General features: G+C 28.1%; 1 protein-coding gene across 1 annotated transcript; it reads right to left on the bottom strand.

Annotated features, from left to right (window-relative positions):
• Positions 1–20,315: 20,315 nt before the first annotated feature.
• On the bottom strand, positions 20,316–33,496 carry LOC145836281 (sushi, von Willebrand factor type A, EGF and pentraxin domain-containing protein 1-like). Its single transcript, XM_082944100.1, has 15 exons — positions 33,445–33,496; positions 33,005–33,196; positions 30,566–30,739; positions 29,244–29,426; positions 28,465–28,551; positions 27,677–27,859; positions 26,914–27,000; positions 24,705–24,887; positions 24,287–24,493; positions 23,990–24,076; positions 23,576–23,782; positions 23,230–23,445; positions 22,802–23,074; positions 22,166–22,359; positions 20,316–20,402 (listed from the first exon to the last, which is right to left on the bottom strand). The coding sequence occupies exons 1-15, from the start codon at positions 33,494–33,496 to the stop codon at positions 20,316–20,318; spliced, it is 2,412 nt and encodes an 803-aa protein (XP_082800226.1).
• Positions 33,497–72,089: the final 38,593 nt, after the last annotated feature.

The following is a 72,089-nucleotide window of genomic DNA, read 5'->3' as shown; positions in this document are numbered from 1 at the left end:
ATATATTAACCTTTCCCATTTGTTTCTTTTATTTTTAATGTCCAAATATCCGCTATGCGCCACCTTATGGTCTTCATCCGAAAAATTATTTTCTCTTCCCCGTAATAATCTTGCATTGTCACGCCATGATTGTTATTCAGTAAAGAGCTGGTGCCTTTAAACGTAACAAGTAGTTTAGTTTTTGTAAAAACTATAAATTTAAACTTCTTAAGAATAACAAACTTAAAAATTAAATTACATTTAATGAGGAACTTAATGCAATTTATTATTTTTTTCAAAAGCTAAATTTTACATTTCATGAAACAAAGTGACTTTTTTAAATCTAATAAAACCAAAAATATCTTTCTTAGTATTTTTCTTAACTTATATAGTAGTTTAAAAAAGACAGTTTGAAATTTTTAGTTATAAACGGTAACAAACTATTTAAGACTTTAACAAAACCAAATTAAACAGTAGGAATTTACCTTCAGAAGATGGGAGAAACATTGGCATTGAAGAACATTTTAACTCAGGAGTAGAAGGGCAGTCTGAATTAGGTGTAGAATACCCATTGGTCTTAACTTTTAAATCTGCTGCAAAAGTGTAACTTCTATTTTAACTTTTTAATGGATTGTAAACTTGCACTAGTGCTTGTTTTTATAACAATATGAAAAATAGGTAGACAGTTTTATGAAGCATTAAAAAATACGTGTATTATTTATATTTTAATTTTCTCGAAAAATTTATGAAGCTAAAATAAAAAATTAAGATGTATGGTGAGTCACTTAGTTACTAAAACGTAATTCATGTAGATTATTTGTTTTTAGCATGCAATACTAACTTGAATTTCTTTTTGTTTTCTGAGACTTTTTAGAAGTTATGATAGAAAATGATTGACTCAGTTTAGTCGAGGTTTTCTTTTTCCGCCAGAATCCACTTTCACTTGATGACGTCATGATCGTTTCGTCACCAATAGTTTCTGCTTTGTTCACATCTGCATCTGGTAGTTATACTTAACTTTATCTTTTTGTTTTTAACCTACTTTATAAATGCTATTTTAGGTAAAGTGCTTATTCACTTATCCGGACTTCATTTATCCGGACGCTCACTTATCCGGACAGTTTCGGTCATAAGAAAATTCAAAACATTTTCAATCAAAAAACACGAAAGTTTTTGTATGATACAAATATTTAAGCTTTCAAGATGTAAGAAAACTTTAAGTGATTTTATAAATTCTAAAAAACGTGAGAAAAATTTAAAACAAATGTCTATTCTTTCTTATTCTAATAAACTTCTAACAAAAACTGGTTTGTTAGGAGTGATATTTTTCCGTTAAATTGACTTTAAACTTAGTCAAAGTTTTTTGTTTTTCTTTATGTCTGTTTTTTTTTTATTTGAAAAGTTATCACAATTACTATGCATTTGTTTTTACCATAACACTTTTAATATGCCCTGCATTATATGCAGCAGTTGTATTAATTTATTTTTAAAATGACTTTCTGTAGTTATCCGGAATTTTGGTTAGCCGGACATGTTAATAGAAAAATCTTGCCAAACGTGTCCGGATAAGTGAATAAGCACTGTATAATAAATTATCATAAAAGTAGCTTTAAGTAGTCTCAACTCATTTTATATTAAGAGAGAACGTTTCAGTTTTAAATATCTACTTACGTCAAAATAAATATGTTTTTTATACAAAAAACACAAAAGTTTTACTTCTATTTTTACTATAAAATGTAGTAGACAAAATTTACAAGTTTTTACAAAAATGAAGTAACCATCTTATCATGTATTATAATTTTACGTCGAAAAAACAAAACAAAAATAAACTACTCTTTACTAAAATTTAAATAATTCTAATAAAATTGGTGCAGAAAATGCTTTAAAATTTAGTTATTTTTAGCGTTTCTTTTTTTTTTGAAAACAAATTCAGATGGATTAGTTTATAAAAGGGTTAACTTAAACCTACGCTACCCTTATAGTCGAAATATAAACTGCGCTCAATACTTACATATCTTTTTAAAGCAGACAGTGCATGATGAAATTTTACTAAAGTTTTATTAAAGTATTGTTATACTTGTAAAATCTTAAAACCTTTAGCTAAAAAATCATCTCCGCTTTTTTCTTCTGTCATAGAAGAGGTTTGAAACATGTTTTTCGGTTCTGATGAATTTCCTTTAATCTGTTTTTATAAATTTAATTTATAATATAATTTAACTGTTTGCTACAATGAATGCGCTTTTCTTTTAAAAAGAACCTTTATACAAGTTAAATTATTTATGCCTTAAGTTTTGTTCCACAAGGTATAAAACATAAAGATAACAAAAGCAATACTTTTACATATATAAAATAATATTAATAATAAAAATGACCAATAAAATATTTTAGTTGTGCTACTTTGTTATTAGAAATACTTAATTTTTGTACTAATAAGTTTTTCGATATAACGTAACCAAAACTTGATTAATTGTCTTTTCAAACCTGTTTTGCTTAATACAATAACTTTTATTATCAGTTTTGAATTAATTTCATGTATTAAAAACTTCCTTTTAATTTTTTTACTTATATAAAATTTAAAGTATTTTTTAATTTATACTTATGTACGTGTTGTAAGACTAATTTTATTTTTAAATGAGTTTTAATAATATAACTAGGCATAATTTTGAACTTAAAATTTTAACACAATTATTGTCAAGTATTTAGTCATAGAGATTACAATCTTGCACCTCAAACCATATGTTGAATTTACTGCTAACTTCCTTAAACGGTTGTCGTATTGATTATACTGTAAAAATAAACTTTTGTTTTAACCCCTTCTGTTTACTTATGACGTGAAAGTTTTAGTCGTTTTTTTAAAAGTATAATTATTTCTGAGAGGTACTTAAATAGTTTTTATTAGCATAAGCTTTTTTTATCATTTTGTATAAAATATTTATAAACTTCTTTATCGAAATTTCTTAATCTTAGTTAAAAGTAAAGCTATCAAAACAATTTGAAGTTTTGCTTTTTAGTAACGTTTTTAAAAGTCTAATTTAATTTCAAGATTCAAATGGTTTTAAAAATATTAAATTAGAACTACTCAAAAAATTAAAATTTTGCAAGCTTTTAAAAAATGTTTTATTTTTTTGTAAATGTTCTACAAATATTAATAAAGCATTTCAGATTCATACACAAATGAGTAACTTTCCGAGGTGAAAATAGTCATTTAAGCCAAATAAATGTAACTAATTTAATCAAACTTCACGTAACAGTTTTTTCCCCATTAAATTAAGTCACGTTCACAATGTTTGTCACGTTCAAAAAAAAAATCAAAAAATTATTTGTAAAAATGATTGAAAATTATAAAGTAAGCATTTTAGCAATGTTTTGACAGATAAATTTTTTAGTAATTTTATTAAAGTAACTCTAATTTAATATATAATATTACGTTTTGTCTGATCCTACCTGTCTTTATAAATGCAAGAGAAATTTTCAGTAAAAGTATGCGCTTGTTTGTATAGTATCTCTATAAGTATAAAGTTTCACATTTGATTTTCTACTCGGTATAAAATTTCAATTTTGAAAAGATTTTTTGATGAAAAACATCACCTCAATTTTTTTAATGACACCAAAGCTTTTCTAATGAGTAGACTAAACTTTTAGCTTATTTTCTTACATGATAAAATGACATCTTATAAGCTTATATATTCGCACTACAAGAGTAAACCAGTTATTTGTATAAAATAAAAAAAAAACTAACTGATAAATTAGAAAGTTGTCTTCTTAAATTCCTAGTAGCAGCTTTCATTTTATTGATATTTACTTTTAACAAACTATATTTTGTATTTTACCGTGTAAATTAGGTTAAATGTACAATATAAGAAAATATACTAAACAAAACTCTACCTATACAGTATGTTCTGAATAAAAATTGAAGCATAACTTACTAACTGTTTGTTAAATTTAGTCTAGTATTTAAAATGAAAAAAATTAAAACTAATACAAATTTGGTTTTTAACACAAATTATACTATTGAAAAAGTACAACTTAAACTATTTAGATATATATTTACCATTTAAAAAGTTGCTTGTACCTTAACTACAAATTATTTAGAAATTTTAACTTGAATTTAATGCTTATATATGAGTTAGCTGGTAATGAGAGAAAAAGGCCTTTTTATTCTCGAAATTTTCTACTTCATTGCGAAAATAAACACTCAAGGCTAATAAAAATACTCAAATAATTTCACTCATAAGAAGCTTTTAGCTGCTTGCGGTGAGTCGAGTAATGCACTTAAAATACTCTTATTTTAATCTACCTGGAATGTCAATTACCTTAAGCTCAGTAAAATTAGACAAATAAAAAATATTTATCTTTCTCAATTTTTTAAACAAGTCTTCACATGACTACTTATGTTCTTGCATGCAAGATTAAATATTGTTGATAATTTTCCTCACAACATATGGTGCTTCACAAAATAGGTTTAAATTTAGAGACACAACTTAACTGTACTATAAACTTTACGAAACACGTGCAAAGGCTAAAAAAAAATTTTTACAGTTTTTTGATAAAAATATACTGTAAAATATTACAAATTGTAAGAATATATCTTTGTGTAATTAAATCAAACTTCAGCTGTTGACTAAAACTATTCCAAAATGTATTATCGATAAATTATAAGTATTTTTCTTTATTTAAACCAGGGGTCGGCAAACTGCGGCCCGCGGGCCAATTGCGGCCCGCGAAGGGTAAATCTGCGGCCCTCGAGCATGTTATTTTTTTGAATGGAATGCGGCCCGCGAAAGAAAATTTTGTGGCCCGCGAGCATGTAAATGTGGCCCGCTGAGCAAAATTATGTTTCTAGTTAAATTTTTTCGGTAATTCGACTTAATTTGATTAGTTTGATTTTAAGTCTCTCTATAACATTTTAAAATAATTTCAAGTAATTACTACGTTAGTTTAAAAATGTGAAAAAAACAGATTAGCGTTCTAACAGAATATGTTTCTCAGTTTCATAATTACTTCTTTTTTACAACAGTAAGTAATTATCTGAAAAAAAAGTGACAAGAGTGCTTGGATTTAATAAGTTGGTTATATAATACCTATTTATTAAATAAACTAAATGCAAATATTTTTCATTTTGTACAAAAGTAATGCACAGTAATTAACTAAAGTGTCATTTCTTTATAGCTTAGATATTCTTTTTTAATATTTTTTTTACCTCAGTTTCTTTTTTAATTTTTTTATTTGTAAATGTTATATTTTAGTGTGAATATATTTAAAATAACATAGTAATATGAAATAAGGTTCATTTGATTTTGTTTTGACACATTTTAACTTTTTATAAGTTTTCTATGCACACCAACTTAAAAAAATGCTCATATTTTAAACCAATTTTTATTTAATACTTTAGTTAGTTTAAGTTTAGTTTATGCATACTTTTGTAACATTTTTATTTATACATGTCATATCTAAATTTGTACAGACACATTTAAAACAATATATATGACATTAGTTAATATAGTTTTTGATAGGTATACATTCCATTTTTCAAACATTGTTTTTTTCAAGCTAAGTTAATTTTTATGCCTTGCATATCAATACACACAATTGCTGTTTTTTCGAGCTACCTATTTAATATAAACTAGATATAGGGATGGTAAATTTATAAAGTTTGTACATTGTTAATCAAAATAGTTCAAATTCAAGCAAATAAACAACTAAACATTGCCACACACTCAGACTATCACTATTTGAAGCCTTCAAATCTCCGGCCAACTAAGCCATTTTTTAAGTTTTTGGCTAGAATTGCTTTTTGTATACAAAAATATCAGGAATGTTTTTGTTGACTCAGGCTGGCTTTTTTGCTTGAAAGAGTGGCAAATTAAACTTATGATGTATGTTTTGTTCAATCCACAGTGTTAGTTTGAGTTATAATATATGTTAAATTTTAAGTCATGCAGCTGATATAACTCAAAATATTATTTATATTATTGTGTACATTAAAGAATGAACAATCAGTGCTGCCAAAAAAGTTGAACCCCGGAAAAGCTTTGAATTTGTGAATTTACGGTTAAAAATTCTAGAAAAAAACTTGAGTTTGAGAATTTTTGAAAAAACCTGGAATTTTAAACAATTTTTACATTAAAATAATGAAATTTCGATTTGACTCAAAAAAAATTACCAAATAAATGTTTTTTTATTAAAAAATATATTATAGTAGCTTAACAGTATTTTTTAATATTGATAAATATTTTAAGACATTTTTTAAAACTTTAATTAAACTTTATACTAAAAATAAAATAAGGAATTGTACTTCCAAAAACTCCGTATTGGTACATTGCACCTTTACTTGAAATATTTCACCGATTGTTGTGGTTCGCGTTGGAACTAAACCAAGAAATTCTACTAAAATGTCAAAGTTAGTAAAAACATCTCTAATAAAAATTCTCAGATGAGCAATAGTTTTTCTATTAGTGCTCTCATGTTAACAGTTTGATTAAAGTCCTAATTTGATTTATGCGACTTTATAACCTTAATGCATTTCCTAAACACGACTTCATGTTGTCATTGAAGAAATAAACGAAGTTTTTTCATTACCGCCAACATTAATTCTTTATAAAAGTTTTCAATTATAAACGACAACTCATTTTAGGTAATAAATTTTGCTACTTTATTACTTGCCTTTACAATTTTTTTCTGATTATTCTGTAGTTACTGAAGATAATAATGTGCTTTGTCGAAAATGACTTTGGTGATTTTTTTTATTGTTTCTCGCAATAACTCCTAACTAACGTTTTTTTTATTATTGTAGCTCGTCTTATATTTTACAATTAATATTTTTAAATGCAATATTCTTATTGCAAATAAAGAATTGCTTTCATGATTAATAAGAAAAATTCTACTTCGATAATGACTCAATAAAATTTTATACTTTTGTTAAACTTGTTTAAGAAACTCAATTGTCCATTCCAGCTGACTTATATATTTTTGGCATGTAATTTATTTACTGTTAATAACTTTGTTATTTCTTTAAGTAGTGAACTTTATATTAACTGGATTGCTACACAAACAGGCTTTCAAGTTAGGTATTTATAGAGAGTTAGGTTGTAAGTAAAATTAAAAAAGTATTAAGTTTAACTTATTAAGTGCTTATGAAAGTAAATATTTTATTAACAATATTAGTACATATTTATTAAAGTATATTAGTCAATGTAAATCATAATCTAATGAATATTAATTTGAATAGGCATTCTATGTATAGCTAAAAGTGATTTTAAATAATAAGGTGAATAAAAGTAAAACTTTTCTCTAGTGTGACTAAAACTAAAACCATAAGATAATTCAAATGTCACTAAAACTAAAACTGCGGCCCGCGAAGACTTTGGAAACTTGAAATTTGGCCCGCAACCACCAACTGCCTGCCGACCCCTGATTTAAACCAAACTTAAAATAATCATGGTTTTAAATTTTTAGTTAAACCTTTAACTATAGCTTTAGTTATAAAAAATTTATTTCAATTAAATTTATATGTTTATTATTCTCATTCATGGTTAGGACTATAGAAAGTGTTAGTCAAAGTTTAAAAAAAAAACACAAAAAAATTACTTATTAGTTGTTAAATATTATTTAAAATTGAAAAAAACAATTAAAATTATTAAACTTAACCTATATATTTTTGTTTTTAAACTCGTTTTTTTTTTAGGAAAAGCATGAGCGTTTTAAGTTTTAACTCAGTTAACTTGTTTAAACATTTTACTCTGAGGTATTTCATGACTGTTATTTATAGTTTAACCTTAATACGAGAAGTAAAGCTAAAGTTTAAACTTCATTAAGAGATTTTGCCTGACTTTCTTGTCACATCAAAGCAGCTACCGATAGTTGTTTTTACAAACACAAACTAGTAATGTATTAGGAAGTAATTAACTTCAATCTCATAAAAGTTTTCTCGAAAAATCTACAAGCTTCGGCTTTTTCATTGTTTTTTAGTCAATAATAAACATTGCAAATTTTAGTTTTTGAAAAATTTTTGAGATATTTAGTAGCAAGAGTAAAAACTTTAAAAAGAATTTTAATACAAAATGCATGTTCAACTCAAGTTATTACATAAGCTAGCTTTAATTTGTATTTGCTTTATTTTTCTGCACAATTTAAAAGTTGCACGCTTTAGTTATTTGTACGTTTTCAAAAATTACTTCTTATGAAAAAATAGGTTTTTTTTTATTTACACTGATAATTTTTGTTTACAAAAAAAAAACATATGTTTATATACTTTATTACAAACATTTATTCTAGTTTTTTGTTGTTTTACAAGTAGTTTAACAGTACAAACCTTGATTAAACTTGACCTTTCCTTTAGATACTGGCTAAATACTCGAGCAAAACTCTTTTTTGGTTTTATTGAATCTGTTTTATTAGTTAGTTCATTATCGTTTTGGTTTGTCAAGAAACTAAACTTTGGTATTTATCAAAATATTATTAAGTTTTACAGCTATTATAGTGTTTTTCGATTTTATTAAACATTATTAGCTAATAAAACAAATAAATATTAATGCTAAAGTATAACTAGTTTAAAACAAGGTAAAATGATATTTTTGATAAGTATACAGCATTTTAAAAAATATATACAACTTGTGACTAAAGTTATTTACTATCTTAAATGTTTATTCAAATTACCTTAACGTTGTGTAATTATTTTTAAAAAAAATTTATTTGGTCGCCAACTTATTTAAGAACTTCAAGTTATGATTTAAACTAACAAATGTTACGCATCTGAGTAGAAAAAATGTTTTACTTATGCTAATTCATCAAAATGTCAGTAATTTCAAGTAGCTATAATTTCATAAAAAGTATTTATGAATAAACTAAATTAGCTCGTACCGAAACTGATAGTTGATAGGCTGCGTTGTGAAATTTTATTTGACAAGCAACCAAACGTCTCGTTGAAAGCTGCAAAACTCAATTCTATTGGCTTGTTGCTTAACACGTGATCACGTTTCATTTTAATCTGCATATATTGTTATCAGCAAAATAGTTGGTAGTTAATCTCTGTTTTCAGTTTCAACCAAGCACATTCGTTTGATTTTTTTTTTGTTTTACAAAATTTCGTTCATTTACACTTTCTTTTTTGTGATAATATTGTTATAATTTTAAAAATTCTCAAATAAGATGCTTTTAGAGTTGTACTTTTTTTTATTTTAATTCAACTTAAATCAAGTAATAAATACTTTCTTTTATCTAATTATATTTAACACTATTATTCAGTTTTTTATGACCATGCTTAAGTTTATATCTCCTTGAACAATAACATTCTAAGTTACAATTTCAAACTCTTTAAAACACAATAGTTCCTAAGAACTTAAAAGTGTTTAAATTCTTAATTCAAGTTAAACTTTGGCACTTTAACATGTTTTGACTTTTTATTCTGTTTGTACTGCAATTTTAAAACAAACTTAATTTTTATAGATTCAATTTCAACTCTACTCAAAAAATTTTTGTTGAAATTCTTAATTCTCATTAATCCTCATTTAAACCAACAAAACTTAAAAATTGATTGAATCTAATGATGTTTACATTAGCAAAAAAAGTCCTGACTTTTTGAACTCTGAATTTCAACCACGTGTAGTCTAAACAAAACCAACAAGTCTGTATTATAAAACAAAACAAGTTTGCTAAATCAACAGCATATTAACCAAATTTCCTGAACTTTATAGGAGCATAAACTTTTCTTCTTCCTTTTTCTCTCTCTTGTTAAGCGAATCGTCATAAACAAACTGGGATGTAAACTTAATTTCGTCATAGGACGAGAAAAAATAAATATGAAACAATGCAAATAAGAAATCTAAGTTATGTGATTTTGACTTCTGTAAAAGTTTTTTTTTTTTTTAAAGTTTTTTATGAAAATACTAAAGCATGTATGCTTTACAACTACGTGCTAAATTTTATCAAACTATTGAAAATACAATAGACAAATTTAAACCATCAAAATTTTTAAAAGTATATTTAGATTATTTTACAGACAGTTTTTTAAGCTATAAGAGCCTCTTATATAAACAGACAGCTTTAAATACTTCATCGAATTGTTATTAACTATAATAACATAAAATAATAGCTTAGAATATACAAGTATTTCATTTATTTTTCGGTTGTTATATTAAAACAATGCTTATAATGTGTATTAAACGTTTTTAACAGAAAAGTTTTTTTCGTAATTTCTAAAAATAAATCAATATGTCAATCAAACTTTGTTTAGTCGTAAAGTTTTATTCAAACTACTTCTTGATTGTTGCTGGTTGTTATTTTAAAATCTACAATTGAATAATAAGAATTGGTAATATTTTATTTAAAAAATTGTTTATATAATTTCAATCATATAAATAGAAACACTTAACTGTTTTTTTTTTCTTATTTGAACATTAAGTTTTTAAATATTCCGAATAGTCCTTTGTATCAAATCAGACTGTTTAAAATAATAAATATTTTTTAAACTTCATTTACTTTTAATTATTAACTTGGATATTTAATATGCTATTGAAATTTACAAATGTAAATAAAAAAACTGTATTATTATATTATGATATATTTTTAAGTTTAGATAAAAATAACTTTCATGAAACAAAAAACTTCTAGTACTAAACCTCAAGTAATACGTAAAAAATACATTAAAATATGTTTTATAGCATTTATGTAGAAAAATATTACTTTGCGAACTTTAATAACTTGAGCCACAATAAATAATACTAAATGAAAAAATATAAAAAACAACTACGTGTTATTTAAAGCAGTTGAAACTAACGGTTCGGATGCTTAGATTTATATTACCAATAATAATTTTTTTTAATTAAATAGTTTATTGTTTTCAAAGTGTCAACCCTTTGAATAAACGAATTAAAACAACAAATAATTAGAAATAAATTTTTGAAAAAAAAAGTAGAACTCTAAAATCTCCAACTAGGTTTAAATCATCAGGCTGACTTTTTTGCTTTGAAGATTGGCAAAAAAAAACTTATAATGTATATCTTTTTCAATTTACAATTTCGGTTTTAATTATATATAAATCTTTAAGTCCTGAAGCTGCTATGAATTAAAATGATGTTTATATAATTGTAAACATACAAGTGTAAACGCACACTGGCTTTAAAAGCAACTGGATTTAAGCATGAAAACTTTTTGGACCCAATTTGACAAACCCAAGCCGATCCAAGCTAGGTTTTAGTCTCTGAGACAAATTTTTTTTTTACCTCAAAAATGCGCCACGTTGTGCTGGTCGGCACCGTCGTCCAAGTCGTAACATGCCATTCCTCCGCCGTTCTTCTGAAATGCCTTTACGAGTATCCGCCCTCGACATTCTTTAAGTCGACCCTTTGATCTTCCGGTCCGTGCTGTTTGAAACTCAAGCTCGGAGTCTTCGATCTCATTTTGTCCTCGATCCGGTTTGCGAAAGAAGAGGGCTTCACGCCGAGAGAAGCGCTGATCTTGTTTCCAGCGTTCGCGAGACTCGTAGACATACAAGAGACCATGTCGTGCACTACTCTTCCATCTTCTTCCGAAAGGTCTCCTCTGCTGCAAGGTATCGGGCCGCCAGATTCACCACAGGTCGTTTGAGCTTTTTTTTCTTTGTGAAACAAAAAAGCTGTCGTGTCCGCGGTACGACTTGAAACAGACTTGCACTCCTTCGGCGACCTGCAAAACTGTCGGGGTCTGCCGAAACCTGTCCCATCCGGAAATTCGACACTTCCACCCTTTCTGCACGTCCCCACTTCCGCGATGACCGCGTAATCGTCAAACGTGACGTCACCGTCTAGAAAACCCCACGTCGTACTGCCCTCCCTCGGCCGCGTACCTTTCGTGGTGGCAAAAAACATTTAATCTTAAAACTTGCCAGTGCTCGTCGCGAACAACTTCCCCGACGTGCCTGCTACCCACCTTCACTTCTTTATGTGGTAGTTCGCCCATTTGGGGACTTTCCCGGCCGCGGTGAGCACCCACCGCCTCCGCACTGAAGTTTTCGCACGGAACTGGTCACGATGAAGTCTTGAGTTCTGCCCCACTCCCTCGCTCTGTTGACCCTTAGGAGCGCCTGGTGAGGTGTTTCCCCGTCTCTCGCTTCGCGCCCGTTCATCACTTGGGCTTTTTGCGAGGGACGCACAAACGAGTAAGAACAAAATTCCGGCCTTCCGCGCCACCATTCTTGATTTACTTGGAAATATTAAGGATTTGAGGTTTTATTTTATCTGTTTTATACGTAACATAAAAATTTATCATTTTTTAATAATTTTGATTTTTACCAATTTGTCAGCTTTTTTTTTTGAATTTTGTTATACTTTTGTTTTCTTTTACCACTTTAGTTTAATATAAACAAGTGCTTAACCAGATACGAATGGTAAACTTAAACTTTATTTACTTATAAAGTTAATTAATACAACAAAAAGTTTAAGATTGGTTTGATGCAACTATGCATATATAAGTGTTTATTAATATTATATTAAATTTAAAGTCTGTTATATAAAAAGTAAATAAGTTCAAAGTCTTATACTAACAAATCGTTGACTAAAATAAATATTTTACTTTAGAATCGCTATTAATTTCAGAAAAAAAATATGTTGTGTGATTTTCTAGTATAAGTTGAAACCTTTTATCAGCATTTAAACCTAAAGTAGTAATAAAGATAAAAATGTAGTTAAATTGTATCAAATTTATTCATTAAAACTTTATTGACTACTAACTATATATAAAGATAAATAAGACACACAAGTTGACAAACTAAATATTTTTCGAGCATTTCTCATCAGTAGAATACAAAGCTAACAAGAGATATGTTCTTTTTTAAACTTATGTAGTATCAATAAAAAATATATATACCTACTAGTTTTAAACTAAATGATAAGTATTGAATTAACCTAAACATTTTCCTTATGTAATTCTACACAACTTAAAAATGATTAATAGAGTTTAAATCAGTAAAAAAAGGTCTATAGTTTTATCCAATTTGTTTAATATAGATTTTAAAATAAATAACTGTGAACTTCCTCAAAAGAGTATTAGATTGTAGCAAAGACGTATCGATAATTTATTAAACTTTCAAACTTACTGTATAACCTTGTTTCAAATAAAACTAAGGTTTGTTTGTAAATAAGTTCAACTTCAACATAGTTTTGGTTAATTGAAACTTAGCCAGACTAATTGTTTGTTTACTAAAAAGATAAACTAATATACTGCAAGTTTAGTGTGCAATTATCTAGTTGAATTATCAAAACTAAGATAATGTTGTTTTTTTTGTAACTATTTACTTTCCTTACTTTGTAGTAATTGAGATTGTAGTTTAGCATAAATGAAAATGTGAATTTCAAAGCACAAAAATACAGTGTCGCTGGTTTCTTTTTTTTTAATTTTTTTTTCAGTAAAAATTACTTATTATTGCGTAGATAGTATTTTTAATATAATGAATTTAAAAATTCTTCACGAATTACACCTAACATCAAAATACTCATGGGTTGGAAAAGTGGGTTAAACTTTCTGCTCCTGCTGGTTATTTCTGCGGACGCGCAGGTGAAGAACGGACGCGACGCTTACCTGGGAGAAGTTCCCTACCAGGTGGCGCTGAAACCGCTGATCGCCAAGGACGTGCGGGGCGAGCCGGTGGAAATGATTGACAGCGTGACGTGCGGGGGATCCCTCATCAACAAGAACTGGGTGCTGACGGCAGCCCACTGCTTCGAAGACGAGCCGATCACGGGGGTGTCCCTCGACGCGATCGAGGTGGTCGCCGGCAGCGTGCACACCAACGAGCAGATCTGGATGGACGACTTCCGGCAGGTGGTGAACGCGTGGAACTTTTACCCGCACGAGAGTTACAGGGACAGCAGGGTGATGTGGCGCGGCGACCAGTGGGACGTGGGGCTGGTCTTCTTCCACGACGAGGTGAAGTTCGACCCGATGGTGAGGCCGGCCAAGCTGGCTCACCGGAGCGCGGACGTGCAAGTCGGGTGGAACTGCAGGATCAGCGGTTGGGGGGTCGTCGGCGACTGGTGGGATCAGGTGAACAAGGTCTGGATGAGCGTGCATCCGAAGACGCTGCAGGTGGCCGACAAGTTGCACGTCATCGACGAACGCAACACCCGGATCAACTACCCGGGGTTCAACGACCAGAATTACGAGAACCTGTTCTGCTACGCGTCGCTGAACACGACTTACAGAAAGTGCCAGAGCGCGGGGAGCGGCGACTCGGGAGGACCGGTGGTGTGCAGGAAGGACAAGAGGCCGTTTGGCGACGTGGTGCACGGAATCGTGACTTCGGCTTGCATCGACTGCGCGCTGGCCGGGGCGACGGACTGGCCGTGCAACTCGGTGAGAACGTCCCGCTTCGTGAACTGGATCGACGAGAAAGTGCGATCGAAGACGCCCAACTTGAACGTGAAGCAGCAAGGAGCGGACGCCAGGAGAGAAGACGCTCCCCATCACGTTTCAATTTCAGCAAAGTATAGCAACAAGAAGGAATATGTAATAGTTTGCCAAGGCGCCATTCTGAGCAAAAGATGGATTCTGACTGCAGCAAGCTGTGTAGATGACAATCCTTTGCCGCACACAAAAGGACCTGAACGCGCTAACAAAAAACAGCCGAAAGATCTCGAACGCGTGATGGTCAAAGCCGGGCATGAGTGGAACGGAATCAACATGCAAGTTGAGGTCACGAGAAGCTGGTACCAGCACAACGGGTACAAGAAGCTCAATGAAAAGCACGACAAGCACAACGTCGCTCTGATCTTCCTGCGAAACGACCTCGACTTCAGGTCTGAATCCGTCAGGCCGATAAAATTGATTTCAGAAAGACGCGCAACTGACTGCAAAGTGTTCGGATGGGAAGTTGATTACGAAGTCGAGAGTAAAAGGTACGAAGATCCTTTGCAAGTAAGGCAAGTAGAAGTTTTGGACGGTAAAAGGTGCAGCTCTCCCATCTTAAAACCAAAAGCTTTGCAGTCGTTCCTCGGTCATCATATTTGTACCGAGCAGGAATTTGGAAGACCCACCTTCAGCGTCGAGGCTGGAACCAGTTTAATATGCAAGGATCGGAACAACCAAGATTACGGAGTTTTCGGAGTCGCGTCTTTCGGTGGATACTGGGAACGTGTTGGAGGCGGTGCAGGACCAAAAGTTTTCACGAGAATTGAACAAAACATCGGTTGGATCATGGATAAGCAGAAACGAATTGAGCAAGTTTTTGGATTACGTCAATAAGCTTTAAAAAATCAAGGTAAAACATATCTATTAATAAAGATAAAAACAACTAACTTTAAAATAAAAATTTTAATCTATAAAATATTTAAGAAATAAAAGACAAAAAAAACTGCGAATTTATTTTATTTACAAAATTTTAAAACTACCTTAGAGTATTTTTTTACAATTTTACTTTTAAATTGTTTTTTACTAAAGTTTTTCAATAAGTTTTGCATTTACGCTATAGTATTTTGGTTTTTAAAAACTGTTTTTAAAAGTACCTATGTGAATTTTGTTGACTTATGTTGATTTGACAAAAAAAAATTGGTTTAAATAGATTGAAGAAAAAAAGTGTAATTTACATTTTGTTTAGGTTTAGCGTTTTATCATAAACAATATTTTAAATTTATTAAACGTAGTCTTATTTAAGTATATTTAGATATGAGTTTTTGATTTTAAATTAGTATTGCAGTAAGAAATTTTGTTAAACTGGTTGATTTGTGTGCTCAAGAATTAATTATTTAAAAAACATTAGTAGAATAGTAAAAACAATGTTTTACATTAATGGGGCATAAAGATAACTTTAAGGGAATTTAAATCTTAGAAAACAAACAAAATACAAAAGGCATGTAGCAAGTTATATGGTTCAACTATAATGTCTGTTTTGAAATTATTGTAGATATAAGTAATAATTTCGAAGGATTAAATGTTTTCTTAGAACACCAATGAGTAACAAAAACATTTTATAATGATATTATAAAAGTTATTTAAGCATGTTTAAAAACTTCAAAACAGTAGACTTTTACTGAAAACACAATAAGAAAATGGTACATTATGTACCTAATTATTACCAAACAATGGTATACTTTTTTTGTATGAATTTCTAGAATCAAAGTTTGTGACAAAACATAAGTGTATGACTTACAACTGAGTAAAACTCAAAAAATAAAACCAATTTGCTAAGCAAGCTGTGTAGCAGGGCGTGTTTAGACTGGTTACCTAGTGCGTGTGCAACCATAAATAAAAAAGAAAACAGATAAATTACTATCAAGTTCACTAAAAACGTGTTTAACCAGAAGGCTATTTACCAATTAGGGAGCTTCTCCTACTAGTGTACCGCGCCCATTCATTATTATTACGTACATTTACAAGAAACGAGCAAGTTTATAAAACCAATAAATCTTAATCTGCTTTGCCAATTTACAAGATTTAGATACTGGATAAACTTTGTAAAATAAACTAATCTAAGTTGGAAAAACGATTTGTTTTAAGGCTTTCAAAAAACCTATCTACGTAAGGATTAATTTTTTTTTATAAATAAAAAGTAAACTAGCGGCACACGCGGCAGCATTTTTTGGTGGTTTTAGTATAAATTTGTAAAAACTAAATGCTTAGTCAGTTTTCAGTAATACTTAATGACAAGCCCAATTTTTACAAGCTGTAAAAAGTAAAAAGTTGAATAAAAATTTCACAAAACTTATTTTAGCGTTTGTACATTAAGATTAGAAAACTTTACTCTAAACTTCCAGTTAAGTAGTTTATTTGGTTTGTAAAACAAAATCACAAATATCGCTAAGTTTCCATTGAGCAAAATTAAGTAGAAGTCAGACTTATTTACAAACAACCACAAAAAATAATGACCTACCTGGCATTGGTATTCGAATTCGGAGAAGGTAGGTCATTGAATATACTTTAATCGTTTTAGTTTTACTTGCAAAAGACGGAAAAAAGACATATTTGAGGGTTTTCAAACTTATACTCGATATTCTAGAGTTCATAACAGAGAGCAAAAAACATCTTAGGCGTGTTTCAGGGTAGTTTTGAAGTTTACATTAGATATTACGGGAAAACTTTTTGTTTAGTTCTTTTGTGATTATTTAATCATTTTTAGGTATTTAATCTGAGTTGAATTTTTTACAGCAAAAAATTAGTAACCTGTTTAGTAACAAAATTAAGTAGCTCTTTAACTTTTTTTGTGTAGAATTTGTTGTGTTATAACTAGTGATGTACCGGACTCACTATCCGGGTCCGGGTCCGGCCGAATATTGCCATTTTTGTCTGATATCCGGATCCGGCCGGACTTTAATTTGAAAAAAAAGTCCGGATCCGGTTCCGGCCGGATTCTAATTTGAAAAAAAGTCCGGATCCGGTTCCGGCCGGATTCTAATTTGAAAAAAAAGTCCGGATCCGGGTCCGGCCGGATCCTAACAGAAATCCGGCCGGACCCGGATCTAGTTAGTAAAAAAGAGCATACTGAAAAGTTTTTTTTCAAAAACAATCCCTGTGTAAATTAATAAGAGTCATTTTCGTCAGTTAAAATTAAACACCTACCGTCATTGGCTCATTTTGTACACGTGACTAATTTACATTTGTTTACATTTAAACTATGAAATAAACATTTCAGAAATGCAACTCTTTACATATGTTGTAAAAATTGAAACCTTTGGAATGAATACTTGCATTATTTATTGTTTAAAGTTAAGCTCAGAGAGTATTTAGAGTTAATACGATTGAATGTACGAGCCAATGAGAATCAAATGACGAAATGTTTCAAACTAAATACTGATGCAACAAAACATCAGAACATGACAGGCAGTTTATATGTAAGCAGTTAGTTAGTTTGGTGTGCAGCTTGAAGAAAGAAAATATCTTTAACTTTTTCGTTAATGATTATTGTATGTAGTGTTTTGTTTTAACAGCGAATATTTCAACTGGTATTTAGTTGTTTAAATGTTTAAGCCAGGTTGATAGTTTAATAGTTTATTAAAAATTTTACAGTTTCTTCTTTACTAAAAGCTTTATTTAATTTTTAGTTTATTGTTTTAAGTCTTTTGATATAGATTTAAATAGCTTCCAGTTTTTAAATTGTTACAAAAGTAATTAATAATTTTGTATATGCTAGTATTACTTGTTGTGTTTTATAAAAAAAAAATTCATAACTTAAAACTGACGTGTCTGATTATAGAAAGTAGTCTCAGTTAGAATTTAGTATTTGCTAGATATTAATTAAATAAGGTAGGATTTAATTATGATGGGTAGTACTAATAAGTAAAGTGTACCACAATCAGTCCACAACTTTACTACCAAATTGTCAACCTTTGCTAGCTGTTCTACTGATTAAAGTAATTTTTTCAGTTTTTAAAAACCTTATTCTGACTCAGGCTTGTTTATACTCACTCTAGCTAGTTTTATTGACTTAATCAGTGGCAACCCTGCTAGTTTCAAAATTTTTGGGAATTTTAGAAAATCTTGGACTGCCTCAGGCTAGTTTAGTTTTTTATAAAAACTCAGGCTAGTTTTCTTTTAAACTTTAAATGAGTTTGAGCTGATCCAGTTTTCAATATTTTGTAATTTTCTAGTGTATTTTGTTCAAGAACTTGATTTCAGGTTTTTAATTGTAAATAACACCTAAATTTTTAAACCTTGTGGCTAGCTGTTCTACTTATTATTAGATTAAAGTTCTTTTTTTTTAGTTTTTTAAAACCTCATTCTGACTCAGGCTAGTTTATATTAGTGATGTAGCGGACTCACTATCCGGGTCCGGGTCCGGCCGAATATTGCCATTTTTGTCTGATATCCGGATCCGGCCGGATTCTAATTTGAAAAAAAAGTCCGGATCCGGTTCCGGCCGGATTCTAATTTGAAAAAAAAGTCCGGGTCCGGTTCCGGCCGGATTCTAATTTGAAAAAAAAGTCCGGATCCGGTTCCGGCCGGATTCTAACTTGAAAAAAAAGTCCGGATCCGGGTCCGGTACATCACTAGTTATAACGCTTTGTGTAATGACCGTTATTAAGAAAAGCAGGCATAAGTTTATAAGATAAAATTCTGAAAAAGGTGAATTGTGGCAACCCTGATCAAAATGTAAATTTTAAAGTTCAACAATCTACTAATAGCAATGCAACACTTACTGCAATATAAATTTATATTAAGTGCAATAGAATCATTCTTATTAAAATGAACAAGAGAAGCCAGTTTTGTTGCTGTTTTTTTAAAAGATAAGGTATCTTTATTTCTTTACTGTGCTGATTGCAAAAAGTGAATGTTATATTATTATAAAATCTAATATAAAAAACTTAATATAACAAGAAATTTTACTATAATCTAATTTTAATTTAATTATAAAATACTAAAACTACAAGTGTTTTTATATAGTTAAAATAGTTGTTGTTAAGCATAAGAATTAGAATAAACATTTTTACTAGTTGTGTATATTCTTACAAAATTTATATTGGTGTTTTCTACATTAAATTTAATCAGTGTTTAAGCTACTACTATAATATGTAATTTTTATATTTAAGAAAGTCATATAAGTGAAACAATTCTTTTTAAAGATACAGGGTAACCACATATTAAGGCTGTTCAGCTACTTAGGCTAGTTTAATAGTCAAAAAAAAAACTATAACTTTGTTTGATGAGTTCAAGTAAACTCAGACTAGTTTGAATTGTTTTTAGGGTTTTATAGAAAGTAAGAACTGATAAAATTTGTTTCAGAAATTTTAAGTAAGTTTTTAACTTGAGGCGTCTTTTCCTTTTTTTGTGAGCATAAAATAGTTTTTTTAACGTTATAATTTTTTAAATACCTTAATTTAGAATAAAAATTTCAGTTTTAAGCTTAACACTATTTTCATTTTACAGACTAACTCAGACTAGTTTAGAAATTCAAACAATGGCAACTCTGATTTATGTAGTAATTTTTCCAAAAACTTGTTTTTAGTATTATTAAAACTACTCTCTACAGTGTTGCCAAAAACCTAAAAATCTGGAAAAACCTGGAGTTTGACAGTTTAGGCTAAAAAACTTGGACTATGAGAAAATTTGAATAAAACCTGGAATTTTGAAAAAAAATCACTAATGAACCTGAAAAAACCTTGAATTTTAAACAATTTAACATTTTAAGTTGAAAAGCTTTGATTTGACACAATAAATCTCTCCTGTAGATAATTTCTTTTTGTCATAAAAAGCTGTACAGTATCTTTTAAATGTTTTTACGCTAACTAACACAGTTCCTACCTTAAACTTAACTCAAACAAAACGGAAAGCGGAAAACAAAACGCCAGAAGTGACCATCGCGAAATTTGACGCCACCGAAAACAGAGAAACCGCAGAAAAGTTTGAGATCCCATGCTACCCGTAGTTGAAGTTCTTCAAAAACGGCAAGGTTTTTGACTACCAATATCGCGGGGAATCACCTGAAGTTTTTGTTGAAAACCTAAAGGATTTTTCCGGCCTGGCTGTTGAAATTGAAAGTAAAAAAGAATTTGTACAGACAAAAGAAATGAAAAGAATATATTTATATTTCACATTACCTTTCAAGATTGAGCTGGTTCAAATTTAAAAACTAAGCAGCTAATGCTTAACTTTATTCTAAGCAAAATTTTCAGACTGAACATTTCTTGTTTTAACTAGAAGACTATATTTTTTAGTTGATTTAATCACTGTAAACATTGACCGTAAATAAATAGGCAAACATTTGAATTTAACAATGAAATATCTGACCTGAGCAAAAAAAAGGTATTGAACCTTTATTAACTGTAAATGTTCAACTTTTTTAATTTTTCTTCTTAAACTTTTCTTAATATTTTTTTTAAAAACTGAGAATGACTAGTGTAAGTTTGATGTAACTAAGGTTAGATTTAGTTTACTATTAATTAAGATTTTTACTCTAAAAAGCTGCAATCCTTTTATATTCAGTTCTAGGTTTTAGTATGATTCACGGTTGTCTTACGTTCAGCCTAGTTGAATTTTTCTTAGAAATACAATCTGACTAAGAACTTTTTTTTCGAAAAATTAGTCTAGTTTTGATATTGAAAAACTAGTCGCTGGTCACATTTATGTTTTAGACTTTATTTTTAAGTAACATTTTAATTAAGATCGTATTTTATTTTCACATTTTTAATTTTAAGTATTCAAGACTTTCCATTTTAACTTTATAAACACATGTATAGACGAAAAATGGCTGCTTGGAAATACGAAAACTAAATATAATCCTAATCACAATGTTGGTAGACCGATTCACATTAATGTTACATTTAGTTTCCGTAAAATTAAGTAAACTTGATTTAAAAAGTTATAATTGTGAAGTAGAATATTTCTACTAATAATCAATTACTATAAAACAATAGTTCCATTTAATGTATCAGTCAAATAGTATTATTTTATTTGAAATTTTTAACCGTAGTATTTTACGTACAACGCACATGCATAAATAACGTACAGCTGCAGATATGAACCCATTAATAAACCTTAACCGTCCCAAAGCTATTAAAAAAGCCTAACTATTCGGAACTATGGCAACCATGCTATCAGCTTATATTACAATGTAAAAAATAAACATCTGTGTGAAAATTTAATTTATAAAAAATTTATTCAACTTTATAAAATCTTTAAAACAATAATTTTGATACCCATCTCTCTTTCGTGCAACTTATTTTTATACTTAATATTTCCGAAGAGTTAAAGTTTATTTGTTTATAAATATTTCTTAGTTTTAACTAAAAGCGCTGTAAAAAACAGTTACATCAAAATCAATGTACTATTAAAAAAGTAGTACAAAATATAAACGTTTTATTAAGGCTAACCTTAAGTACTTTTACGTTAGTAAACACTGTTAAACAACTAATCCGAATAAATATTGTAATTGAAGTGTTTGGCTAAAAAACCATCCAAAAAAATCCAAAGCTGTCTTAATGTTAAAGAAAGAGGTTATAACTTTCAATTTAAACATAAATTTATTAATGCACATAAATATATTAGTAAAAATAAATAAAAGTTAATAAACAAAACATCTAAATTTATCACAAAAGTATTTATAAAAAAATATTGAAAACACTTGAGTTCAACAAATAAAACTGAAAAAAAAACAACAAGCGAGTAAAATTCTTATTTCTTATTTCAACACGAATTAACATGTAAAAAACAATTCAAACAAGTCGAAACACAAATTAAAAGTGTTAGTTATTTTGCATACAATATTGAATGCGTATTAATTGCATACAATAGGCGGATCCCATTCTCCATCGGATTTGCAAGTAGCTTCACCGCCATTAACCGCTTCATAATCAGAGTGGCAAGTGTACGTCACTTTAGTTCCCAACAGATAATTTCCATCTCTTAAATTTTTGCCATCTTCATAGTTTGAAAAAGTAAATGTGTCAACATTGTCGAAATCAGAATAATTACTGGCACAGGCTAAAAATTTCACAAGTTATAAGCTTTTAAAATTTTTCTATGTAGTAGTACTTTAATTGACAAAACATAGTTGTTATTTTGTAAGTAAAAATACATTATTTTAATTTGGTATTTTCAGCTTTACTTAATATAAACATTTTATTGTTGTTTCTTTTGGGGTTGTTTAAGTTTTGCATAAATAACATCAAACTTGATTTTTTCTTAAACCAATCTCGAGCAAACTAAAAGGTTAAAGAAGCTGTAAGTTGAAAAATGTAGCTTATTTACAAAAAAGTTTTTGAAAAGTACTTTAGAGTAATTCTAATGAGACACATTTTACGCTCTCATATACTTCTAATAGCTTTTACGATCTAAGCCAAACGCAATAATATTGTTAAAAAAAAAAAAGAGCGAATGCACTGTTAATCAAATCACTATACTTCAAATTTCAAAGTCACCAAACCTCTCAGGCACCTCGGAAGCGGGTAAGGCGACCAAGGAGTATTTCGTTGGCAAGTGTATTCTCTATTCGAGGGAAACTCGAAAAACAACCCATTAATGCAGTGCATTATCCTCTTCTTTGAAGTCCAGCTTTCCGGTTTGAACAAGTCGAGGTGATGCGTAATGTCTTCCCATAAAAGCTGGCTGCCTTTTACTTTGCCTTCTCCTTCATAATCGCAGTTCAGTGTACGAGAAGTTATTGCAACTATGCACTCAGCAAGTTCATAGTTGCAAGCTGTTAAAAAAATAGGTTAAAGTGCACGGTAGGTTGCATCTGGTGCCCATCAAAAATAGAGCCGACAAAAGTGTCCAAATAAAGATTTGTAGTTGCTAGAAAGCAGAAAAAAACAGACCAGTGAAAATTTAACTGAACAGTTGAAGGAAACTCACACAATCCGCAGTTGGGGGCCGTTTCAGGATTCCACTTACCGGTCCTTTCGCACGTGAGCACGTTTCTTGCATTTGTGACGTCATCAGGGTACAGAAGGTATTGTTCAGCCTTGCAAGAGAGGTAGGTTGCAGTTGTGTTGAGCCAGTACTGGTCAACTACAACGCTGTAATTGAATTCCACTTTGTAATCTTCTACGTTCGGCGGCGCACCGCATTCTGTTGTTGGCAAAGTTGAGTTTTACTGTTTTTTTGTGCTCAAAGGGTGGCAAAAATCAACTTTAACAACAAAAAATTAACAAAAAAGCGAATATTTATGAACAAAAAATGTTTCAATTTAGTTTCTGACTTTTCATGCAAATTGCCACTGCACTGTTGTTCCAAGTACCGTCGTTCAAACATTCGTACGCATAGTCAGCTTCCTTATCAAAGAAAACGAAATCCGAGTTACAAACAATTTTAACGACTACCCCTGGCAAGCGAACATCGGGCCGTTGTGAGTGATTGTGCAAAATCATCTCTTTACCATCTTTAGGAACAACAAGTAGAGGGCATGCTGTTCAAATATATCAGGTTTGAAATAAAAATTTTAATAAAAAAATTTTAAAGTGCTTTATATAAACTTCTTAGGAATTCAAAGAAAAAATCTGCAATGTTTATCTAAAGTTTTTTGCATATTAAAGATAAGAAACTTTAAAGAGTAGTTTTAAAACAAATTATGTAATATATATATTTCAGATTTTTTGAGATTCTGTTTTCTCACCACGATAACAAGTTCCTATATCTCCTACCCACTCGCCGTTCTCAACACAATCTCTCTGGTTGTTTTCTGCTGGATGAAGAGTATAACCTGTATTACATTCGTAAAGAGATGTATGGTTCCAAGCACTATGTTTGGCTAGGTTAGCAAATCCATTATCGAGATTTTGTGTATCAGATGGACAATCTAGAAAGCATAGTTAATTAAATTATCGTATTTTTTTATGGTTATTATCATTTACTTGTTTAAATTATATGCATTAAAGATTTTAATATAAATTAAAAAAACATATTTTCTGACTTTTTACGCAAATTGCTACTACACTGTTGTTCCAAGTACCGCCGTTCAAACATTCATACGTATAGTCGGCTTCCTTTTCAACGAAAATGAAATCCGAGTTGCAAACAATTTTAACGACTTCCCCTGGCAAGCGAACATCGGGCCGATGTGAGTGATTGTGCAAAATCATCTCTTTACCATCTTTAGGAACAACAAGTAGAGGGCATGCTGTTCAAATATATCAGGTTTGAAATATAAATTTTAATAAAAAAATTTTTAAAGTGCTTTATATAAACTTCTTAGGAATTCAAAGAAAAAATCTGCAACGTTTATCTTAAGGTTTTTGCATATTAAAGATAAGAAACTTTAAAGAGTAATTTGAAAACAAAATTAAGTTATATATATATATTTCAGATTTTTTCAGATTCGGTTTCCTCACCACGATAACAAGTTCCTATATCTCCTACCCACTCGCCGTTCTCAACACAATCTCTCTTGTTGTTTTCTGCTGGGTGAAGAGTATAATCTGTATTACATTTGTAAATAGATGTCTTGTTCCAAGCACTATGAACGGTTGGTCTAGCAAATCCGTTATCGAGATTTTTTGTATCAGGTGGACAATCTAGAAAGCATAGTTATATAGATTCTTTCAAAATTTTAATGTAATCATAATTTACTTTTCCTTTAACTATAAACTTTAAGAATTTAAATACAAGTTATAAACTGTAAACAATTCTTTAAATAAACAGTTTTAAATCGTAAAGTTTAATAAGTTTTATAAAAGGAGTAGATTAAAGTAGAAAAGACTTTTAATATAAAATATAATTTCTCCTACAGTTTTAAACAATCATTCTTAAACAGTTTTATTCTAATCTTTACGTAATAAGAAAAAATAATAGTTTTAGAATGTTTAAAGTTTTCTTGTGACGATATTCATTATAATGATGATAAATATAAATAATGTTGTACTATTGGACATAACGTAATTTATCTAACACATAATTACTCAAAACGAGCATTTTTCGTTAAAAAAACTTTGTGCTTTCACAAAAATAACTTTCTTTTTTTAACTTCTTAAAATCTCATACGTGTTTACCCAAAATTGTAAAATTTTAATAAATACAATATATTCATTTATTGTACAGAAATCTAAGACATAATTCATTCAAAAACATCTTTATTAAAGCAACAAACAAGTAAAATCGATTTCGGCTAACGCTTTTCAACTACTTATTTTAGCCAACACTTTTGTGGGATACTTTGAAACATTGCTCTTTTCCAAGTATCAAAAACCAATAAACTATATTAGGTATGTTGATGACATTTTTGTGTCTTACAATGATGAATATAACATTGAGGAATTATTTAGCAAAATTTCGAATTTACACCCAAATTTAAAATTTACTATTGAAAAAGAAAAAGACAATTGCTTACCTTTCTTGGATGTACATCTGTTGCGTACATCTTCTGAGTTGCTTACTACTGTTTATAGAAAACCAACATTTGCTGGTCAATATATTCCATTTCAGTCATTTTGCCGTTTATCTCAAAAACTCGGTTTAATTTCCTGTTTGGTATTCAGAGCACACAAGATTTGTTCGAAAAAGTTGTTTGAAGAAGAATTAGATAAAATAAAAAATATTTTTGAAGCTCTTGGTTATCCATCGCATATAATCAGAAAGACAATTAACAATACAATCTCAAAATTTGAAAAACCTGTTAAATTTGGTCCTAGTAACGGCCTTGTATATTTGAGATTTCCATATCTCGGTAAAGTAGCAACTGCTCTAGAAAAGACTGTAAAATACACTGTAAACTCCACTTTTAACTCTGTAAAACTAAGAATCAGTCATGCTACAAGAAAGCCCTTAAATGGAATTTGTAAAGACCGTACTGCCGATCATGAAAAAAGCAAAATAATTTATATGTACAAATGCCACTGTGACAGTGAGTACATTGGCAGAACGTCCCAAAGATTCCATATAAGAAGGGACCAACACGTTTTTAATTCCCTCAGAAGATGGATGGACACTGGTTTAAAAAAACCATCTAATAGATCATCAGCGATTGCTGAACAATTATTAAACAATTCAGATTGCGCAAAGAACTATAGTGATAGTAACTTTTCAATTTTAAGTAAAGCTCGTAACGATTATCACCTAAGTGTTTTAGAATCTTTTTTTATAAAAACATGTAAACCTAATTTGTTTAAGCAACAATACGTTTATAAATCTAATCTTTATAAGTTGTTATAGATTTTATTTGAATTTTGTCGCTTATTTTTTATTTTTTATTTTTAATATTGCTTATCTTAGTTAAATTACTGATCAACTGTTTTATATATGCATTTATGAATTGTGAATGTCTTATTAATTTTTGCCCTATTATGCTAATTAGTGTTAATTGATTTTTCTGATTTTTTCTGATGTAACCTCTAACTATTTATATACTCAAAAGTTAATCTTAAAATTAGTTGCTACAAAAGTAGTTGAAAAGCGTTAGCCGAAATCGATTTTACTTGTTTGTTGCTTTAATAAAGATGTTTTTGAATGAATTTTGTCTTAGGTTTCTGTACAAGATATGTAGTACTAAAAAGTTATATATTCATTTATATATTTCATTGTTGTTATAGAATTGATTTTTCTTACCAGGATAACAAGTTCCTACATCTCCTACCCATTCGCCGTTCTCAACACAATCTCTCTTGTTGTTTTCTGCTGGATGAAGGGTATAATCTGTATTACATTTGTAAATAGATGTCTGGTTCAAAGCACTATGTTTAGTTAGGCTAGCAAATCCATTTTCGAGATTTTGTGTATCAGATGGACAATCTAGAAAGCATAGTTATCTTGCTTAACGTAACTTTTTAATATAGTTTTTTTTAATGTAATTATCATGTACTTTTTTTTAAATTATAAGCATAAAAGGTTAAAATATAAATTGAAAAATAATATTAATTTTTTATTTTTTTAAAGTCGAAGAGCTTTATGAATTTTTTACAAAAGGAGCGGATAAAAAGGTATAAATACTTTTTGTAAAACATACAATTTCTCTTAAAGTTTTAAATAATTGTACTTAAACATTTTCATTACAATCTTGACGTAATAAAATACATTCATAATGTCAGAATGTTTTAAGTCTTCAGAGAAAATACTCTTTTTATAACAATGGTAAACAAAACTAATGTTATACTTTTGGACACAACATGATTTTGATCTAATACATTTATGCAAAATACGAGCATTATTTTTAAAACTACTTTGTATTTTCACAAAAAAGGTAATATTTTAAATGTTTTTTTTTTTAACTTCTTAAAATCTCATACGTGTTTATCTAAAACTGAAAAGTGTTAATAAATATAATCAATTCATTTATATATTTCTATGTTGTTATAGAATTGATTTTTCTTACCATGATAACAAGTTCCTACATCTCCTACCCACTCGCCGTTCTCAACACAATCTCTCTTGTTGTTTTCTGCTGGATGAAGAGTATAATCTGTATTACATTTGTAAGTAGATGTCTGGTTCCAAGCACTATGTTTGGTTAGGCTAGCAAATCCATTTTCGAGGTTTTGTGTATCAGATGGACAATCTAGAAAGCATAGTTATCTTGCTTAACGTAACTTTTTAATATAGTTTTTTTAATGTAATTATCATGTACTTTTTTTAAAATTATAAGCATAAAAGGTTAAAATATAAAATGAAAAAATAATATTAATTCTATAATTTCTTTAAAGTCGAAGAGCTTAATGACTTAATGACTTAAGAGCTTAATGAACTTTTTATAAAAGGAGCAGATAAAAAGGTAAACAGACTTTTTGTAAAGCATACAATTTCTCTTAAAGTTTTAAATAATTATACTTAAACATTTTCATTATAATCTTGACGTAATAAAAAACATTCATAATGTCAGAATGTTTTAAGTCTTCAGAGAAAATACTCATTTTATAACAATGGTAAACAAAACTAATGTTATACTTTTGGACACAACATTATTTTGATCTAATACATTTATGTAAAATACGAGCATCATTTGTAAAAATACTTTGTATTTTCACAAAAAGGGTAATATTTTAAATGTTTTTTTTTTTAACTTCTTAAAATCTCATATGTGTTTTATCTAACATTGAAAAGTGTTAATAAATATACTTAATTCATCTATGTTTTTCATAGTTATTTTAGAATTGATTTTCTCACTAGGATAACAAGTTCCTACGTCTCCTACCCACTCGCCGTTCTCAACACAATCTCTCTTGTTGTTTTCTGCTGGATGAAGAGTATAATCTGTATTACATTTGTAAATAGATGTCTGGTTCCAAGCACTATGTTTGGTTAGGCTAGGAAATCCATTTTCGAGATTTTGTGTATCAGATGGACAATCTAGAAAGCATAGTTATCTTGCTTAACGTAACTTTTTAATATAGTTTTTTTTAATGTAATTATCATGTACTTTTTTTTAAATTATAAGCATTAAAGGTTAAAATATAAATTGAAAAAATAATATTAGTTCTATAATTTTTTTAAAGTCGAAGAGCTTAATGACTTAAGACCTTAATGAACTTTTTATAAAAGGAGCGGATAAAAAGGTAAACAGACTTTTTGTAAAGCATACAATTTCTCTTAAAGTTTTAAATAATTATACTTAAACATTTTCATTATAATCTTGACGTAATAAAAAACATTCATAATGTCAGAATGTTTTAAGTCTTCAGAGAAAATACTCATTTTATAACAATGGTAAACAAAACTAATGTTAAACTTTTGGACATAACATGATTTTGATCTAATACACTTATGCAAAATACGAGCATCATTTGTAAAAACACTTTGTATTTTCACAAAAAGGGTAATATTTTAAATGTTTTTTTTTAACTTCTTAAAATCTCATATGTATTTTGTCTAACATTGAAAAGTGTTAATAAATATAACTAATTCATCTATGTTTTTCATAGTTATTTTACAATTGATTTTCTCACTAGGATAACAAGTTCCTACGTCTCCTACCCACTCGCCGTTCTCAACACAATCTCTCTTGTTGTTTTCTGCTGGATGAAGAGTATAATCTGTATTACATTTGTAAATAGATGTCTGGTTCCAAGCACTATGTTTAGTTAAATTAGCAAATCCATTGTCGAGACTTAGTGGATCAGATGGACAATCTAGAAAGCAAAGTTATTTAGTTTTTCTTAAAGTTTTGTTAATATTTTATTTTATAATGTAAAGATAATAAACATTTTCTTTAACTATGTGCATTAAAACTTTAATATAAACAAAAAATTATCTTTTTTTTCTAAGATAAATCATTAAAGTTCGTTAAGTATAATAATTTATTTATAAAAGGAGCGGATAAAGAGGAGAAAAAACTTTTTTTACAACATACAACTTATCCTATAGTTTTAAACAGTTATTCTGAAACATTTTAATTCTAATCTCAACGTAATGACAAACAATCATTATGTCAAAATATTTTAAGTATTCATAGAAAATTTTCTTTTTTAAAATAGGTAAACAATACCAGTACTTTTTGTACTTTTGGCCTTAAAGTATTTTTTTTCTACTACATTATCGCACAAAACGAGTATCGGAAAATAACTTTGCATTCTGCAAAACAGGTAATTTTTTAAATGCTTATTCTTTTTTACACTTCATAAAACTCATACGTGTTTTATCTAGAATTGAAATATGTTTTTAAATATAACTTGTTTATGTATCGTAGACAACTTATTTGAAATATATTCTCTAGGATCTCCTTTTCATTAAATTATTAAAATTTAGGATATGTGATAATTTGACCTGACTGATATAAAATTTCAAACACTTTCTTGTACAACATTAAATGTTTTATTTTTAATAATACTAAATAAGCTGTTTTTAAGTACTTAAACTGTTTTAAGCTTTAAATTATAACTAAGAAAGTCTTAATTAGATCTAAACAAACTTGATTGGTTTGATTAAACCAGCTTTTCCCAAAAAATAAACTTATAAGCGCCCCCTTTATCAGAATTTAAAAAGAATCTCCTTTTTTGTTTGTTAAATACCCTACCAATTTTTCTGCCCCTTATTATCTTATGCTTTTTGATAGGGACCGCTATAACCGCTATAAAAAACCCTGCCTTTTATCTTATTTTAGTCAAAAACACTGAAAAGTAAACAAATTTTAAAACTATAGCAAACTAAAAAGCAAAGTTTTATGATTTCCCAAAATTTTAAAACTGCCCAATTTAGACGCTATTACCCCTTTTAAAGAAACCCTGGATTATTCGGGTATTATATAAACGTTATTGAAGCTAAAACTAACTTTTTTGTGGGCAAGAAGGCTTTGTGTTCCAGTCATCGACATCACACTTGATAACACCAACGAAATTGTCAGGGCCAAAATCGCATGTGTAGCTGATAATTTCTCCCTTTTCGTAAAATTCCAACGTATCATTTAAATACTTGCCGTAGTTCAGTGCGGGAGGAGCGTTGCAAACTATTAGTTTTTAATATTTTTCAATTCTTAATGCTTTGAAAAAAATATATATGTAGATTGATGACTACAAGTATTTTGGTTGTGACTGACTGATGAGTCCTAATAAGGACGAAACCGGTCTCAGTCTACCGAATGCCTGTGGTCGGATGATCGAGTTTGTGTGATCAAATCTTATGTAAACTTGAGTAAGATAAAAATACTACAATTGCAATAAGCTGTTTGTAAACAAAAGTTTTCTAAGGTACAGTAATTTTTAAACTCTATAACATTATATTTATTCTTTCAAAAATTTATTTTACAAACTAAGTTTCGGTCAAAGACCTCTTCAGTGCTTAAATAAATCTAAAAAAAGATATGTGACAGTCATGGAAAATAGCAATTGAACAATTAAATTAAGATAAAAACAAAATATTACTGAAAATTTTTACTTAAGAAGCTAAACAAATCAAATTTTAATATTAAGACTGAGTTTTTGTAGGAGTTTAAATTTTTAGCTAAGTTTTAAAATCAATATAACAACAATACTAACAATAATCAAAGCTGTATGTAGCTTTCTTTTATCTTCTAAATAATTTACAGACTAAACATTGCTTAAGTAAAAGTGTAATTAATGAAATGAGCTTAAAATTTAATTGAAATTGGTGTGGCTTATTTTAATTGTGACGTAATTATTGAAAATTTGAACAATTTTGTGCTTTTAATCGTTATTAAAATTTAAATTTCCGTTCATATGTTTTATATGAAAGCTTACAGTTAAAACAAATTTTTACCTTAAAACAAAACAAGTTAAATTATGGTACTAAGTTTGAATTTTTGGCAAAGTTTAAATTCTAGTTAAATTTAAAAATCAAAGAACAACACAAATAAATAAGAATAAGGTTAATAATAATAAGTAGGCTTAAGTTAAGATGCATTTTAATCAAGCTGAATTTTATTGTGACTTGAATATTGTAAATTTAAGTAGTTTTGTGCTAATAATAGTTACCAAAATTTTAAAATTTTGCTTGAATAATTTAGAAAAAAAATTAACTTTAAGAAAATTATAGTTACAAAAATTAAAAATTAAAAAGCATGCATAAAACCTGTATTACGATTAATTTAAGTTTTGAAGTGGAGTTTTCGGAAGTGCGGGCAGGAATAAAAGAGTTCGTACCGTTTGTTTAGATTATCCCTTCTGTCTGTACGAACTCTTTTATTCCTGCCCGCACTTCCGAAAACTCCACTTCAAAACTTAAATTAATCGTAATACAGGTTTTATGCATGCTTTTTAATTTTTAATTTTTGTAACTATAATTTTCTTAAAGTTAATTTTTTTTCTAAATTATTCAAGCAAAATTTTAAAATTTTGGTAACTATTATTAGCACAAAACTACTTAAATTTACAATATTCAAGTCACAATAAAATTCAGCTTGATTAAAATGCATCTTAACTTAAGCCTACTTATTATTATTAACCTTATTCTTATTTATTTGTGTTGTTCTTTGATTTTTAAATTTAACTAGAATTTAAACTTTGCCAAAAATTCAAACTTAGTACCATAATTTAACTTGTTTTGTTTTAAGGTAAAAATTTGTTTTAACTGTAAGCTTTCATATAAAACATATGAACGGAAATTTAAATTTTAATAACGATTAAAAGCACAAAATTGTTCAAATTTTCAATAATTACGTCACAATTAAAATAAGCCACACCAATTTCAATTAAATTTTAAGCTCATTTCATTAATTACACTTTTACTTAAGCAATGTTTAGTCTGTAAATTATTTAGAAGATAAAAGAAAGATACATACAGCTTTGATTATTGTTAGTATTGTTGTTATATTGATTTTAAAACTTAGCTAAAAATTTAAACTCCTACAAAAACTCAGTCTTAATATTAAAATTTGATTTGTTTAGCTTCTTAAGTAAAAATTTTCAGTAATATTTTGTTTTTATCTTAATTTAATTGTTCAATTGCTATTTTCCATGACTGTCACATATCTTTTTTTAGATTTATTTAAGCACTGAAGAGGTCTTTGACCGAAACTTAGTTTGTAAAATAAATTTTTGAAAGAATAAATATATTACTTCTCCTCCAGCAGTTGAGATCTCTCTATTTGTTTTCTTGAAACCAAAACATATTATACTCTATAACATTATACTAAGTTTTATTTTGGATGGAGTACCTGCTCTAATGCTCCACGCAACCTAAACACAAAAACTTAGTAGGCTCTTAGTTTATCTGCAATAAAATAAAAAAAAAACTTTATTCAAGCTAAACTAACTCCGGACACAAACAGGTAGGTTTTCATTTTGAAAACTCCAAGTAGCGTTTAGCTCGCAAACGACGTACTTTGGTGACTGCTTGCTCAGCACATAACCAGAATCACAGCTGTAAGTGTAGTTTGACCCGACAGTCGGCTTGCTCGGGCCGCTCACTTTTCCGTTATTCAACGGCAATGGTGGAGTACTACACACTTTAAAGAAACAAAATAAACAAAAATTTTTTTTACAAAAATCTATTAAAAGCTAAACTTACTTTATTAAAATCTTATTTTTTGTTAACAAGTGTTGTTCTTTAAATTTCACATAAATACAAATAAAGTAAAGTCTTTAAAGAAACAAAACAGCAATCACTTCAATTTAAGAGTCAATGCAGTCAGGCTTCTACTATTTTTAAGTCTTCGGTTAATAAATAACAGTTATAAAATGTAAATTTACTCACTTAACATTGCTCGCCAAACAAGATTAACTAGATGGCAAGAAGAGCACTTCATTCTGCAATACTTATTATTATATAATTTATTTATCTTAATAAATTGTTTTGTCAATATGCAATTTTTTATTAGAGAACACAATATTTATAAAACAAAAAAAAATGCTCAAAAATAACTTTGGTCCATTGAATTGGGTGCACAAAAAGACCTTCCGGTCATCGAGTGGCACACTCAACTCTAATCAAAATTGAAACGAGCTAAAAAAAGAAAGAAGATACTTAAAAGTCAAAATTTAAACTCTAAAACAAAAAAATAGTTAACAGGTCTAAGTAAGTTTTGGTAAACAATTAAAATAATTAAAATACGTATTTAGTTTATTTTAAATCAAATAAGAAAGTTTTTTTTTTGATTATTCCTTACATGTTCTAACTTATTGTTTAGTTATGATGAAATTCGGATACCAAATATTAGAGTAAGCTAAAGTTTCGCAGATACTTGGACACTTACTTGCTATAAAAAAGTTTTCGTAAAAAAAAATTGAGCTTACAATTCTTGTTCAATTTAGACAAAAAACATCTTAAACGATTTGTCTTGCTTTTTAGATATTACATTTTTGGTTTAGATTGAATAAAAACAACATAATTTTTTTTTTTGACCTCAAAATTCAACTAATTTTTTACTTGTTTATTCTATATAAAACAACTAACTTTCGTAAAAAAAATATGAGATTACAATTCTTATTAAACTTAGACAAAAAATATCTTAAACAATTCTTCTTGATTTGGAGATTTTACATTTACGGTTTAGATTGAATAAAAACAACATAGTTTTTTTTTTTTTTTGACCTCAAAATTTAACTAATTTTTTACTTTTTTATTCTATATAAAACAACTAAGTTTCATAAAAAATTAATGGAGCTTACAATTCTTATTCAATTTAGACAAAAATATCTTAAACGATTTTTCTTGCTTTGTAGATATTACATTTTGTGTTTATATTGAATAAAAACAACATAAAATTTAATTTTTTTGACCTCAAAGTTCAACTAATTTTTTCTTGTTTATTCTATATAAAACAACTAAATTTTGTAAAAAATTAATTGAGCTTACAATTCTTATTCAATTTAGACAAAAAACATCTTGAACGATTTTTTTTTGTAGATATTACATTATTAGTTTTTATTGAATAAAATCAACAAAAATATTATTTTTGGACCTTAAAAATCAATTAATATTTTTCTTGTTTATTCTATATAAAACAACTAAGTTTCGTAAAAAATTAATCATTTAAGATGTTTTTTGTCTAGATTTAATAAGAATTGTACGCCTCATTAATTTTTACGAAATTTAATTGTTTCACATAGAACAAAGAAGAAAAAAGTCAATTGAACTTTGAAGTCAAAAAAAATAACTATTTTCATTATTGTAATTAATATAAACCAAAAATATAATATCTACAAAACAAGAAAAATCGTTTAAGATGTTTTTTTCTAAATTGAATAAGAATTGTACGCTCAAAATGCTGGCATTTTCACGGGTGGAGACGGCTCTTCGTAAGCCCCTATGTCGGCCTTTGGCTTGAACTGTTCTGGCTTTGGCTGCGGTTTTCCAGCTTTTTGGGATTGCCCGACGTGGTATTGGCTATGATGGCTCTGATCGTTGCTGGCGGTCGTGGAGGGTACTGGCTGCTGTGGCTCTGACTGTTGACTCTGGCCCTGTCGATTCTGGCTGCGGTTGCCTGGACTGTTGGGGCTTCCCGTTGTGGTGCTGGTTGGCGTGGCTTTGATCTGTGGCGCTGGTCTTTGACTCTGGCCTTGGTTGCTCAGAACGTTGGTTCTTAATAGGTTTATTCGCTGCACTGTGTGGCATTGTTTGCTTTATAAGGAAGGTCACGTTTGGTTTGTTTGGAGGTGTGGACGCTCCATCTGCTGGACGACTGATAATATCGTCTGAGGAATCCTTGGTCGGTTTAGGTTGAGGTGGTGGTTGCTGTCGAGGGGCGGTAATATGTACATATCCGACAGTCTTTGTGTGAGATGGTGTGGCCCCAATCACTCTCCCTCTCACTGTGGAGAGTCGGGGTGCTCGTTTTTTGCTCGAGTTGGGGGGACAGTTTGATTCTTCATGATGCAGTTGTTGTCTGAGCAGTTGTAACACTTTTTACCATATTTCCGATGGTTATAGCATACTCTTTGTTTGTTATTGGTTCCCTGCTGCTATTGTGGTCGGTCTGGTTTATTTCGATTTGGGTGCGAGACATTGTAGTTTATGTTTCTAGCTCTCGCTTTCGCTTCTTGCTCATCTGCGTCGAGCATTACTCTCCACGCATCTTGAAATTCCTCATCATTAAGGTTAAGTTTACGCCTCAAATGACTTTTCAAATGATTGGGTGCTAAATGTATTGTGACAAATTTCTTCAACACCCCATCTTTCCGGAACTCCGCTAACCAGTGACTGATTTCATCTCCGAGTTCCCTGCTTGACATGGAAGGCTTTGCTCCTCTTGCTAGAAGTATGTCGCTTACTGGTGGTTGCCCACTCATCAGGAACTTCGTTAATGTTCTATAGTTTCTCTCCTGTTCTACATGTTTATTATAATAAATGGCTCTCTCACCCCAGTCTACTATCGATTCAAGCCATTTGAAGAGATCTCGATCTGACTGAACCCCGTAATCGTAGGCGATCTTTTCAAAGTGTTGCAGCCTGATCGAAAGGTGTTCTGTATTTCGCATTATATATCCTATTTGACTGACGAAATCGTTTATTCTCAGTTGGGGATATTGTCTTGTTGCAGTGTGGGGCGTACCGCCATAAATGTCTGCATTATACCTATTATTCTCTGAATGAGGCTGGCAATTGTAAATTGGACTGCGGACATGCTGTTCCAAGTTTTCTCTCACACTTGACTCTCCCTGCTCAACTGAAGGTCTATTTTAGTTTAGAGGGGGTGACTTGGTAATCGGCTCACCGACGGATCGTGTGGCCCTAAGACTTGAGGGCCCTGGTTTGTAGGTACCAGGCGTGAAGTCTGTCTATCTTGGGTTGCGATGTCGCGGTTTGCCTTTGCGGAAGAGTTAAAATTTTCCGGTTCACGGCTTTTTTCATGATTTCTAAAGATATTTTTGATCAGCTTTGTCTTGTGAGCTCTCTCTTCCCATCCCCTGTTTAAACGGTTTAATTCTTCGATACTCAGGTCATAAGATTGATTTTGAGTCAGATCAAATTCTTTTTGTTGTTTAAAATGGTCTGCCGGTATGTCCATTGCTGCCTGTAGTTGTTCTTTTTCTTTGTTACCGTCTGCTTGGTGTAATTCAACGTTCATCGTATTGTTTCCTTCAGCGTCAGTCATGTTCTGTAAATCTAACTCCGAATATGCGTTGTTCCCTCCGGCCTTACGGTCGAAAGTTTCTTTTGTTGGGTCACCATGTCTTTCTCGCTGTGGGGCTACTTGGCCTGTAGTACCCTGTTTGTGCGATGAAGAGTAATTTGGGTCAATAGGACGTTTGGATACGCCCGCTTTTTCTAACCTCTTGCACTTACGAGCCTTGATTTCTGTGGTCTCGCTAAAAGCGGCTTGTATGTTCTCTTTGGAGAACATGCCGTCATTATCACTAACCTTAGGCTTACTGCGATTACCTGTACTCATAGTGCTATTCTGAGGGAGTTGCTAATATATCTATTGTATTTTATTAACTAGCCAGAGGAACGTGTCTAACTATGGCCAACAACAAATTTAGTAAGTTACGTTAGTTTATGATTACGTTATGTATGTTAAGAGATAATGAAGCTGCTAGCGATCTTTATTTAGTCTAAACAACTATACTTAAGTTATTAAATCTTATGTGAAACTAAGTGTACAACTGTGTTTAATAAAATGTTAGCAATCTTTAAAGCAACTTATTTTATTCAAAATTATGTAAACAAATACAATATTTCACACTAAACAAATTCAAATGTACAATTTATATTAGAGAAACAGAAATAACATGCAAAAGAATAAACAATACTCACGATTACAAACGATCTTTAAAGAAAGGCTGCTGCAACTGACTGAACGTCATGCTAAAGCAGTTCAAGAAGTACACAAAGCGATAAAAAAGTCCCTAATTTGAGAAAACTCTCTAGCGCCCTTTTTTATTTAAACGCGATGTCGTTACAGAAGTCAAAAAAAATAACTATTTTCATTATTGTAATTAATACAAACCAAAAATATAATATCTACAAATCAAGAAAAATCGTTTAAGATGTTTTTGTCTAAATTGTATAAGAATTGTAAGCTCCATCAATTTTTTACGAAACTTAGTTGTTTTATATAGAACAAACAAGAAAATATATAACTGAACTTTGAGGTCAAAAAAAAAGTTTGTTGTTGTTTTTATTCAATCTATACCAAAAATGTAATTTTTACATAGCAAAACGGATCTTTAAGATGTTTTTTGTCTAAATTGTATAACAATTGTAAGCTTCATTTATTTTTTTTACGAAACTTAGTTGTTTTATATAGAATAAACAAGTAAAAAATTAGTTGAACTTTGAGGTTAAAATAAATAAGTTTTTTGTAATTTATATTCACTCTAAACCAAAAATGTAATATCTACAAAGCAAGACGAATCGTTTAAGATGTTTTTGTCTAAGTTTGATAAAAATTGTAAGCTCCATAAATTTTTCACAAAACTTTATTGTTTTATATAGAATGAACAAGAAAAAAACTAATTGAACTTTGAGATCAAAAATTTTTTTGGGCGATTTTATTCAATCTAAACCAAAAATGTAATATTTACAAAGCAAGATAAATCGTTTAAGATGTTTTTTTGTCTAAATTGAATAAGAATTGTAAGCTCCATTAATTTTTTACATAAACTTGTTTAAGGCGAATAAGTGTTCAAAAATGCGAATATATGATTTTGAAAATCTGCGAAACTTCAGCCTCCCAAGTATTAGTTTTTGTAGTAAACAAATATTAATGTATAATAAATTTAACAATGATTTTTTTTTGTAATCTACGGTGAACAGCTTTTTAAGATTTTATGAATTACTACTCTAAACCTTAAATTGCGTATTTTAAGTTAATTACTATTATTTAAAGTTGTTTGTTTGTTCTAAGATCATTACTTTTAAAATCTATCATAAGTTTTATTTTTCACATCATTTGGTTTTCTTAGAACGTCAGTGGTTATTGTAACAACTCTTTTACAACTACAAGTTAGCCAAAAAAAAACTACTAAAGCTAATTACCATGGATTTCATTAAATAATTGTTCTACAAAACAAAAATAAAACGATATTACATATATAAAGTTTTACGCTAGTCAAAGTTTGTTAGGAACTTACAGAGAATTTTTTTTTTATATATTTTTCCTTAGAATGACTAAACTAAATTAAACTTTACTTTTGAACATCATTAATTGGTAAAAACTTTAAGTATAATAATAACAAAATTAGATAGAGTTATCAATAGTTTTAAAAGTTGGTAAAAACAACATCATTTAATATTAAGTAACTTATCAATAAAAACAAAAAAATACTAACATAGCTTTAATAATTTTTCAATGTTGAAAGTTGTTGAAGTATTCTTGTCATTTCATAGCATATTAAGTTATATGTTTTATTTTTCTTATAGAAGGCACAAAATATAAGGGAACTGAATAGTTACGTCACACAAAAAAATTGCTCAGTTTTGCTGTAAACAACTTCGTTTGCATACAATTTGCATATAAAATTTCAATCTCGTTCTTGGATAGATTACTCTTTCAAGTTTATTTTTAACTGAATATTATGTTATTTTTATTAAAATACTTATTGTACTCAATAAGCTAACTGCTTAATCAAACTGTATTAATTTTAGATTTAGTGAAGCTAGTTTTTACAACAAATACTTCTTTGTTTAAAAAAAGAATGTAAAATGCAATTAAACTATTTTAAACTAAACACTTTTTATAACTTCATATACAAAGTAGTAGTAATAACCAGAACAATTAACAATTAATTGAGCAAAGTATACTGACCTGCCGCCCGCGTAACTTTGCATGATAAACACCCATAAGAATGCGAACACAAACGGCAGGTGCGACGAATCGCGGCTCAAAAATAGTCTTTAAATATTTGTTCAATAGACATGGTAACCTGTTTTTATATTTATAGCTTCAGTTAATACAAACTTATAATAACTAATTTAATTTTTTTATCAAAATGGTATGAACTATTATTCAAGCTACTTATTGTACACATTTTTAAATAAGTTAAAATTCAAATGTGCACTAAAGAGTTTATTGTATTAGAGTAGGGGTGGGCAACGTACGGCCCGCGGAGTTAAAACTACCGGCCCCAACCGTTTTTTAAATTTCAATGGAGTCCGGCCCGCAGACGAAAATTACTGACCCGCGAGTGAAAAATACAGCCAGCCAAAGTTAATATTAGATAAATTGTATGAAACTTTGTATCTAAGTTTTACAAAACAAAACTGTGAGAGTTTGACTGTAAAACATGTTTACAAATGGGTGTTTGATTTTTAAAGTACTGGTAAAAACACCAGTTTTTTCTTATATTTTGTGTTGTTCTAACTTAGTTGGAATATCCTTTTTTCAATTTAACCCAAGCAAAGTGTTTGTTTAAATCTGATACTTTACATACCTACCTTTTTCAATTACCATGTCAATTCTGTTTGTAGACACTATATAAACATCTGAAATTGTCAGACTTGAAAAATTTTTGTCAATTAGAAAGATTCAGAAAAGTGATCAACCGTATCAATAAAGTTAGATTCCGATCAATGTAGTATTATTTATTTAAGTTGGAATCCGAATGGATTCGGATCTAAAACTACTTTATCCGGCTGGATCCGGATACTGGATCTGTTAAATCGCTAAATCGAAATGCTCCGGCCCGCCAAAGACTAAAATTTTTCGGAACTGGCCCTCCGATTAAAAACGTTCCTTACACCGACATTAGAGTAACTTGCTAAAATAAGCTTCTTTATATTTATTTATTATTAATATAGAAAGCCTTCCCAAAAGTGTAAAATTAGACATAGAAGTCAGTTTGTATGTGTTTAAAAACTCAGTTACTACAAATGTACAACAACAATATGTTAGTTTATAAATTAGCCTGAATTATAAAAATATAAGTTTTTTCAAATCATCAATTAAATAAAAGTCGGATCATTAAAAAGTTTCAAACATATTCAAGACATAAAAAAATCCGGAACATAGAGTTTAGAAGATCATATAAGTTTGCTTAATCAACTTTAGTTAAAGAACATGGACCATACAAAACATATACTTCCAAGATATTTTTAGTTGTCAAGTCATACGGCAGAATAATGCAATAAACTTTTAATGATAGTGAAAAGGATGTATTATCGTTTTTTACAAACTTATTTTATGATAACGAGCTTAAAAAGTAATGATCTAATATGTTTACAAGAAAAAAAAAAAACAACTATTAAATGAAGTAAATATCTTATTTAAACAAAGCTGCGTAGCATAAAATAGTTTAGAAACCTAAGTAAGTCTAAAGTAAAAAGTTGCATTATATTTTAATTTTCTCACAGTTTAAACTAGGGTTTCCCAATTTTTTTTCAAATGGTCTCCTTTATAAAAGTCAAAAAAAATTGCCCCCCTTAACCTAAGAATAACTAGTGTTAGTTTCATAACTACCATTAAAAACACCTAAGACCTTTTTCATCTTCGTCATCAACTCCAGAATACCCAGTTAAAGTTTCAAATTATAACTTTATAGCGACCCCTGTGGTCCCTTTGCTGCTCACGGCCCCTTAAATTTCTGTCATGGCCCCCAAGGGGGCTACTTGACCTCTTTGGGAAACCCTGGTTTAAATCAATGTGTTTTTTTTAAATATACATTAGCATATGGGTTCGCACCCTTTTGTAAGCCACGAGCCACATGAAAAAACAACCGCAGGCAGAAATGAAATAAGTCTTCCGCGGTTATATAAATCAGTAGTATAAATCATTTGTAAAATGCTATTTTAGACTAAATTTATGATAAATTAAGCAGTATTATATTACTAGTTATAAATAATTATTAAAATAAAATCAAAACTTTTAGTTTTCGCCACAAAACCTTTCTTAATGTTTTTAAAAATTAAGTGTTTTGCCAAAAAGTACTTAGCAAGCCGCAGTTTGTCGACCCCTACTTAAGTATTATTTCACATTTTTTATACTAAACAAACAACTGACCAGTTTTAACATAGCAACTTTAATCACATTTTCTACAAATCATTTAGTTTTTGATAAGATAATTTTTAGTTTAATTTGAATAAATTATTTACGTGACTCTAGCTAAAACAACAGTTTTTATTGATACAAAAATTTAACACAGTTGTAAATAGCAACAAAAAATATACTAATAAAGTTGTGTACCATTAAAAAAAAATATGCACCTAGAGTCTAGCTAGACCTTATTTATTAAAAACGGGTGGCTTGGCAAATAGCCAAATTATCATTTGCTCTAAAAAGCACGAAGTATAGCTTTTTCAAAAAAGTGTTCAACGTTTAAAATAAGCTATATATGCACCTAAAGTCTAGCTAGACCATAGTAATTAAAAACTTATCTCTGTTCAAGTATTTTGCTGCTTTTATACTAAGTCTGAGAAATCAAACAAGCTAAAAACTTCACTTGTAAAAGTACTTAAATCAAATCCATAATTTTGGTCGAACAAATCTTATCAAAGTACCAACTAGGATAAATAGCATGGGAGGTACATTGAATTATCATTTTTATTGTTCTAGTCCAGAAAACGTAACTAATTCGAATGTATTACTATCAGATATATCAGAACATTTTCCAACTTATATTAATTTCTAAAAAATTGCGATTTAATCAAAAGTAACTCTAGAACAAAATAAATATAACTAAGTTTTCTTTTTTAATTATCACCAACAGTATTTTAACTAATGCTTCTTACATTATCAAAAAACATGAAAAAGACAAAATTAAATTATTAAATCTAAAAACTCCTTAAATACCAAATTTGATAATTTAATAGTTCACTTAATTAGATTACTGACCAAAATTTCCAAACTAAAATAATGTCGAAAGCTAAATGAAAATAAAAGTATAAGCCCTGGGTAACTAAAGAAAAACATTTAAATAGAATGAAAAAAAACAGAGTAAAAACATTTACAAAAATGATTTTATCAACCCAGTTAGACTACAAGAATACAAAATATGTAGAAATAAACTTGAAAATACAAACAGAATTCTAAAAAAGCATACTATAAAAACATGCTTAAACATTCTTATAAAATTACATCTAAAATTTGAAAAGTAATGAATAACCTTACTAGTAGACAGAAAAAAGACAGCTTTTATCCACTTATGTTAAATTTGAATCAAAAATCTTGTACAAGCCAACAGATACAGTAAACAAACTAAACACTCAATTTTCTATCATTGGAAAGCAGATCTTAACAAAAAAAGATAGCCCCCTAGGTATTATGACATTACGAGAACTTTTAGTGATATTTTTTTATTGGTTTGATGTTTTTGAAACTGAACTACGTAATATTATTAAGAGCTTAGATCCCAACAAAGCCAGTAGTGAGAATAGTATACCTGTAAAGATCCTTATAAAATAAACAGTTTAATGTTTTTAATACTAATTAAATTAATTGACAAAGTAATTTATGAAGGCATATATTCAAGTAGCCTAAAACTTGCAAAATTAATACCAATTTTTTAACTAGGATGTAGTGTTAGGCTATTTTTCTTAAAAGGACAAAACAGTCATAAAACACTATAAGCACCAAAATAAGTCTTCAGTTTGAATATTTTGAGTTGGAGGTTTCGAGTTAGTGTGTTGGCAGAGTAAATTTAGGTGTATCTGCAAGATTGTTACTAAAAATACAACTTTGAGTTCTTATTTGTTCTCTCCTTACATATTATTATTTTATTATTTGCAACCTCATAGTTAATTTGTTTGATAGTAAACTTAGTAACTTTATAATTGTATATAGTTTATTAGTGATTTCTAGTACTATTTTACTGATATTTAAGGTTTAAGTTTTCTGTATTTATTAAAGTTGGGCCATTTAGTAATTTAATAGTTGTGTATAATTTATTAGAGGTTTTAGTGCTATTTTAGTGATATTTAAAGATTAAGTAGTCTGTACTTATTAAAGTTGGGCCATTTAGAAATTTTATAGTTGTGTTTAATTTATTTGTGATTTATAGTACTACTTTAGTGGCATTTAAGGTTAAAGTTTCTGTAGTTATTAATTAATTATAAGTTTTATTTAAAATAGTTGTTATTGATATTCAGATTGATATTCATATTGGTTTTCAATGGCTCAATTTATTTTGAGCGTGAACTTGGCTTGAATGGCTTTTTTGTAATTTTTTTTAAATCAAATTTTAAAACCAATTAATTTCAAATTCTTTTATGCTAGCCTGGAACTATTTTTTATTCTACAGAACGTTCTTTGCTTTGCTTTTCACAATAATTTCCATCAAATTGGGGTTTGATTTTTGTAGTGGGGCCCCTTTAAAAAATTTGAGTTTTTTCTATGTTTTTAGTTTTACAAGTTTTTCTCCAAAAATTTTTTTTTTCATTTTTCTCATCTAACATACTTATTAAACGAAGTTTAAACTTTTAATTTTTTTTTTCCAATTTTTTCTATACAATAAGCCCAAATAAATTTTTCAGAAAAATTCTAATTTAGGACGATTTTCGATTTTTGGTTAATTTTGCGTTTTGTAAAATTTGAGTAAAATTTGCATTACTGGTTAAGTTTGCGGTTTTAACCAAAATTTTTTCACTCAAATGTAACCCTTTTCAGTTTTAAAATAATTAAGCTGAAAATTAGTTTTAAAGTATAATTATTTTAAACTAAATGATTTTTTTTCAAAAAATTGATCTGAATATGTAAAAAAAGTAATAAAGTAATGAAAAAACAACGTAAAGCTTTAAATTATATTAAACAAAAATCTTTCGTTAGTTCACAATTATTGTTGTCTTTGTAAATTTATTCTTAAGATAAAAGTGATAAACACTAATTCATTTTAAAAAAACGTTAACTACACGATTTTTTATGAATCCTTATTGAAAACTGACCCCGTTAAATATATGTAAATTTATTTAATATTAAGACTCTTATTAATTGAAAGAAACAGCTTACATTAACTTTAACATGTATAAACTTTTTGTAGAAAAAAAATGTTTATTTATTAAAATCAATAGTGAATAAAGTCAAACTTTATATTATTATTAGAAAATTAACTTGTTTATCAAGCATAGTTGTTAAGCATCGAACACTAACATTCATATTGACCAAATAAATGACACTTAGTGTTAATGTACTTTTTGAAAAAATAGTTTTACATTTTTATAATTCAACTTATAAACTAAAATTTTGTTATTTAAATTTATTAGTATATATTCCTGTAATAAATAATTTTTTGTACAAACTGAAAGAAACAAATTATAATAATTTAAATAACAAAGAAAACTGCTTGGATGCATTTTAGGTATTGGGTACAGAAAATGTTAAAATAAACAAAAAACTATATTAAGCAAATCAACTAGTAAAAAGTTTAAATTTTAAAGCCAATTTATGCATTTTTACGTACTAGAATTATATTAAGTTACTTTTAAAAAAATTGTCTTTAAAAGTATAACATAAAAAAGCATAAATTAAAAACTTCAAACATTACTAGCTTTTATTAAAATGCATAACAGATATAAACACTCTCCCAAGTTTTTCTGTGATAGTTTAGTACGTATTTCACTACTTTTCAAGTAAATAAAAGTATGTCAGAAAATAAAAAAGAGAAATAAGTTTTTACTAGCAAACAATGAGTAAATTGTAACTTAAACAGTAAACGCGATCAAAGTAGTTAAAAAAGTTAAAACAGGTATTTAGACTAAAAAATTAAAAAATATATAAGTTGATTTTTAAATCAATAAATATTTTTTTATTACAGTAGAGTACGTTATTGTGTTAACGTATTTTATAAAAACTTAATACTGTTTCTGAAAGTTTTAATAAAGTCGGTATACTGTATAAGAAGTAAATTATACTTTATGTTTAAAGGCTTTGAACAAAACAAACTAATCTAAATTCTATCCGAAAGTTGTCATGACAACTAATGGCTTTAGACTAACAGCATGGCATATGTTTTTTATCACTACTTTTACAGCATTGATTTTTATCATGTGTAACAGAACGTTTCTTTGTCTATTAACCAAAGCAAAATTCAAAATGTATAAAGTACCATGGATAAAACTTTCCCATAACTAAATTTGGCTTCTTTAAAATAAAATAACCTTACAGTACATAAATCACCCCCTTAAAGGAATAGGTCAACTCTTTTTCTTTGTAATGTTACCTTTCATATTTTTGATTTTAGTCTTTATGAAAACTTTGATCTTGGTGACAATACAGAATATTTGGGTTTAAACATTGTTTTAGATCAAAAACAAAGTTATAAAACAATCAGCAGTTTGATTTATCTTGTGATCTGTAAACTGTAGCTTACTTAAAACTCTACAAAGTGAGATCAAGTTGTAAAAAAGTACTAACTTCCCCCTTTCCAATAGCCTTATGAATTTTTAAAATTAAAAGTAAATTGAAATTGAAAAAATTGCTGTCCATACAACTGTACTTGGAAAGTTTTAGATAAATGACAGTATTTAATGCATTAAATTCAAAAAAAATCTAAACCAATGAGCCAGTGTTTTTTAACAAAATTAAGTTTAAAACTCTACTCATTCGAATATTCTACTCATAAAAACTTTTTTATGTAGTTTTATATTATTAGCTTCAAGGTGGTCATGAGGTTAAAGATTTTTTTTTCATGTTATCTTCTTATTTATTCTTCATCAGTTTTTAACTAATAGTAAGGCATCTGTTTCGTGCCGTAGTAGACGGGATGTCAAAATCAAAGGTTGCAGTTGAAAACAAGGATCCTGCAGTTCGTTCAAAATAACGAACACAAATAACGAATTTCTTCTTGTTTGTGCGTTAACATCTTTCTAAAGTGAAGTTTTCCGCGACCGTGCATTTCAGCTTTAAAATAAAGTTTAAGTCTTAGTTTAATTTAAATAACACATATTTTCGTTTTTAGACTCATTTCTTAAGTCAATACGTAAGATCTTTACCATTACTTTTTTCTAGATTTTATCACTAACTTTCACAGTGCACTAGTTTATTTTCTAAGCCTTGATGAGTATGTGGTTTCGAATGTAAATAAAAACGCATTTTTACTTCATTTTCTTTTTTCGAAAAAAAAAAAAACAATATTCATAAAAAAAACTTTTCTTATATACTTAGTAGCAATATAATAAACTATCAATGAGCTATAAATGAGGTAATATACTAAATAAAACAATATTTTTATTAAAATTATTCCAAATTTAGAAAATTGTTTTGACTTTCGTTCTAATCTATAAATCAGTTGAAAATATCATAAGTATAAATAAGTTAAAAAAAATTTTGTTTGCATATTAGGTAACCAATCTGATTTTTTCTGTACAATTTTGTTTTCCTTTGTCTGTTTTATTGCATCACTTTACGTAGAGTTTTTTGACTTACACTTAACCTTTTAGTTTAATTTAACTGTTCTACCTTTTTATTTTTGTTGCGGTTCTTAACTGTGATAGTTAAACTATTTATTAATTTTTTCAATTTAAAGTGAATAAAAAAGCATAAACAAGACTTTAATTAAAAAAAAAAACTTTTAATATTTGTTTTTAAAAACAAGTTTTGTAAAATAAATAAGAAAATTGTAAAAAAAAGTATGTAAATTATGCATTGTATAAAAAGTGAGATAATTCTAACAAACTGCTAATAATTATGTTATTAAAGTACGAGACTCATAAAGCGTTTAGTGGTAGACTATTTAAATTACTTACGTACGTTTTATAACTTGATATCACTTTATTTTGTAAAAATAGCTAAGTAGATTTAAAAAGTAAGAATTTAAAAAATGTAAAAATTTTATTTAACATTTCAAAAATAAACAAAGAACTTCACTGCAACGTTCAAAACAACAACAGCAACATACAAGGCTACCTACGACGGGTTTAGTACTTACTAAGACCTATCAGCCAGGAGTTGTCGCGAGAAACCGTTGTTGTGGTCCACACAAGCGGGTTTAAGTGCAAAACACTAAATCTACCGTTTGTGGGTAAATTCCGATTAAATGAGGCAGCAAAATCATTCAAAGCTCAACGTCTAAGACAGTGTCAGGTTTTCACAACTTCGTGCAGTGAAGTTCATCGTTTATTATCGATGAAAATCTCAACTTTGTTATTGATTGCCGAAATAAATACTGGCTATGACAGTTCAAGTTTAAATAACTGAATTTTAAAAAAGATATCAAAGTCCAATAACTTAAAAAAAGAAGCAATAAAACTGACAAAGAGTCTGAGTAGTTTTTTACAAAACTCAAATAACAAAACTGAATAAATGGTATACTATCAAAATCCACCCGCGTTCAAAATCCACCCGATCAAAATCCACCCGCATTCAAAATCCACCCGCATTCAAAATCCACCCGGTTCAAAATCCACCCGATCAAAATCCACCCGGGTCAAAATCCACCCGATCAAAATCCACCCGAATCAAAATCTACCCGATCAAAATCAACCCGAGTCAAAATCCACCCGATCAAAATCAACCCGGTTCAAAATCCATCCGATCAAAATCCACCCGATCAAAATCCACCCGAGTTAAAATCCACCCGATTAAAATCCACCCGGTTCAAAATCCACCCGTTTCAAAATCCACCCGATCAAAATCCACCCGGTTCAAAATCCACTCGATCAAAATCAACCCAACTCTAAATCCACCCGTTTAAAAATCCACCCGATCAAAATCCACCCGGTTTAAAATCCACCCGATCAAAATCAACCCGAGTCAAAATCCACCCGATCAAAATCCACCCGAGTCAAAACCCACCCGATCAAAATTCATCAGAGTTAAAATCAACCCGAGTCAAAATCCTACCGACACAAAATCAACCAAAGTCAAAATCCAACCGAATCGAAACAAGCACCTTGTTTATTTATTTATTTTTAAATCAAGTATCATTAAACAAATCTCACCACTCTAAAGTACCAATCTTAAACAAGTTTTATTTAAAAAACACTTATAAAATCTTGTATTTTTGTCCCTTATAAATTGACTTAAGAATATAAAAACTGTACTACAGATTGAACTTATTTTATGAGGTTTTTTGAGTTGTTATTTGGTATTTTTGCTTATTATAAGGAATTTTTGACAAAAATATTTTTGTTTTTTTGATTACTGAATAAAATTTTGAATAGCTACAGCCGGCAAGCAGCTTTTAAAGGTACTGTTGTTTTTGATATAAGTATAACTATAAGAGCTAATAAAAGTTTAACAACGTCAGGGTAAATAAATTAAAGTTTTACTATACAAATATGACTATGTTAAAACTTTTAGAAGTTTGTTTTTAAGTTTCTGAACATCATTTAAAAATCATTTATTATGCTTAAGCCTTAGATGTGAAAAAAGACAGATAGTAAATCTAGAAGTTTTTCTTTAAAGTTTAGACTTTACTTTTCCTTTTAAACAACAAAAGCTTACGTACTTGGATAAATTACTTATATAATATTGCAAAGTTTTTTTAATTGGCAATTTTACATGTTTTTAACTTTTAAAAACACGGTGACTGGGTTGAAGTAACTGTTGTACTTTTTTTGTTTCAAAAAGTTGCAACCCGAAAAACTTTAGATAGATTATTAAGGTATTTAAAGGTTTTAAAAGAAAAACTTACACTGTTTAAAATGAAAGTATTAATATTTGTTTATATTTTAACTAGTTTAACAAAATCACTAAAATTTTAAATACGTGATATGCTGTGCATTAAATAAAAAAAGATTTTTTTTTAACTACTAAAAAGAAAATACAAATAAAATAATAGAAATTGATTATAAAAAGTGTACATAATGATCTACACCTGTTTTTAATGACCTACACCTTATAAATAATGATAGAAATAATAATATGACACAAGTTTTTTAAAAAAATAGTTTTCGACTTTAGAAAAAAATATACATTTTAAACATGCCAGGCCTGATCCCTTTAAGTAGATAAACGTGACTAAAACAGATTAAAAACAAAAATTGAATAAAACAACGGCTCGCGGAAAAAAATTGAAAAATGAAATTTGGCCCGAGATAAACAATTGTCTGTCGACTCTGATTAAATCCAACTGCATCTTCGTTACTTTTAATTACAAAAAAGTAAAAGGCAAACGTTTAAAATTCATTTAGTTTGTGTTTTTTTTAATGTAATTTTTTTATGTGAAAGGTCTTAACAAGATATTTATCTATAAAAGTTCTCTTTGTTAAGAAAAGGTCACTAATTTACTTTAGATAGTTACCTTTACTGTATTGCCATTTAAAGATTTTTCAATATTAACTTTAAATTAAATATTTATTAAATTTCGGTTTTATTTGTTAGACAAAATTTTCACGCTTTTAAAGTTAATTTGTCTACTAAACAATTTGTTATAACAATAGTTGTCTTTACCGTTTCAATTCGTTATAACCAATATAAAATTTTGTTTAATTTTAATATTGTTTCATTTTTAATTAAATTACTTAAAATTTCTTAAGTTTTAACAAATGGACTTTTTTAATATGAAGATTATATTTAAAAAAAATAGTGGTAAATAATAACATTTCCATTTCTATGAAATAAAAAAAATCAATTAACAATATAATATTGAACAGTAAATAATAATTTATCCTACTTAATTACAATTTCTATGCAACTTTATATTTATAAAAAAACATAAAACGTTTACAACTAATTAATTAAAAACATGCAGTTATAGCTTTTAACTTAAATTGTCGGAAATTAATTCAAGAAAATTTATCGCATGTAAATTAAAAGTTTTAGATTAGAAAATTTTAAATTTAAAATTTAAACGTTAACCAAAAGAGATTAAATTTTATAAAACCACTCAATTAATCACTTTCAAAACTGGCCTTAACCTATTAATAAAATTAATAATACGATTGTTTAAGTTGATACAGTCTGGTACAAAAATTCATAAAAATAACTTATACTTGAATTTAAACTCTCTTGTCTGAAATACATACTTTTTTTAATGAACCTATGTAAAAATAGAACATTTTAATAATAAATTAAAAATGTTATAAGTTTTTTTTTTCGTAATATTTGTTATAAATATAGTGTCATTTCTAAAAAACTCAACTTATTTGTTTACTACTACAATTCTAAAGTATATTATTTCCCTAGCTCAAGTCTAACTACTAACTTTTTTAGTTGCAATTTACAAGCTATTTGAGCAAACTCAATGAATTGTAGAGTCGATATTTGTTTTATGTAAAGGACTTTAGAATTCATAGAAAAATGTTTAGCTTTTTAATTTGTACTATTAGTTAAAAACTAGAAAATTAAGTTGTTATCTAATTAAAAATAACTTATAACTTTAGTTACTTTAGACGAAACAATTTTTAGTTTTTTCAAAAATAGATGGTTTATGAAAATAACATTTAATAAAATAAAATTCAATTAACTTAAACACTTTGAAAAAACGATAATAGCAGCTAAAATTATTGTATAAATTAAAAAAAATAACTAAAAAATATTTGTAACAAAAATTAGATAGAAAACAATAAAATTGTTTTAAAACAGTTATTTATTTCTTACATATTCCTCATTTATATTTTTAGTAAATTAGTTTTCGTATTTTTATATTAAAATTTATGTTCTGTTTTTAAAAATTACTAATAAAAGAAACGTCAATAAATTGTTTACTAAACGACAAATAAAAGCGCTCAAAATATTTGTTCCTAAGTCCTCTTGCACGAACATACCTTAAAGTTATCGAGTCGCACACCAAAAATATCTTTTAACGTCTTTTCCACGTCGAAAACAATAATGTTTAAAATATAATTAATAGGTGATAGTTTTTCCAAATTTAACAAAGGATTTTTATTTTATTATCACGTAGCAATTTTATATTATTCTTTATCCATATTTTATTTTTTATAAACACTGTTAGTTGAAATTTTTTATATAATAAAATATTGTATGTAATACTATTTTGAAATTTAAGTAAAGCACAAAACACAAAACTTTTTACATCAAAAAAAAAAGCTCAAAAATTTTAGATTAATATTTTAATTTTCTTTTTGTAACATTTAATTAACATTTTCCATAAATTTACATTATTTGGTATTTGATTTTTGTAATTTTCTTTAGCTTAATAAATGTTATTAAAGATTCTTCTAATTTGTAAACTTCTATAGTTTTGATATTTTAATTTACTATGAGTTATCCTTAGTAAATATTTTTATTTGATTATGATTGACTTTGGGAAATTAAATTAGAAGGAAGTTTAAATGGATTGAAACTGAGCGTAATTCTTTTTTTATTTTTTTTTAACTTTTTTTTTTTGAAGTAACACCAACACTACTAACATTAATAATTTATAAACATTTTAAATACTTGTAAAGCTACTATGAATTTTTTTTTAATGCTGTTTAATTATATTGTTTAACTTATTTTTTTAATTATTTTATTAAATAAATAAAAATTTCTTTCTTTATAAATACTTACTCTTTTTTATACCAATAGTTGTTTAAACATATAACTTTATTCAATATTACAAAATTCTATCAGAAATTAATTCTTATTTCGAAAAAAAAAGAACTCGGGTTGATTTTGATCGGGTGGATTTTGAACCGGGTGGAATTTGATCGGGTGGATTTTGACTCGGGTTGATTTTGATCGGGTTGATTTTAATCGGGTAGATTTTGAACCGGGTTGATTTTGATCGGGTGGATTTTGAACCGGGTTGATTTTGAACGGGTGGATTTTGACTCGGGTGGATTTTGACTCGGGTTGATTTTGATCGGGTTGATTTTAATCGGGTGGATTTTGAACCGGGTTGATTTTGATCGGGTGGATTTTGAACCGGGTAGATTTTGATCGGGTGGATTTTGACCCGGGTGGATTTTGATCGGGTGGATTTTGACTCGGGTGGATTTTGATCGGGTGGATTTTGATCGGGTGGATTTTGATCGGGTGGATTTTGATCGCGGGTGGATTTTGATTGCGGGTGGATTTTGAACGTGTCCCGAATAAATATTTATTTAAAGATGAAGTTTGTGCTTACTAAAATTAGTCTTGTTTTAAAATATTAAGTTTGTATTAATCATGTTTAATGGACAATTTTATTTAAAAGTTTTGTTTATATTCTATATATATAACAAAAAAATAAAGATTTTTGATAATTAAAAACTAAATAGAAGTAAGATGTTTTATTTTTTAAATGGTTTTATTTATTAGTTAAACTGGCTAAAAAAAGTAAAATAGTGCATATATATCTATTGTAAAAAATAGTTTCGGTATAAGATTTTCAATAAAACTTTTATAATATTAATTTTTAATTTGTTTAAATATTTATTTAGTTTTTATACTATTTCGTATCTAAAATAACTAAAAAGTAAAAGAAATTAATATTTGTTAGTTAAGTTAATCAATGTGGTTGTTGCTGATTCTACAAAACCGGTTAGAGAACAGGAAACCGAAAAGTTTCCTAGAAGAATAAGATCGTTGTCCATACCGATGAAGATTGAAGTTTCACAACAAATCATTCCCTCCCTTATTAACCACCGTGTCATTTTATCGCTGTGCTAAAGTGACCCTCCGTGTCATTTTGTCGCTGCGCCAAAGTGACCCTCCGTGCCAAAATGACGCACCGTGTCGTTTTGTCGCTGTGCCAAAGTGACGCACCATGTCGTTTTGTCGCTGTGCCAAAGTGACCCTCTGTGCCAAAGTGACGCACCGTGTAATTTTGTCGCCGTGCCAAAATGACCCTCTGTGCCAAAGTGACACACCTTGCCAGAGTGACCCACCGTGTCATTTTGTCGCTGTGCCAAAGTGATGCACAGTGTCGTTTTGTCCCTGTGCCAAAGTGACGCACCGTGTCTATTTGACGACCGTGTCATTTTGTCGCTGTGTCATTTTGACCCGCTCCCTTTTTATTACAGTAGAGTACGTTATTTTGTTAACGTAATTTATAAAAACTTAATACTGTTTCTGAAAGTTTTAATAAAGTTAGTTTACTGTATAAGAAGTAAATTATAGTTTATGTTTATAGGCTTTAACAAAACAAACTAATCTAAAGTCTATCCAAAAGTTGTCATGACGACTAATGGCTTTAGACTAAATTTTGTAGAAATTAATAGCAATATCAAATAAAATCTTGGATTTGCAGAGAAAGTAAAGTTTCCTTGTTTTTTCATTTTGCCTTACTTCAGCATGGTATATCTTTCTTATCACTACTTTTGCAGCATTGATTTTTATCATGTTTAACAGAACGTTTCTTGTCTATTAAACAAAGTAAAATTTGTAATGTATTAAGTGTTCTATGGATAAAACTTTACTATAATTAAATTTGGCTTCTTTAAAATAAAATAACCTTACACTACATAAATCACCCCCTTAAAGGAATAGGTCAACTCTCTTTCTTTGTAATGTTACCTTTCTCATTTTTAGTTTTAGTTTTTATGAAAACTTTGATCTTGGTGACAATACAGAATATTGGGGTTTAAACATTGTTTTAGGTCAAAAGCAAAGTTATAAAACAATCAGCAGTCTGATTTATCTAGTGATCTGTTAACCTTAGCTTACTTAAAACTCTAAAAAGTGAGATCAAGTTGTAAAAAAAGTACTTACTTCCCCTTTTCCTAAAGCCTTAATGAATTTCAAAAATTAAGAGTAAATTGAAATTGAAAAAATTTCTGTCCATACAACTGTACTTCGAAATTTTTACAAAAATGACAGTAATACATTAAATTCAATAAAATCTAAATCAATGAAGCAGTTAATTAACAAAACTAAGTTTAAAACTTTACTCATTTAAATATTCTACTCATTAAAACTTTATTACGTAATTTAACATTATTAACTTCAAGGTGGTCATGAGGTTAAAGATTTTTTTTCATTTTATCTTCCTATTTTTTTTTTAGTTTTTAACTAATAGTAAGGCATCTGTTTCGGGCCGTAGTAGAAGGGATGTCAAAAACAAGGGTTGCAATTGAAAACAAGGATCGTGTCCTGCAGTTCGTTCAAAATAATTAACACCTTTTCCTGTTTTTTGTGCGTGAATATCTTTCTAAAGCGCCTCTGTTTGAAGTTTACCGCGACCGTTCTGACATGGATTTCACTACTGACATGGATTTTTGACATATCGCAATTAACGACACCATACATATTTTCACACGCAGGTTTTCCAGCGTCTTAAAAATATGCACTTGGTCATATGCAGAAAGTAGTAAGTTGGGCTTTAAAACTTCACTTGTGGTATTGTTAAGTTTTTCGAAAAAAGGCGAATTTTTTTTCGTTATTTGCAAACTCATGTCATCTTTTCTTTTTTTCACGCCATAAACTGTCAACGGTATTAAGCTTTCATTCAAACCGTCTTCAACGATGCTAGCTGTGAAAAAGTTGTTGTTATCCGAACAAATAACAGTTTGGCCGTCTTTTATTAAATTTACATCTCTTATTTCGCTTCTTATGACGTCATAATGGTGCAATGAACTGACTGATTGTGATTTTTTCGATATTGCACAAGACAAAAGTTTGTTGCTGAACTGATCCAGTTGAACACTTTCAACACGTGATTCGTACTCTACTACTGCATTTGGGAACGGGTCAGAAAAGCACGGGTGACACTTTAGCACGGTGTGACACTTTAGCACGGGATGACACTTTAAAACGGTGTGACACTTTAGCACGGGGTGACACTTTAGCACGGTGTGACACTTTAGCACGGTGTGACTTTTTAGCACGGTGTGACACTTTAGCACGGGGTGACACTTTAGCACGGCGTCACTTAAGCACCGAGTGTCACTTTAGCACGGGGTGACACTTTAGCACGGTGTCACTTTAGCACGGGATGACACTTTAGCACGGGGTGACACTTTAGCACGGCGTCACTTAAGCACGGGGTGACACTTTAGCACGGGATGACACTTTAGCACGGCGTCACTTTAGCACGGAGTAACACTTTCGCACGGCGTCATTTTAGCATGGAATGACACGTTTGTTTATGCTTATATGTTATGTTGAAAAATATAAAAATAAACTATGCAACATAATACTACAAGCTTTTAATATCATTCAAGTTAAAGCTTCAACTAAAACTTTGTATTTGATATAGAATTACACTAGTTACTCTATGGCAAACCTCAACTTAATAATAACAATACAAAAATAATTTTAAGAATTCTATCAAATCATTTTATTAAGATATTTTAACTAACGTATTTAAATATTTACTATCTATTTTACTATTTTAAAGGTAAAACTACTTGTTTAAACCTAGCAACAAAAGTACCTAGCAACTAATAAATACTAGTATATTAGTAAATACGTTAAATAAAAGTGTAAATGTGTAAAATTTATATATAGACTGCAACAAAAGTAAATAAAACTATTTTACAATTTTCTCTGTCTATTTAGGTTTTCTATTTTTTTAAATTTTAAGAAATAGTACAATTTGAAGTTTGATCAGTAAAATTTTTATTTGATTATTTTAAGCCGATTGTTTCAAAAGTGTTTGTACTCATGTTTGCATTTTACCATCTGCCGATATTGTTACTTTTATACATGCGGGTTCAGCGTTTAACTGACTTAACACGTTATTATAAGATAGGTCGTAGATAGTTTCTTAAGTTACTTTTAAATTAAGTTGACGTATTAATAAAGTCGATGTATTAAATCCGAATTAAACTTTTACTATTAACTTAATATTTTATAGGTGCTAAACGAACTATTGTTTATTAAAAAGGATTTAAAAAACAGTTAACTATTTAGATTTAGACTAGTTGTAATAAAATCGAGTCAAGGAAATGGTGTATTTACAATTAATAAACTGCGAAACATAAAGATGATAAAAAACTAAAGAACATGAATGCCAACTAATCGAAATACCGAATCAAAGAAACAGAACACAAAATTTTCGTTTAAACTAAATTCTTGAACAACTGAGCAAGATAATAATGGCTTAACTGTGCAAAAGCACAGCCAAAAAGAGCTCATAACAACGGCAACAAGTTACTGCCAAAACAGTACAATAAAATGAACCCAATAAAAAGAAAAATAATTTTTCCCGCTAATCGACGCAAAGCCGTTGCAGTATTTATTTATTTTGAGCTTTTTATTAAAAAAAAATTTGAACATAATTTAAATGTAAGATCTAAAAAATTTAACAACATAAATATAAGTAAACAAACTTAATTTGATCATTCTACTTTCTAAATTAATAACTATTTAAAAGTCATTTAAAGGTAAAATATAATAAAGAAACTTTGACAAGTCTGACTGTGGACTCGAAAAATAAAACAAGAAACCACTTAAATTATTTTGTTAAATGTTTCAATTTTAGTTCTTTTGTACAATTTATTTTCTTGCTTAAGTTACATCACAGACGTAAAGAGTTATTAAAACTAAATAAACTTTAGATTAATCTAAGATTTCAACGAAATTTAATGCATTATTTATAGCATTAACATATTTTGGTAAGTGTCAGTTTTTTTAAATTTTAAGTTTGAAAATGTTTTTATTTATATTATTTTGAGCACACACAAAGTTTAAAAACATTTAAGTTTTAGCATAATGTTTTAAAAGTTCATCCTTGGTGTGTTTATTTTATAGTTTGAATGAGTTCCACCGCCTCAAGTGTTAAAGAATAAATTAAAAACTTAAGCATGTTAGTATTCTGCAATTTTTTTATTAAATAAGTTATAATTAGTTGTAAACCATTTTGTTAATAATACTATAGATTTAGACATTGTGTTTCTCATATCCTTATATTTGATTTAGCTTTTTTCGTTTTTAGTCTATATAGTTAAAAAATTTAAAATGTTTTGAACATAATAGAAAGTATAAGGCTTGTTTATTATAGGATTAATTTTGACACTTAGTTCATGAAGTTAGCAGTTCAACATTAACATTATTATAAGTATTAGTGATTAGTTCAAAATAAATGTTTCTTTTATTTAAACACATAGTTTACTTATACGTTTAAGCTGTGAAAGTAAAAGTAACAATACAAGTTCTTGTGTTTAAAGAAAGTGTAAAAGAGTTTATGTTTTGTTTGTTTATGTTTTGAACAAGCTAGTATAGGTTTAAAAATGTATGTTTTGTTTGTTACGTAAATGTTATTTTAAACTTTAGTACTAGTTCCTAGTGCAAGTCCAAAAGGACTTGTGAGTTCGGCAATAAATAGAATTCCACTATCAATCAAAGGCTCATTACCAAAAGAAAAGTCATTGAAAAGAGCTGCAATGTAAGTAAAGTTCATTTTAGTACGGATTTCAATTTGTTTAAATTAGTATCAATACCTTTTGGACTAACAGCTTTATTTCCAAAAAGTGCATGATTTTTATTGTTTTTACAAAACAAAATTTTATTTTAGTATAGGCTTTAACTTATACCAGTCAATATCCTTTAGACGTAGAGCTTATATTTTGATAAAGTGTTTATTATTTTGTTTTTTCATATAATTAAATTACATTTTAGTGTAAGTTTTAGCTTATACCAGTCAATATCCTTTAGATATAGAGTTTTTATTTTATTTAGATTATGAGTTTTTGTACTTTTAAAGTAAACCAAGTTAAAAGATAACCAAGTTTAAAAGTAAGCTTAGTAAGGTTAAAGGTTAAAGTAAGGTTAAAAAAAATTAAACTTAAAGGTGCTAGAGGTGAGCCATTGTTTCTAATTCCTTTGTGGAGTCAGTACGAACGAGTACTTACAAAAAGTGATCGAACGAACAATATTGCTGAAGCAGCGCATCGAGCTTTGTACGCAGTATTAAATGGAAACCATCCAAATCTGTGGAGTTTTATAAATATTCTGAAAACGACTCAGATTTCTCGGGATATGGGACTAGAACACCTTCTGGCAGGGATAAAACCAGATCCCAAAAGAATAAGGTTCAGACAAGCAGATGAGCGTCTGTTTTATCTGGTGTCAAGTTTTAATGAAAATAATATTATACTTGAATACCTACGCGGTATTCAATACAATTTTGATATAGATTAAATGTATATATTTGTAAATTTCGTTTGTGTTCGTTTTTATAATAAAATTTAGTGCTATGCATAAGTTTTTTATTATTATTTTACATAAATAAAGTTATTTTAAACATGTCAGCTGAGCAAAGTAATTAAATAAAATGTAAGTAAAGTATTACTATATTATTAACAGAAGTAAAAAAGAATACAGTATAAGTACATTTATATAATTAAGGATTTTTAAAACTAGTTACCATTTGATTTACCAAATTCTTGTTTTTCAGTACTTATTTTTGTTATTAAGTATAGTTTTTCTTAAAAAATACAGGCCACTAAAGATGTTTTCTAACGTTTTGCTACCTACAAATGATTTTTCTAAATATAGTTCGAAAAGACTGCCAAACTTTGTCTTACAATTTACATCTTACTTAAATAATATTTTTATTAAAAATTATTTTGGAAGACACACTCTTTCTTGAAATCACACTTCAAAGTGCCTAAATTGCATAATTAACAGCATGCTGGTTATATAAATTAATTTTTAAACGTTTTATTAAATACAAACTTTACACGTATTTGATTAAGTTACTTAAAACTATCGATGGCGCTTAAGTGTCACTACGTGCTTAAGAATCATTTTGTGCAAAAGAATCAATCAGTGATAAAGTTACACTCCGTGTTAAAGTATCACCCCGTGCTAAAGTGAAACCGTGCTAAAGTGACACTCCGTGCTAAAGTGTCACACCGTGCTAAAGTGACACTCCGTGCTAAAGTGACGCCGTGCTAAAGTGTCACCGCGTGCTAAAGAGACGCCGTGCTAAAGTGTCATCCCGTGCTAAAGTGACACTCCGTGCTAAAGTGACGCCGTGCTAAAGTGTCATCCCGTGCTAAAGTGACACTTCGTGCTAAAGTGACGCCGTGCTAAAGTGTCACTCCGTGCTAAAGTGCCACTCCGTGCTAAAGTGACGCCGTGCTAAAGTGTCACACCGTGCTAAAGTGTCACCCCGTGCTAAAGTGTCACACCGTGCTAAAGTGTCACCCCGTGCTTAAGTGTCACACCGTGCTAAAATGTCACCCCGTGCTAAAGTGTCACACCGTGCTAAAGTGTCACCCCGTGCTAAAGTGACGCTGTGCTTTTCTGACACCTACCCACTGCATTTAGTACCTAGTAAACTTTTTTCAAATCTTCAGACAACATATTTATGCAGAATTTGTGCCTGGTATTGATGGCCTGTTACTTTCTTTAAAGTTATTAACAATGTCTCCAAGTACACTGTCTTCGAGCTAGTGGTTTTCGAAAAAATCCTCGCAAATTTCCAAGAATTTTGGTTTCAGGTTTTCAAGAGTTAGTCGAAACAAAGCTGCAATAATTTTTACATTTGCAAGTACAATGAAAGCTTGTAAACTTCGAACAAGTTCAAGAAGTCGATGGGAGTTGAACCTGTGTTGAGAAACTCCATGACTTGCTCGAATGTGCTGACACTCGTGTTGAAAATCATTTCGACATAGTCAATGAAGGAAATATTAAGACTTTTCAGTGAAATTTTCCTTGTTCGCAGTTGAAATGAAGTCCCCGTTAAAAAGAATTTTCACAGAACCTTGATCTATAATTTGTAGCTCTTCTTCGTTGGCTAGTGTCTTTTTACTAAAGTTTTTGTTGCGAATAAAATCATCTTTAGGTTTTTGTATTTTTCGCAGAATCGTAGAATCCATTGTGTTGTTGAATTTTTTAATAAATACTGCAAAAGTCAACTTCTATATTATTTACACTAAGCTAGTTGTAAAACTTTGGAGTCTGAAAATAAAATAAGTTGTACTAGTTAATTATAACTAATTATCAAAAAACATCTGAACTTAATCAAAAGAAAAGTTGACTTAAGTTTTATAGAGTTAAATAAAAACAAACTATAATTTGCTCTGTATTTTAAGTATTTTTTTAGTAATATACTAAGTTTTAATTGATAGATTTGTACAAAGGTATTCTACACGTTACTAATTACTTACATCTTTTTAGTTTGTTGAGCTTCCATTTAAAATTTAAGTTATTCTATTAATTTAAAGATAAAAAAAATACTAGTGTAGAACTCTAGGATAACTAAAACAAAAGTTTATATTATAAATGTAAAGTAAACAGTCTGATAAAAGTTATTTGACTTTACAAGCAAATTGTAATGTCAATTTTCTTATTTTAATATTTTCATCACTTCAGCATGGTATGTCTTTCTTATTATTATTGTAAGAGCAACAAATTTTACTATATTTAATATAACGTTTCATTGTCTTTTAGATAATATAAAATTCAAAATAGGTTTATTTTTAACAGAGTCCCCTTTGAAAAATTGGTCATTTTACAACTTTTTAGTTTATGATAAAAATGTTAAAAACAAAAAAAAATATTTAAACTAATTTTTTTTTTATGTCTGTTTAAAAAAACAAAGTAAATTAAATTAAAAATCCGGACAAAAACAAGATTTATTTTTTGGCAGTACCTTTGACTAAACTACTTGATTTGCCAAAATATGACTCAAATATCAAAAATTTGATTAGTTTTTTTGAATATCTTACTTTTATAGGTTTAATCAAAATATTAATTAATTTTTGTTTCTAAATTTTATGTTGCTTGTTAAATATGTCTCTTAAAAGTTTACCTTTTTTCTTGTATACCACTTTGTTATCCACAATTTAAAACTATTAACAGCAATCCCATATTTGTCGACAAACTGTTGTTAGATAAATAAAGAGTTACACTGCTATAGAGACATTGTAACAGCATATCACTTTTTTTTATTATTTTCATTTAAAATTGACGGAAGGTTTTGAGCTAAAATCATTGTTCATTCAAGCATTTAAGAGAAAGCTCTCAAGGTCATGTGTTTTACTAATGTATGATTATTAAATTAACGATAAGGAGCAAATAAAGTGCAGACAAGAAATTACTGATATAATGTTGCTTAAAGTCAAGAACGTTGTCATATAAACCAGCCACAGAAAATGGTGGAAGATTCTAGCCACAGTCTGCTGCAGTAAACATGTTTTTCATGTTAAATAGACATTTATATTGCTTTCTTGTGAAATTTAAAGTTTTTTTTTTCGTAATTTTTTTCTTCTTATAAACATTATTACAGTTTAAAATTCAAGCAGTTAAATTTTGTTGTAATTAATACATTATCAAAGTATAACAACTGTTTTATTTAATTCTTGTGTTAAAGTTTTGACTACATTTAAAATGTTTTCTAAATTTGATGTTCTTGATATATTTGTTAGTGTATGAAGTTATTCTTTATATGAAGTATGTTCATATATGTCATGCCTAGTTTTATATAGAGTGAGCCGAAGTTTTATTTAATATCAGCATTTAGTAAAAGTTAAGTCTATTATTTAAGCTACCTACATCCATAGGTTACAACATCTACAATTTGTTTAGTTTATACTAATAATAACATTTAAAAATTTAATCTAAATTTTGTATTATTAAGGGAGAGATAACAAGAAAAAAAATCTTTATCCTCATGACCACCTTGAAGCTAATGATAATAAATTACATAATAAAGTTTTTATGATTAGAATAGTCGAATGAGCAGAGTTTTAAACTTAATTTTGTTAAAAAACACTGGCTCGTTGTTTTAGATTTTTTTTGAACTTAATGTATTAAATACTGTCATTTTTTTGAAAATTTCGAAGTACAGTTGTATGGACAGCAATTTTTTCAATTTCAATTGACTCTTAATTTTTAAAACTCATTAAGGCTTTAGGAAAAGGGGAAGTAAGTACTTTTTTTACAACTTGATCTCACTTTTTAGAGTTTTAAGTAAGCTAAGGTTAACAGATCACTAGATAAATCAGACTGCTGATTGTTTTATAACTTTGCTTTTGACCTAAAACAATGTTTAAACCCCAATATTCTGTATTGTCACAAAGATCAAAGTTTTCATAAAAACTAAAACTAAAAATGAGAAAGGTAACATTACAAAGAAAGAGAGTTGACCTATTCCTTTAAGGGGGTGATTTATGTGTGTAAGGTTATTTTATTTTAAAGAAGCCAAATTTAATTATAGTAAAGTTTTATCCATAGAACACTTAATACATTACAAATTTTACTTTGTTTAATAGACAAAGAAACGTCCTGTTAAACATGATAAAAATCAATGCTGTAAAAGTAGTGATAAGAAAGATATGCCATGCTGAACTAAGGCAAAATGAAAAAACAAGGAAACTTGACTTTCTCTGCAAATCCATGATCTTATTTTATATTGCTATTAGTATCTATAAAATTTAGTCTAAAGCCATTAGTTGTCATGACAACTTTTGGATAGAATTTAGATTCTTTTGTTTTGTTCAAAGCCTTTAAACATAAACTATAATTTACTTCATGTACAGTAAACTAACTTTATTAAAACTTTCAGAAACAGTATTAAGTTTTTATAAATTACGTTAACAAAATAACGTATTCTACTGTAATAAAAAGGGAGCGGGTCAGAATGACACAGCGACAAAATGACATGGTCGTCAAATAGACACGGTGCGTCCCTTTGGCACAGCGACAAAATGACACAGTGGGTCACTCTGGAACGGTGTGTCACTTTAACACAGAGGGTCACTTTGAAACGGCGACAAAATGACACGGTGCGTCACTTTGGCACAGCGACAAAACGACACGGTGCGTTACTTTGGTACAACGACAAACGACACGGTGCGTCACTTTGGCGCAGCGAAAAAATGACACGGAGGGTCACTTTAGCACAGCGACAAAATGACACGATGGTTAATAAGGGAGGGAACAATTTGTTGTGAAACTTCAATCTTCATTGGTATGGACAACGATCTTATTCTTCTAGGAAACTTTTCGGTTTCCTGTCTTCTAAGCGGTTTTGTAGAATCAGCAACAATCACATTGATTAATTATTTAACAAATATTGTTTTTTTTTATTTTTTAGTTATTTTAGATACGAAATAGTATAAAAACTAAATAAAAATTAATATTATAAAAGTTTTATTGAAAATCTTATACCGAAACTATTTTTTACAATAGATATATATGCACTATTTTACTTTTTTTAGCCAGTTTAGCTAATAAATAAAACAATTTAAGAAATAAAACATTTTACTACTATTTAGTTTTTAATTATCAAAGATTTTTATTTTTTGTTATATATATAGAATATAAACAAAACTTTTAAATAAAATTGTCCATTAAACATGATTAATACAAACTTAATATTTTAAAACAAGACTAATTTTAGTAAGCACAAACTTCATCTTTAAATAAATATTTATTCAGTTTTGTTATTTGAGTTTTGTAAAAAACTACTTAGACTCTTTGTCAGTTTTATAGTTTCGTTTTTTAGGACATGGGACTTTGATATTTTTTAATCAGATCTTCATTTATTTAAACTTGAATTGCCATAGCCAGTATTTATTCCGGCAATCAATAACAAAGTTGAGATTTTCATCGATAATAAACGATGAACTTCACTGCACGAAGTTGTGGAAACCTGACACCGTCTTAGACGTTGAGCTTTGAATGATTTTGCTGCCTCAATTAATCGGAATTTAATCATTAAACATTAAATTCAAATTTAACCTCAAACGGTAGATTTAGTGTTTTGCACTTAAACCCGCTTGTTTAGACCACAACAACGGTTTCTCGCGACAACTCCTGACTGATAGGTCTTAATAAGGACTAAACCCGTCGTAGGTAGTCTTGGATGTTGTTGTTGTTTTTATGTTGCGGTGAAGTTCTTTGTTTATTTTTGAAATGTTATATAATTTTTACATATTAAATTCTTACTTTTTAAATCTACTTAGCTATTTTTACAAAATAAAGTGATATCAAGTTATAAAACGTACGTAAGTAATTTAAATAGTCTACCACTATACGCTTTATGAGTCTCGTTGTTTAATATTATGATTATTAGTAGCTTGTTAGAAACATCTCACTTTTTATACAATGCATAATTTACATACTTTTTTTTACAATAGTCTTATTTATTTTACAAGACTTGTTTTTAATAATCAATTTTAATTTTTTTTTTTACTTTAAATTGAAAAAAATCAATTAATAATTTAACTATCACAGTTAAAAACCGCAACAAAAATAAAAAAAGGTAGAACAGTTGAATTAATCTAAAAGGTTAAGTGTAAGTCAAAAAACTTTATGTAAAGTTATGTAATAAAACAGACAAAGAAAAACAAAAATTTACTAAAAAAATCAGATTGGTTACCTAATATGCAAACAATTTTTTTTTAAGTTATTTATACTTATGATATTTTCAACTGATTTATAGATTAGAACAAAAGTTATAATAAGTTTCTAAATTTGGAATAATTTTAATAAAAATATTGTTTTATTTAGTATATTACCTCATTTATAGCTCATTGATAGTTTATTATATTGCTACTAAGTATATAAGAAAAGTTTTTTTTATGAATATTGTTTTTTTCGAAATAAGAAAATGAAGTAAAAATGCGTTTTATTTACATTTGAAACCACATACTCATCGAGGCTTAGAAAATAAACTATTGCACTGTGAAAGTTAGTAATAAATTCTAGAAAAAAGTAATGGTAAAGATCTTACGTATTGACTTAAGAAATGAGTCTAAAAACGAAAATATGTGTTATTTAAATCAAACTAAGACTAAAACTTTAACAAAGTTAAACTTCATCCCACAAAAATTATATATAAAATCTAAAGTTATCGAAGTTTTGTGTTACCGTAGAGCAGGGTTTCCCAAACTTTTTTTTTCAAATGGCCTCATTTAAAGAAATTAAAAAAGCTATGGCCCCTTTATACCAAGATTACTCAAAAACTACTAAATAAATACTCATCAGCTACTCAAGAATATCTAGTGTAAGTTTCAAATTATGACCTCATGGCCCCACTTTGGCCCCTTTGCTGCTCATGGTCCACTTTTGGAAACCCTACCGAAGAGTTAATTAAAGTAACTATAAGAATTATCATTAATATTTAAGATTTTTGTTTAATTTGACCATCTTTTAAAATGTTTATCTGTGCACGGTAGACTTTTTGAATCATTGATTGAGTTATATTACGAGCTAAGTTACGGGATATCTGTGAGTAAGTCACCATACAATTACTTGAGCATTTATTATTCAGTTAAAACAAATAAATATGACTCTAAAATTCTTTTAAAATTCATAAATGTACATTGTACATAGTAAAATAAATTCAAGTAAACTTTTTTTAAACTTAAAAAAAAACTAAATTTTAAATACAACTTAAACGATTGTCTTTAATGTTTTTTTTTTGTGCTTATTATAAATAAATAACTTGAAAAACCAATTCCTTAAAACAGTAACAAAAAGACTGTTTGGTTAAAAATAAACTTTCAAGCAAAACGATAAATTATTTATAAAAAAATTCTCTAAGAACTTTTAAGCATAACAAAACAACTCTTAAAATTATAATCCTTTATTCGTATCTAATTTTAAGAAAACTTTTTATTCTTTTTCTTAAAAATAGTTCCCATTCAAAAACTTCAAAAAATAATTAAAAATTTTTAGTTTTAATTCACTCGCGAGCATTATACTTTTAGTAATGCAGTATTAAAAAACCGAAACAAAACTATTACGATTTCATAATTTTATTCCGACTTGTTTTTTAGTAGGAAGTAAAGCAATTTTTATTAAGAAGATTTTTAATTTCATTTAAAAATATTTTGTAAAACAGGCAATAACAAAACCTATTAAAGTTTTGAATTGATATTTTTCGTGATTTCATTTATTTTCTTTATTTCTTAGTTATGTTATGTGTTGTTCAATAAAAAAAGAATTTTTCTGTTTAACGACTGAATATGAAAAACTTTAAAGACAACAAAAAAAATGTTTTAAATTGTATTTAATTTTTTAATGAAGTTTAAAATCAATGGAGTTTATAAAATCAATAAACAAAATTAAAAAAAATAATTTGTTATTGTGATTTTTATTTTAACAATTTTGTTTTTTTTTAAGATAAAATAGAAATATATTTTGAAATAAAATTTTTCATTGAGATATGGCTAGCTAATTTTTATACTCACTTTTTAAAAATAAACCCATTTTTAGCGATCTTAAATTTCTACTTGATATAAATTCTTACTCAGTTTGCTTTTGCAATTTTGGCTAAACTTATTAGAGTTTGTATGGTTTTCTTTTTTTTTAATAAACATTTTCAAATTGTTACAATTCTAATTACTTTAATTTGATTTGTCTTGTAAATTATTTTTATTCATAATATGTTGAAATTTTAATAGACTTTTGATATTTTTGACCGTTTCCTATCTATTTTATAATAAATTAAAGTTTATAAATTTAAAAAAAACTTATTTTAGTATTTTATTGGTTTACTTCGCAAAGCTTTAAAAATCTTATAATTCAATATTGTGGTTAATTAAAAAGTTATAAATCAAAAATCATAAAAAGGCTATGAACATTTATATGTTTTTAAATTCAATCATAATGCTTGTTTAACTTAGCATATTACCTTACTAGAAAATTTAATTAAAAGTTTTTTTTGAAGACTAGGTCATAGGATCATTATTTTGAGCGCCTTCTTTTTGTCGTTCAATGTAATACACAGTTTATAATATTTTTAGTATACAAACTTATTTCTTTCACAAACATTGATTTTAATATACCAAATTAAATTTAAGTAGTTGAGCATAATCATAAAAAGCAATTTTATAACTACAAATACAATAGTTCATTAAACAGTGATAAATAATTTTAAAAGTCAAAAGTACCAAAAAAACTTTTTAAGGTGATTTGATATTTTGACTGATTCAAAATATTGTTTTTGTTTTACCAAAACTAAATAGACGACAGAAACTAAAATTTCAAACTGTTATACTTCAGTTTATATTGTATATATAATTTTATATTACTAAACAGTTTTTATAAAACTTACAAGCTAAAATTTTTTGAAATAAGTATTGTAAATTACACTACAAGTTTAAAATAAAATCAATAGTTTGTCGAAGTAACCAACAATAAAAAGAATATTTAATGAAAAACTTGCTTGTTTATATTAGCAACTAAGATGTAAAAGGCCGCTTTTTACTCATAAAGTGTAAGTATATAAATTTCATAAACGTAGGACTTTTCAAATTCAAAAAATTATTTGAATAAAAAAAATATTTTACTTGCGTTTTATATAACTATCAGAAACTGTGTTGGTGAATACAGAAATTCGTATAATTGTAAAACTCTTAAAGTAGTATTTCACTAAATGAATATTAAAAATGTTAGATCTTAAAACATAACTGTATTAGAGTAAACAGAAACAAATCGATACGAGGGTATAAGATAAACAGATTTATCACTTTTTATTTTTGTTAGTAAAATCAGTGGTCATTTAGTATTATCCGTATGCTTGAACTCCCTTATAGCGATAACAAAAACGTTATTAAAAGCTTTTTATATTTTACCGTGTTTATTGTTTTCACAAGTTCAGATTTAAAGTAAAACTATTTGGAACTTAAAATTAAGATATGTTTAAAAAATTGTAAAAACTGTGATCATGAGTAATTCTTAAAGTTTTTCACATTATTGATTTTGATTGACAGTAGTTTTTTTCTTTGTATAACTACATATTAAAAAATATTTGAGCAAAGTTTCTTTAAACAAACATAACAGTGTCAATGTATAGTTAAAGTTATCTCATGTTTTTATTTATTAGTTTATATTCGTTAGGAGGCGATGTTTTAGCTGATGTTACTTTAAGCAAAATTTTGATATTAAATATAGCTATTTTATATTCAAAACGATGAGTAAAAAGTTATATTGAACTTATAAAATATAGAGAAAATTTCAATTCAACACCTTAACATCTATTTTATGAGTATTATAGTACTAAGCATATAAAATAAAAGTTGCTTGTAATAAACTGAAACGTTAAATTTTAATTATGGTAGAAGTTAAAAAGAGTTTTTCATTTTTAAAAAGCACATTTTGTAAAATCTAAAGTTTAATTGAAAGTAATATTTTGCTTCAGTACACTGAAGGATATTATTAATTTAAACACTTTCAAGTTAGTACAAATTCAAAAAAAAAACTTTACAATTATATTTAAACTTTCAAAATTTAATGAGAATTAAATTGATAAAATTAACGAAAGCTCTATATAAAATAGTGTTAAAAACAAAGATTGTTTAAATTTTGATTGACACATACCTTCTTTTTGTCAGTATTGTCATTCAAATAAAGTCACGCAACAAAATTAAATTTGTCTAAATAAAAACACAAAAGAATTCATTTATTATTTTAATATACCAACATAGTAGTATTGCTTGAAATTTTGTTTAGTCACACTGCTAGTACCTCTTTTTCAAGCGTTTTGTTTTATTTGACTTTTTCAAGTTCAATGTTTGTTTGAGTGTAACAGTTAGCATGTAAAATTATCACCTTGATTCTTATAAAACTTTGTGCAGTAGATTTTTAAATAAGTTATTTGACACTGTTTTGTATAGATAGTTAATGTTGTTTTAAACGTATAAAACTTATAAGTTACAGAAAACAAAACAGTTTTACCGTTATGTATATTAAATATTTTTAGTAAAAAGTATATTAGTCCTAAGTTTTATTATTTTTAAAAAGATAGTACAAAGTATTTTAAATCTAAATCTAATACTGTTTTCTCTAAATAAAATACAATTTAAACGTTACTACTTAAAATAAGATGTTTTTGAAAACAAAATCAGAAACAAGTTTAAATCGTAATTTAAACATTTATTTTTTATACTTTACTTTACTTTGGATAAGAAACTGAAACTTTGAATCAAATTTTTATCCCAAATCGGTTTTAATATTAGTTTTTTGTTTTTCAGTTATGGCTTATTTAAGTAAAGAATTAAAACAGTCGACAGACAACAGCAGGTCAATCAAACAAAAAAAATCAGCTCATTATGCTTTCAATAAACCTGAAAAACATTATGTCGTTGAAACTTTCTCAAAACCATCTAAAAATAAATTGGAGTCTGTATTGTTGATCAAATCTTTAAATGTAAGTCAAGTATATATTTTTATAAACCTCTACTTTATAACAGTAATTTATTATTATTACCGTAGGATAACAAAAAATGTTTTAATTATTACATTCTCCTATATTATATTTACCTATATTCTAAACGAATGTGCAAAAAATAATTAAAAATTTTTTATCAATAAGCTTTTAAAACTTTTTAGATAAATTAGTTGTAGTTCGTTGAAAAGGTTTATAGACTTCACTAAATAAGACAAAAATTAAAAAGCATATAAGATTACTGAAGTTTATTACATTAGTCTTTTAAGTTTTGCTAGGTACGCACTTCTGTTAAGTACAAACTTTTAACCAAAAAACTTTGTTTTAACAATGCAAGTTATATTTTTTAGTTTTACCTAAAATCTCTATTAGTAAAACATTACAATCAGCAACAACAATTAATAGATTTAAATTAAAATTTAAAAAACAATTTTACAAAAATTATTTAGTTTCCAACTACTCAACAGTAATATAATACAGTAAAAAAAAGATTGTTAATTTAAAAAAAAAAAACTTTTAAAGTATAGCCATTCATTTTTTCCTAAAGGTTTTAAGCGTATTTAATTCGTCTATTTATGTACCCAAGTTTAAATTAAGCTGATACAAAGTATATTACAACTTTTATAAAAAAATTTAAAACAATTACTTCAGTAGTACAACTCAAGTTTTTTTAAACAGCATCAAAAGGAAGAATGTTATCAACAATATTTATTTTAGGCGGTTTTAAAAAACTTCATAACACTAACGAGTTCTAATTAACTTAAATTAGATTTAGTAAAATATCCAAACCATCACTACCTAACTAAGTACGCACTTTTGAGCTGTGTTCATAGTGCTTACTCAAAGGGAAGACAACTGTGTACAGAAACAAGATTAAAAATTGATGACTAAGTTCATACAGTATACTGTAGCTTACGTTCGTTATTAGCATATGTAATTAAAGATTTTAACTGTTTTTGTTCTCAGGTGGTAATTACAGCTTTTTCGTTGGTGTTAATTGTGTTAAGCTTTGCGAATGTTGTCTTGTCTGATGGTTCTCTCGATCGAAGTACAAATACTTTGTTACTTGTTAGTTGTGTTATCATGTTAATGAGCTTTTACAAACTGAAATAGTATTACAAAATATCAAAATTCAGACAAAATGAAAAAAACTAAATCTTGATAAAAATAGTAAACAAAACAGCAAAACTTTTTATTTACTAAGACAGGATCTTAATAAATACTTAAGACTGTTGTAAAATTACTCTTAAATAAACACAATTTTTAAACAATATGTAATTTAAAATTTGTGGTGTTTACAAACACATGTTTTATTTTTGTAAAAAAAATAGATATCGAGGAAAAATAATATTACAATTTGAAAACAGTACTATCGTCGTATTTTATAATAACAAAATTTAATCTCGAGTGCATTGTTTTATACTATTACAGAATTTTCAACTCCTGGGTTTTGCAGTAAACATAATTGCAGGAGTTTTTGGAAATTTATTGGAAATAGATTTCAAGAAAAGACAAAAGGTATGTTGAAGCCAAACCAGATAATATGTATTGTTTTTGCCTATGTTTAGCGCCGAAACTTACATAAAATCATTTATTAAAATAATGAAGTCTGTATACTTAAATTTCAATGTTAGTTAATAAGTTAGTTTTCCTGATAAATTAAAAAAAATCTTATACAAATCGAAAGTTCCTGTGTACAGAAACAAAGTAAAAAATAATTAAGTATACATAGCAGTTTAAGTTTTATGTTACTTATTAGTATAAGCATTTGAAATATTTCAAACTATTATCGTTTTTAGGTGATAGTGACAGTTTTTTCATTGTTGTTACTTTTGTTAAGCATTACGAACATTATCTTGTCTGGTTATTCACTTGATCGTGGTACTAGTACTGTGTTTATTGTTAGTTGTCTTGTTTTTGTTTTCTCTAACTCAAATAATGTTACAAATAAAAAAGAATAATAGTAAATTAAATGACTAGAAGTGATTAAAAAGTTGAAAACATGCAAAACTAATTTATAAACAAATTCAGAACCTTAAGAAATATTTAAGAAAACTGTGTGTACACTAGCTCATAAATAAACACAGTTTTCAAATCTTTTTTTTTTTGATGCGCCATGTTGTTAAACATGTCTTTTTTTATTAAGTTTAACAGAAAAAAATCGAAAATTTTTATTGTTATAAATTTGTGCAGAATATTCAATTGCTGGGAATTGCAGCATACATATTAGCAGTAGTTTTTGAAAAGTTGTGGGATAATGATTTGAACAAAAAACGAAAGGTTTGTTCAAGAGTGTTGAAAACAAAATATTCTATATGTCTAAGTTTTTCTACTTTTTTTTATGAAACTAATATAATTATAACAAATAAAATACTATTTTACCCACATTTGTTGAAGTCAGATCAAGTAATTTATCTTTAAAACTGTTTACCTTATTATTTAAAGAATTTATTTTATACTTTAATAATAACCTTACACAATGATATAATCTCGATGAGCTTAAGACTATTTATAAAAAGTAAATCGAAATAATTTATACTTTTCGGCTAGTTACAATTTTTAGCCTAGCTTGAAAATATCTATCGCTTGTTATGT

Source organism: Thalia democratica, chromosome 5, assembly GCF_965202585.1.
Source record: "Thalia democratica chromosome 5, ktThaDemo2.hap1.1, whole genome shotgun sequence".
Classification (NCBI taxonomy): domain Eukaryota; kingdom Metazoa; phylum Chordata; class Thaliacea; order Salpida; family Salpidae; genus Thalia; species Thalia democratica.
Note: the sequence above shows the minus strand (reverse complement) of the source record. Positions and strands in the feature narration are given on the sequence as shown.

Excerpts from the sequence above, each read along its gene's own strand:
- LOC145836281 (XM_082944100.1), bottom strand. The coding sequence starts at position 33,496 with ATGAAGTGCTCTTCTTGCCATCTAGTTAATCTTGTTTGGCGAGCAATG. Across the intron at positions 24,077-24,286 it reads AGTAGCAATTTGCGTAAAAA|GTTATACTCTTCATCCAGCA; the intron begins GTCAGAAAATAT and ends AATGTAATACAG. Across the intron at positions 22,360-22,801 it reads GCTTCCGAGGTGCCTGAGAG|CCTGTGCCAGTAATTATTCT; the intron begins GTTTGGTGACTT and ends TGAAATTTTTAG.